This window comes from Alosa sapidissima, chromosome 1 (assembly GCF_018492685.1).
Source record: "Alosa sapidissima isolate fAloSap1 chromosome 1, fAloSap1.pri, whole genome shotgun sequence".
In the NCBI taxonomy this organism is placed as follows: Eukaryota; Metazoa; Chordata; class Actinopteri; order Clupeiformes; family Clupeidae; genus Alosa; species Alosa sapidissima.
In genome coordinates, this window is record NC_055957.1 from 52,641,103 (window position 1) to 52,713,191 (window position 72,089).

The window sequence follows — 72,089 nt, forward strand, 5'->3', positions numbered from 1 at the left end:
GGCCAGGCATAATGTGGACACTCATCAAAACATGACTCTTAGCCTCAGGTCTGTACATGTCACGTCATTGACGCATAACCTTTACACTTCAAAGAAAACCCTGAGGGACAGTGTGCATCTTTAATACCTGGCAACTTATATGGACCGCTCCAATCGATATTATATAAGAAAAAATACATACACACTTATAATATATTTCGTATATGACTAGTTGCTGACTTACTAGATAAGTGGTGAGAGCAAACCATCAGAGTGTAGCATCACAGTCTATTTATAGCTGCATAGAGAGGCAGATAATGTGGGCTGTGCCAATGCACTTGACACAGTGGACTAGCGGAGCTCTAATGAATCTGATTAGTATCAGCTCACTTCCAACACCAATGGTTTGTCACCCATCCTAAAACACAGAATTAATCGAAATTAATCAGTTATTTTGACAGCCCTACATTTTACATTTATTTAAAGAGTTTATGTATTTGACCTCCATTCTTACTGAAATGAGATCACACCAGTTATATTGTTGGGTTTCTTGTAGGGGTAGAAGGTATAAAAGGTACACCGTATAAACTATATACATTTGCCCGAATGTATAAATTTAGACTATACTGACATGCTGGTTAATACTATTTGATAGCAGAATATCAATGTTTCCAATGTAAACATGCACACTGAGATGATGCAAGACACTATTATAGAATGCAGAAATAATTATGCCCTTACTTGCAATACCAAAACACAAGTTACTTACTAAAGAAACCTGTGCAATGTGTTAAAACTATTCAGTGTACAATAGGCTAATAGCAGTCAGGCAGTTGTCATACATGTGCTTCTCCTCTTAAGAAGCATTTATATTGAAAAACAGATATACAGTATTACGTTGATATACATTGTTACTGTCGATGCTTCAAATTATACCGTGATATACATTTTAGAACGTATGGCCCAGCCCTAGTCTCTTATATTGCTATTGTAGCTCCATGAATCCACTCAAAGTTGTGTATTGCAATGCAATACTGAATCATATGCCTGCTCTGTTCATCCCTATCAGATTGAAGCCATTAAGTTATTTTATGATGCACAACCATGGGCAATCGGTATTCGCCGACTTGTGTCTACGAAATAACATACCAATGACTTGCGTTGTAACCAACAAAGTATGTCAATATAGGTGGTTCACCATCCACACTCTACTAAAATCAAATTTCCCTGGAGAATATAAAGAAAACTATCAGCTTCCCAATGGTCCATTCAGTCAAACTGATATGGTTAACCTAAAAAGGGGTTCTGAATCTGATGACTGGAAATGATATGAGTGCCGTGGCTAGAAGCAGAGGACAGCCAGAGTGTATAAGCCAAAACATTAGTATCCAAAAGCCTCATTTAGAACAAATATATATTATCCTCTATTATTCTTTTATTTTCAGGGGTTCCAGATCTTGTAGCTAAATGTCAGTAGCTAATCATCTTCACCAACAAAGACTGTAATTTTTCAAATCATCTTGCTAACAACTAGCCTTATAATCTAGAATGCAGTTGACTCGGATGAAAGCTCCCCACTCAAGTTCAAAAACCTTAATCCATGTTATGCATGTCATTTGTAGCAATTACCCTGCATAACAGTTATCTGGCTGGCATTGCAGCCTAATAACATATGACATAGGTTTAATAACTGCTACCATTACTAGCTAGCAGGATCTAATATAAAGAACTAATTAGTATGACTGAAAAGGCCAGACAGGCTCCCATAAATTAACTCACAGTCAGATGTTGTAATGATGAATTTAGAGTTGCTCATTCCTGGCTTTATTAGGGGAGGACTGGGAGGGAATAGTACACTTTGAACAGCATGGTTTGTTCAGACAGACCTTCACGCCATGTGTCCCCCCTAACATTTATGCTAGTCAAGCTCAACTGTTACAAACAACAGCATCAGAGACTCGTTCAATGTGTTTCCATCTTTGTTCAAGGCTAAACCTATCCAACTACCCAAATAAAGCTGCATACAAGCAATATGTATAATAGCCTCCATCACTGAAGACAGCTTGTCTGACCCTTTAATGTTTTTTTGGTTGCTCTTAGCTAAACCATAACCCTCAGCCTGAGTCAAATGTGGCCTTAAATTGGATTCAAGGTCTTTTCTCCCTGTCAGAAGATTACCATTTTCCACAAATCCATTCTAAGCAGACAAATAGGCAGTCTGAGAAGGCTGAGGGAAGCTTATGACGGGTGATGTTGACAATATTGCAAACATGCCCCAAAACAGAGGGTGGCCTAATCCATGACACAGGTATGTTAAGGTAAGTTCTGGTACATTTCAGGGACCTCTGTGATTAATGAACATTAAAATACTCACTTCTTAAAGAAAAAATCCATACCTTGTGCTCATCAAAGCCACGCGTAAAAGTGATCAAAATAGCATGAGCAGCAGTACGCATGCTTGTACTAAATCGGTGTCATTTCCTAACCATAAATGCAAGTTCCTTCATCATTACTGACATGTTTGAGATGACTGACTGACTGACATGTTGAAACGTCTGAAAACGCGTAGAATGGCTCCGTGCAATACCTGCAGGAACGACGAACTTGCCTTTCTCCATAAAAAAAAAAACTCAAGTTATTCGGTGAGCGCGGAACAGTTGCATCCTCACCTCATTACCATAACCATCACATTCCCGATGCTGAAGTTGCATCATTCGGGTGCATGCCTAAGATAACATACTGTATTCCTTTGCTTGAGGGGAAACCAGGTGGGGAAACCGGAGGCTCATTTGATTCATTCAGCTTCCTTATCACGTCCCTTTGATAGCGTGTTATGAATACCGTGTTTTATTTTATTTTTTAGAAACAACGGCTAGCCTACATTTCAAAAGTATGTATCGTTGGTATACAACCAATAGAAATATTACACCACGTATCACAGACATGTGTGGAACATACGCATGAGATTCGATGAAGAATCGCTAGCAAACCTAACCGGGAAATCCACCGTTGTAAACCCAGTGGTGATATAGGCTATACGACCTATAAGTCTTGTAGACTAAGTACGTGCCACAGTTTATTTTACAGACGCAGACACTTCGCAATCGCTTCAACATTACGCTCATCAACAACATATATTGTTCACCGCTAGGTAGGTAATGATAGCAGCAGCTTCCATGAACGGAACGCAATGAACATTCGTGGCAGTGGACACTGACATTTCAAGTTGCGTCTCCCGAAAGCGCGCTAATACGTCCATCGTGTTAAACAAACAAAACACAATCACGTGGGTACAGAAGGGAATGACCATCTATTATTACGCTAACCTATTTAACACAATTTATAGAATTGAAACGTCTCAAAATGCTGTGGTAGGTAATAATATGTGGTAGTTGATCAAACGCGAAGCACCCTGCTCGCTTTGTAGACAGTACCATGAACCCTTACCTTCAGGTTGATCGCCGACAGCAGTATTTGGACGGAATAAAACGTAGTTAATCCTACAACATTATCCGAAAATGATCGAAAAAGTGTCTACTACCAAACTGTCTGGTGATGAAGAGGGTCGCTGAGACGTTTGGCGAGTGGCTTCTCTCAGCACCTGACAGCACGCTCTGTTGCTGCAGCCCCGATAGGAGTAAACTGAGCAGAAAACTGGGCACGGCGAAGACTCGGCCTGGATTTCTGTCAACAGTTCGAGATCAGCAAATGTTGAACATCCTTTGCCGCTCGTTTGTTACAGGAGTGAACAAACATGTCCGGGTTTTACGTTTGGCTGAGGAGTGCGCTTCATAAAGCGCCGAACTTACTGCGTGTCAGGAGCGCCTTAAATTGGATTGAATTGAGATAGGAAACTGCTGGGTTTATCCGTATTCATGTAATGTAGATTTGCTCTGCGATGCACATCATAGCCTATGACCTTGTCTTACATTGAAAAAGTCGCATCTTGACTTGAACCGTAGGTAAGCCTGTAGCTTATCGTATAAAGACCTTTACCACAGCTAAACTACGTCAATTTATTTTAAGAATGTGCTTTAAATGTATTGCACAACCATATACAAAATCTCATCAACCAATCAATGTATTGTGTTTATAGGGCTCTAGGCTATCTCCATTCAACAGGGTCTCAACAGACTTTACACATGTAAAAGACAAAACATACAACCAAGTAAAAAAAAAAACTTTGAACAATAAAACGATGTAATTTAAAGAGCAATGATGGGAGAATACTTGAACAAAATAACATATAATAAAGATTGAATTGAAATAAAAACAAAAATGTCCATAAAAATAACCACACTGAAAGTAGGCTATCCAAAGAGATAATATGAAGACCATGGATTTGACTCAAGGCCATTGTGTTTTGAAAAACGATATGTTTTTCATCTTAACTTAAAAATGTCAACAGTACCTGTTGTCCTTACAAGTAGGCCTAATGAGTAAGACTAGGTGCACAGAACACAAATGCTCTTTGACCGGCTTATTCTTTTCTTGACAGATGGAATGACCAAGAGACCAAAGAGACCAAAGAGGACATAGCGGTGTAAATGGGCTAATAAGCTCAGTTAAATAATGCAGCACAAGTCCATTTCCGGCCTTTCAGTTTAAAAGAGTACTGTACGACTCAATTAAACGCCTAGTCCCAATTAGATACAGGCCCCTTTTACTGACCTTTTGTGGCTACAGGTTTGGACACATAAGATTTTTGGGTGTATTGTTTGATTGTATAAAACCTACTAAATCTCACCTGTTCGCTGCTTACATCACACACACACACACACACACACACACACAAGTTAAGCGCTGCTTAAAACACACATTGGAATAACTTGGACTCTGAAATGAACAGATTACATTTTAGGGGTCAAAGGTCAGAGTTCAAGGTGACTGCAACTAGGTGTATGTTCCATTTCTCATGAACACAATATTTCAAGAATGCCTTTAAATTGGGTAAGAATGTTTATTTTGACGCCAACATGGATTGTTTGGATTTTGGAGGTCAAAGGTTAAAATTCAAGCTCACTGTGACCACATGTATGTCCTGTTCCCGTGAACGCAATAGAAAGCCTTGAGGAACATCTTTAGATTTGCTACAAATGTTTACTTCAATGTTAAGATGAACTGTTTCGATTTTTGTAGTCAAAGACCACAGCTCAAGGTCACTGTGACCACTAGTCTGGTTAACACCAAATTTCAAATCTCAATTGAGATTGAGAGTGTGTTTGGAAAGCCTTCATTGACCTACAACTTCCAGGGGTGTAACCAGCAGTTAAAATCAATTTAAACTTGTAAATTAAACTTATTTCAGAAGTGCAGCAAACACATCTTTGAAAATTGTAAATGTACATCCATATCTGTTTAACCCTGTCACCAGCAGCGCAGCCAGTGGTTCCAGTGGTTGTGTTGAATGCACTGCTTTATCTGTCATATAAAGCTCACCCCCTGCCGGATAAGCGATTGGGAATGGCTCATGGGTTTTTGGTGATTTGAAAATGGGCGTCAATGGGCTCTTTTCCGGACAGAGCTACAAAAGCAAATTCAAATTCAAACATGTTTGTCTGGGTTCAACCGGGCTATGTGACTACATCCCTTTCTCATGAATGCAATATCTTAAGAATACCTTGATGCACGTTCTTCAAATTTGGTATGAACGTTCACTAAAAGATCAAGTGGTTTGATTACTTTCAACTCTGCAATCTATGTATTATATGCCTCACCCCACAAATGTATATCAACCAGAAATTCATGGCAGCACCATGAACCACCACCACAATGCGATAATTCTAGTTTCAGTTGATCATACCTGGGGCACTGGTACACATACACACACACACACACACATGCTATCTGTTGGTTTAGACATGCAATCATCATCTTACAGAGAAACAAATAAGAAATCACCCCTACAGCTCTCAAATTAGTTAGTCACACCCAGGGATGGATTACTGCACGGGCCTACCGGGCCCAGGCCCAAGGGGTCAACACCAATGTTTTCATTACACTATGACTTTTAGTATTTTATTTAGAACAGTGGTTCACAAAGAGTGGGGCTGGCCCCACTAGTGGGGAATAGAATCAAGACAGGTGGGGTGCAATGCACAGTAGAAAATGAGTCTTTTTTTGTGCCTATATCTTTAATAATGCCTTTCTTTTTTAACTAGGAAGATCAAACATTCAAAACAAAATAGCCACACACAAACATAGGAGTCATAAACAGGCCTACATATTAATTAAAACAATATCAAATCCAGGAGACTGAGACGGGAAACGTGGATCCACAGTGCAAAAATAATATTTTAACATTACCATTTTGATAGGGTCAGGTGGGGCTTGAAAATTCCCCACGTCCAAAGTGGGGAGTGATGGAAAAAGTTTGATAATTACTCTGATTCCCAATGCAAAATGCAACATTTGGAAATGGATAGTTAACTATTTAAGTGTAACAGACATCATTTAACAGACAGAGTGCATCCAAACACACCAATTAATTAGGGAACCATGCAATACAGTGATGCATTTTGTCTGTGAAAAACACAAATGCTTTACCATTAATACTATATTATATCCATGAGACAGGGTGGAGGACAGCATATTCTTTTGTGCACAAGAAATCAAATTGATTGATGCCATGCACAGAAATTACTGTAGCGCCTTTCAAAGTAAAGTATTTTTTATCAACAAAAGTAATTCATGTCCACATGATGGGTATCCTAAGCCATCAAATGTGTCAACAAATCACTCTACATTCATAGACTGTATTATTAAGTGGACAAACCCTCCATGACATCGCCCATACGTTTTCTGAAGCTTCATGTTTGTTTTGATAGCTAACATTAGCTATCAGGCTAACAGGCTGACAGACAACTCATAAATCACACCAGACATTACAATACCTGTAGTGTATTATTGACAAGTACAGTGTCTAAATATATTTCTTGCTAACTTTTGAAAAATCTAAAGTTAGCAAGCTTACTTTACTTATCGACGTTGACCCTTATGGGCCATATGGCTCCTGCAAGTTTTCCTGAACGGATCAGTCTTGTGCCTTGAATGATGCCTTGCCCCATGTCAAACCCTCTCCTTCAGCTGGACATGACTGTTCTCCGCCAGGTTGTCTTTAGCCTGCCCCTCTTTCTCTTGCCAGCTGGAGGCCGAGGGCAGCTCTAGGAATCCTGTCATTGGACATTCTAAGGGCTTGACCAAGCCATCTGATCATTCTTCCCTTGATCTCTACAGCCTGTCTTCTAGTACAAGTCATCTTTGGCTACTTTCATTGGCCAGTAGCTGTTGGAGATCTTCCTATGACAGTTGTTGTGTAAGGCATTGATTTTGTTCATGTGTTTTTGCACCACTCTTGAGCACTCAGAGCTATAGAGAAGTATTGCCATTATTACCATTGTTTTATAGCCTGATTTTGGTTTTGATGCCATACTGTAGACTTCCAAATATTGCGGAGTTGACTATTGACTAGTGCCTTAATTGGTTGTTACTGCTTGAGCTTGGATGGGTGGGCATGTGTCAATCCAATATAATCCACAGGCTGTGGTTGAGCAGATTTATCCAACTCCGATTCAGCACCTCCTGAAAGCGATTAACACAGCTTGCAGCTTGTACAGTAGCTCTCTGTAGCAATGATTTTCCCTGTTTGTCTTTGACTGGCATAGTGTTGGCGTTATGTTGACCACAGAGTTGACATTTAAACACCAAACACAACTGTGCCACGATTAGTCCGCCATCTTTGTCTATGTTTCACTTGTTTCAAACTTTCCGCTCATTCATATGAAGTGCAATATAAATGGAATCTAACATTTAAACAGATGAGATACAAAATAATGAACCCACCTCACTTAACCAACCATTTTTTAATACCAGGCTGTAAGTCTATTAATTTCTGCTGTGAAGTTGGATCCAGCCCCTGATGGATGTCCGAGATACTGCAGGTTTTGGAACTTCTGTGTTGGCATCATTGTTTGGGATCAAATATTGCCGCTTGGCTACATTATGCAAAGTAGGTTCTAGACGTGCAGGAAAAGTCTTTGATCCAATAGACTATAAAAATATGCCTAAACAATGAACAATGAACAATAAACCTTAATAAGCACATGTCTGCTTTACACAATGTTTGAAATTCTGAAACACACTGTTGGTAAACCTACTAGTCTATAACTCAGGCCATTGGTCCATGAAATATATACTGTACCTTGGTGAAAATAGTCCTAACTTAAGTGAGCTTGTGATGTGGGCAGGCTACGGTGACAAAAAAGGAAGTGAAAGGAAGTGAAAATGCGACATTTCGCACAATCACCTCCACAGAACATGTCCCACTTGACTTGAGCTTGACATTCCGTTTCCCAAATTACCCGTTGGGGTTACATTGTTCCTCTCACAAGCCCAGCGCCAGGCAGGAACAGAGCAGAGCCTGAGTTTTTCTTTGAAAATGAACAGTTGTTCAGGAAACTCACAGGGTGCTAAAAGATTATATTTTCAGTGTGGAAAAAAAAAAAACTTCACACACAATCATGAAAAAAATGGAGTGAATAAGTAACTTGCTCCTCATTTCACCGCATGGTTTGAGCCGTCCCCTATAGCAAGAAAGGAGAAACTCACATCCGTCTGATGAAAGGATCTAATTTGGCCGCTTTTGTCAATCCCAGACCCTTAATGATTTATATTGTTCCTTGAAGGTGGTGATTTCCATTGGCAAGGATGCGGGTTGGCACTTCTCTGCCAATAAGACATATTGCCTCCCAATCAGGCTTCACCGTGGGCAGAATGGCGTGCAACTGCAATGTGATTCCACCGAGTGCAAAGCCATGCATCACAACCGTTGTGTAGACAGGCCACAAGATTGAATACTGAGGCATTTGACAGCTTATTTACACTAATGACAGGCAGACTTTGTGTATTTTTCCATGATGTAATTTTCAATAATTTAATATGCTATGCTAATTCAGTATTGTGTGGGTTTAAATGTTTCTAAATGCAGCATTTCCTTGCTGCTCCCTGCTCATCTTTCGATGTGTTTCATCAAACATTCCTTTCTGGTCATCAGTCACATAGGGCAGCGAAGAATTTGCTTTCTTTGCCCCATGATCCTTGTCTTATGGATGCTTGAACATTGTTCCTTCAAAATAAATTATACCCTCTGTTTTACAATTCAGAACTCCCCCTCTTTGTCTGATTCTATTTCCCTACTCGTCTCTCTTCTTGACATTTGTGGCACTATGTCTGAACCTGTGGTTCCTCTCGTACTGAGCAGGATTACCATTGCAACCACATATCATCAGTAGGGTAAAACTAACCTGTCTCACGACGGTCTAAACCCAGCTCACGTTCCCTATTAGTTCACCGTTCACTATTTCTAACAACCAAGAGGAAGAGACTGAAAGAGGTCAAGACCATTAAACTTGAGAGCAGACCATGGCTTTGTCATGTGAAGGACAGGGGACTGTAGGCATACTCAGGATGTACTATGCATTAGCCCATTCTTGGACCGAATGGTGACAGCAGATGGGAGAATGGTGACATTTTAAAGTGAACTTGTCATAGAAGAGTGAGATTGCAATCACTATGCGTAGATGTTCATCATGGTGCTAAGTATATATACTCTTTTGATCCCGTGAGGGAAATTTGGTCTCTGCATTTATCCCAATCTGTGAATTGGGGCAGCCGTGGCCTACTGGTTAGCACTTCGGATCTAACTGGAGGGTTGCCGGTTCGAACCCCGACCAGTAGGCACGGCTGAAGTGCCCTTGAGCAAGGCACCTAACCCCTCACTGCTCCACCCAACTCCCATTGCATTGTAATGTTACAAATGAATTGTAAAATGAATAAGAAATACTTAAATTAACTTATGGAGACATTTCAAACAACCAACAATGCACAACTCTAGGTTCAAGATCAAATCAGCCTGACTGAACACTCAGTCCTCCAGTCACTGCAACTTGTTTGATGCTTGATGTGACATGCACTAGTAAGGGGTCTTCTCATTAAGTGCTTCTCTTGTCCCAGTCAGCTCAGTATTTTATTCACATCTGAAATAAAAATAAATAACGGAGGAATGCTTCCTTTCTCCCTTCTCCACGAGACAACATCTCTAATTTTGAATATTAGATCACAAAGATAGCATCTTATTTTTTTCAGATAGCTTGCATGATTTTTGTAGAATTTGGCTCATTGTGTCAAAAACTCTACACACAAGCCAAATAAGACATAGCAACTCACATATATGTCAAACTGAAACTCTGCAATCTAAATATAACCCAAACAAAATGAAAAATGCTTAACATAAAACACCAATCTTTACTTTATTATCTCCACTGTAATTGTAAAGTCTTCTGTGAAAGTCAAAAATAGAAATGCTTCAATAGGATATCTGCTTACAATGTTTTACTTGGCAAGTTTTTACAACAAAAATAATAACAGACAAACAAATCAGAATGGCAGTAATCAATACCGTACTGCATGCTACTGTACTAAACAAACCAAGAATTAAAAAGGAAAATGCAATCATAAAAATCGCAAGGGATAAAGTTTTTTAATCAGCAAAACTTTTATATTGGTTGTTTGGTAGATGTCTGCAGTTTTTTACATTTGCTGCTGGGGCTTTGATGAGGCTCCTGATATGTAGTGAATCAGACACTGGGCCAATGGATAATATTCACAGTCACAGAAGCTTTTTTAAATGACTTCTTCCTTTGGGTAGGGTGTGCAGTCATTCCAGACACTATTCAAAGGAATTGTGCTTTCACTCATTGTCTTCAGTATCACTTAACTTTTAAATATAATTATTCCTTTATGTTGTGGTCACTTGACATGAATATTGATTCTTGCCTTCAATTTTAAACCTATTCATGACTCTGTGTGATATAAAAAATCCCACAGCCTGCAAATTGGTCCAAGATTAATTTTTTGACACAAAGAAGACACCATCTTCCAAACCATTTTTGCAGACACTTTAATTTAGTTAAAAACTATAAATTTAGATAAAAGTTACATAGGAAAGAATAGGAAATAATAAATCTCAGGCTCTTGGTGATGAGTGAATATGCATTCAGAATGTTTCAACACTAAAAGTGATCCTTGAAACACAATTTCTGAAACAATTGTAGCCAATCCATTCACTGAGTTTGCCAGCTGTGTTACACTCAGTTTACAATTTAATAACACACTTCTAGCAAAACTGTACACATTGGTGTATACTGTTTTGCCAATTGTGTTCCCACACTGATGCATGTTAAAACACTTTTATATAATGAGTTCACTCAGAAACCTGACCATGTAGGGCCATAATGGGCAGAGTGAGGAGTATGAATTAAAGGAGAAGAGGAGGACAGGAAGGTGAGGAGTAGGAGGAGGGGCGTCACAAGGGAAGGACAAGAGGGACAGGGCAAGATGGCAAGATTTATCATCATTTTGTCTAAAATGATTTTGTTTCCTTACTGTGATTTTGTTGTTTGAATGAATTTTGCTGACATAATCATTCACATTTGAATACTGTGTGTACATACATGTTTACAGTATGACAAAACTAAATTGCAAACTGATATACCCTGCTCACAGAGAAAGCAAAACCGTGAGGGTTTTTTGTCTATTCTAGCAGTGTGTAGTTGGTGCTTTGTGTGGTTATTCACATCATAGTTGATGTGAGGATTTGTGGTTATTATGTGTAGAGTTTTGCAAAAATAGCCAATAGTTACTAAAATAGTGCCTAATCAATCAGGGAAAAAAGTAAGTTATACTACCCTGACACCTGGTGGTTTAAGCCACACAAGAGCAGAAAATACCTCACCTTAGCTGGTGCGTGGCACTGCTACAAGTCAGGTTTATTTATATAGCGCATTTCATACACAGAGGTCATTCAATGTGCTTTACATAAACAAAAGCAAACAGTATGCACAGCGATCATCTAATGTGCTTTACATGTAGGCTAATGACACAAGATTAATATGTAGCCCACAATAATGTAAACAGTAGCCTAATATAAACAGCACTATAAAGACATAATAATAATAATAATAATAATAATAATAATAATAATAATTTCACTTTATAACTCAACCAAAAGACATCAGATTAATCAAAGGCAGTAGAAAATATTAGAGTTTTTAATTTATTTTTAAATCTGATCAAATCTGATCTCTAGGCATCTGAGTTCCAGCAGTGGGCACCATATGGCTAAATGCCATTTCAACCTAGTTTTGACCTTGGGCACTACCAGCAGACCAACGTCAGTAGATCTAAGAGACCTGGTATGTTTATATAGTGCAGTGTTTCCCAAAGACTGGGTCCTGACCCACGGGTGGGTCGCAGGAGATTTTATTTGGGTTGCCGTTACACCAGCACAATTTATGTTGTCTAATAGGCCTAACTTATACAATTTAGCCAGGAAAGCTATCAGTTTTCTATTAGGATATAGCATTATATTAGGTAGGCTACAATTTAAATGGACATTTTAAACGCTATTATTTCCTCTCGTTTTCCACCTTGCAAACTCTACTAGGCAGTAAGGCGCATTATCTTTTGACTATCGCGCAAAAGCCATTGTTCTTATATGTATTCATTTTACATTCTTACAACATAGCTTGTCACAACATCAATACACAGCGGCCTACAAACAAACGTTTTAACTCCAGAGGGAAATGCGGATTCAACTTTCCAAATAAAGAAACCTCCACAAATAGGCTACAATGACTTGAGTTATTTGCTACATATTTACATAGGGATTGACGGTGTTATGGATCCATTTGTCTGCAACGCAACAACATCTCTCTTTAGAAATAAAGGAACATCTTACTATGCTGAAGAGTGACGACTACTGCGTAGCATGCAAGAATATCCCCAAGAAATGTTTGAGAACCTGTGGCCTAAAACAATATTGGTGGTTGCATGCAGGTTGCATGTTAGATCTGAAGTAAAATGGGTCGCGATGGTATGTCATTTTAAAAAAGTGGGTCCCCAGAAAAAGTCTTTGGGAAACACTGGCTTAGTCTAGGATGCAATTGTTTAGGTTTGAATATTGTTTGAATATTGTTTGATTATTGAATGATCACATAAGTTAACAGTAGTTTGTAGTAGTACCCTAGTTCAACTACCCTAGTTCAACCTAAAAAGAGCACTGATCAAATTATCAAATGCTACAGGAGAGGAAGGGCATACATACATACATGTGACATTTCCTAATCTGTAATCTTCTTTGGTAATCTAACCATGGTATTCTGCAACTTTCACATCCAGTCAGCAATGGCTCAAGAGAGGATGATTGCGCAAGTCTAGTCAGTGTTCTCTTCAGGTCAGTGTTCTCTTCAGGTCAGTCAGGTTTCACCTCACTTAACTGAGTAACACCTTACAAAAAATGACTATAGAAAGTATTTTGTATTATATATTATTATTACAAGCATGATCACATCATACTTAGATAGGTAGCCTATACTGTCAAACTCCAATTGTTGAACAAGTAAATGCATAAAAATGTAAAACAAACAAATACATAGTCAAACAAACAAAAGCTATTAATTGTAAATGATGCAAGCCTACATGTAATCGTACAATTATGGGGAATAAGAAACAAATGGGCCATATATGGAACAGATTTCAAAATAATATTCCCATACTGTCAAAGATCAATATGACATATTTAGCATTTAAGGTAAGTGTATTTGTAAATGCATTTATCCTGATTTGAAAATGCCTCCCAATACACACACATTAAAGTAAAGTGGTAGCATGTTCCACTGTCGCCTTCCACACCGTGCAGTAATATTATGTAACCACAAGATGGCGGCAAGAGAAAGAAAAATCAGGAAGCGCCATAAAAAATACACCAACTGGTACCTTGGCTGTTGGCCAAACTACAGTATAGTCTAATGACTGCAGGATTGAGAGTGCTACAGTATTATCCCCCACAGGGCGATTCAGGTTCGTGTCCATGCAGATATATATTGCATTGTGACCGTGTAATTTCAGGCATAAAGGGCGATGTGAGCCTTCAAACTTGAACTAAGAGACCATTGAGATTTCCTCGCGAGGAAATGACTGTTAAACCATCGGCCCTCATAATGTAGTAGTAGGCTATTTGTCTACGATAAATACATAATAATAATAATAATAATAATAATTAATAAATAAATAAATAAATAAATAAATAAATAAATAGACTGCCTTTCATAGACAGTTTTAGACATTTCAAACCCACATAGCCTACCTAGACATCATAGGCTATTATTCAATCTTGCCTAATTAATTATTATAAGCTTATAAAAATAAGTTACAACATAAAACTCACAGTTGTAGAACCAATTGCTTACACCTAGATACTGGGACTCTCCAGTGATAAAACGAGACCTGGATGTTCTTACAGAATGTGTCGGGCCCTTTAAAATATGTCTTGGACAGAAAAAAACGCGGGGACATAAGCCGACTATAGTGGAAGCATCACGCAGCTAGTCAAATGTACCATTTATGTGATTTCATTTCATTGCATCTCTGTGTTGTCATTGTGTGTCTGCGTTCCATGAAGTTATCACGACGTTGCCTTTTCGGATACGTATTTTTGGACTAAGCTCAGGCTGTTACTTGTGGTACATGGCAACAGGACGTTCATGAGGAGGTCAGCAAATCGGTCATGTCTTGCAGTCAAGTGAAATGCTTAGCCTATGTTAAAAGCGCAATGAAACGCAGTCTAAAAATACGAATAGGAACCGCAACAGAAAACCCAGTGTAATTTTCTGAAGGACATCAAAACCCTGGCAAGGAGATGTTGCCTGGAACGCGCCTATTGCTTTTACCAACACAGCAGCGAAGGCAGCAGCAGCATCTATTGCATTTTCGCTGTAAGAAACCTCGTCAATTAAGCGAAGCGCATCCAGTAGCCTACACATAGTTTGCAGGCAAACGACGATGGTACCGCGGATGCTCAAATGAACGAGTTTTAGATATGATTGCCAAACTGGTAACTCCTCCTGTTCGAGCCTGGACTACGCAAAGATCATGTGGCCAGACCCACAGATCTAAGATACAGGACTGGTAGCAGTAGCAGGTCTATAAAAACCTTGCTACTTGCTCGCTCAGGGTGTCAGAAAGACGGAGCCACTTACCGAGATCTGAGCTTTTGAGGATTGTACATATCACACTTCATACAGGATCTATTCACCATGTCTCACGGCTGGGGCTACGGACCTACCAATGGTGAGAATTACCAACATACCACCAAAAGAGTGGACCATTAGATACATTTTGATAAAAAAAAAAAACTGAATTAATATGTATATCATAATGAATGAATGATGTATATCAGTAAATGGTGTACTGGCATTCTTCAACAAATGTTTGTACTAAACTTTGTTTTGTTTTTTCTCTCTCAACCAATTTAGGACCAGATAAGTGGAGTGAGGGCTTCCCCATCGCTAATGGACCTAGGCAGTCACCTATTGATATCATCCCTGGCCAAGCGCCTCATGATCCTGCTCTGAAGCCTCTCAGACTTAAATATGACCCTGCCACCTCGCAAAGCATTTTGAACAATGGCCATTCCTTCCAAGTTGATTTTTTGGATGAGGAAGACAAATCAAGTAAGTGATTCAAAATATTTGTATGTACATTAAAGAGTGTGTAAGTGTTAGAATTGCCACAGAAGATTCTTTTTCCTGTTTTGATGTTGGTGCCAAGACCGATGCAGAGGAGTTGTGCAGCCCATTCTTTGTCTTTTGTGTTGTGTTGTGTTGTGTTGTGTTGTGCTGTGCTGTGCTGTGTTGTGTTGTGTTGTGTTGTGTTGTGTTGTGTTGTGTTGTGTTGTGTTGTGTTGTGCTGTGCTGTGCTGTGTTGTGTTGTGTTGTGTTGTGTTGTGTGTTGAGACTCACTGTTTAAGTCGGCAAATGTTGGGGTACTGCTGTGAGCAGGAACGTTATGTCCCTTTGTTGTATCAGTCTCCTTCACAAGGACATTTGCGTGCGCGCCAACTTTTGATAAACAACGTCTGCGGTATTGCTTGCCCTTGGATGTTTAGTTAAATGTCTCTAATGTTAGATATTCTTAGAATTAATTAGAAAACTACAGTTATATTGTTTCATAGGGTCAGTGTTTTTTTGAGGAAATTGTGTGAGCTGTACTGCTTTTCTGAATTGGATATTTGAAATTGGTTTCAGCAGTTGAAGGTCTTTGTGTACTCTAGGGTGTGAAAACATACATTTTGATAAGAGGCGCCTGGCCATTGATTATTGGAAGCATGGGCTGAATTCAGTCTGGCTCAGCATTCCACTGGCTCTGCCATGGATGTCCAAGCTCCTCAACCCTTTGTGTCCCAGAGTGATAATATATTCTTTTATACAAGAGTGGGGGGAAAATCCTCTATCCCTCAGTGTGTCGAGGAGGAATTTGTACACTGAGTCCTTATGACCAGTCCAGTCTTAATTCAGACTCATCACTCTAGTTTTATCACTTAAAGGACACATTTGGGTGCTGTGTGGGCTGCAGCAACTCTACCACATTGGGCAAACATTTACTTTAGGCTGAAACTCACACACGTCCAAACACAAATATAAGAAACAGTTACAGCAGTGAGGAAACAGAAGCTTTTTTTTAGTTACTTAATGTTATGTATAGGGCTGTCAATTTATTAAAAAAAATAATCTAATTAATTACATACTCTGTGATTAATTAATCTAAATTAATCGCATATATAATTTTTGCTGTGAAAGTATTTTAAATATTTAAATTCAAATGAATCATTGAATAATCAGCATTAGTGACATTAAAGTTCAAAAACTATGTTATTATTATTTTCACTGTTCAAATAATTGCCATAATAATCTATGATATGACCTAATATTCTGAGGAAATAAATTCAAAAGTGCTTTGGGAAGAAGTTTTTTTTTTCACATACAAGGCATTTCAGGCCACAGATATAACCTAGGGGACACAATGAAAATAAATGAACACTCCCCTCAATGTCAACACTTATTTCTTTGCATTGATGTGCGTGCGACTATAGAGTTGATGAACTCCGGTGATATGCAAATTCCTTGCTGCAGACATTGCAGAGGACTTTTTTTTCAACACTTTATTTTTTATCAACACCATTAGGTCATTTTTTAAAAGTAAATGTTCCAATCAATGATCCAGGCAGCACGTTTTCTTCTCTCTCCTTCATTTTACAGTCTAATTTTTACTGACTAGAACGGCTTGGGGTCAAAGGTCATACGGAATCGATTAATCTGCACTAATTTTTTTAATCAGTTATTTTTTCTCAAATTAATTAATCAAAATGAATCAGTTATTTTGACAGCCCTAGTTATTTAAGCTTCTAAATGTTATTTAACAATGTGTTTCCTATTAATACTGGTCGGTAGAATCTGCCTGCCTGTATACTCATGTTTTATCACCTTTCTCTCTCATTCTCTTTGTCTCTGTCTCTCTGTCTCACTCTCTGTAGCTCTGACCGGAGGGCCCATCACAGGTACATACAGACTGAGGCAGTTCCACTTCCACTGGGGGGCCAGTGACGACCGTGGCTCCGAGCACACCGTAGCTGGCACCAAGTTCCCCTGTGAGGTACAGCCTGGCACCTACGCACTCAGCCACAGCACAAACACTCCACACCTATCAACACCTTTCACAAACACACCTCTCTTTCATCCAGCATGCTGGGTTTTCTAGAAACACATGATCTTTGCAAATTACACACACATTACCATCTAACGCCAAATCTCATGTTGATGATTACTGAAGAAATGCCCAGATTTAATTCTCAAAAGCACTCTTTACTGAGGTGTAGTACATTTGGTATGACACAGTAGCTTATCTAAGGTGGTAACTTTTTGAATTCTGTTCTTCTTTCACTTCATTTCCAGCTACACTTGGTTCACTGGAACACCAAATACCCCAGCTTTGGTGAGGCTGCCAGCCAGCCCGATGGCCTCGCTGTGGTTGGAGTGTTTCTGAAGGTACCACTAACCAGACATGCTTTATTAAAATACAGTATGTGTACTTGTGTTTGAGGTGCAGATATGAGGTGTGCATACATGTTAACATGTGACTTCTCTCTGCTCTCAGATTGGGGCTGCCAACCCAAACCTGCAGAAGGTTATAGATGCTATGGAGGCCATCAAATTTAAGGTACCAAATGGCTTAATGTCATTTCACGCTACTGGGGGTTAATGGAGGTTGGTCCGAGGATCTGACAGTCTTTTGTGACTCTTTTCCATCACCAGGGTAAGCAGACAACATACCCAAACTTTGACCCCAAAATCCTTTTGCCTGCTTCCCTGGATTACTGGACGTATGATGGCTCCCTGACCACGCCCCCACTTCTGGAGAGTGTCACCTGGATCGTCCTCAGGCAGCCAATCAGCGTCAGCCCTGCCCAGGTACAGCACCACAGCATCCCATGAGCCTTTAGGATATCAGCAACTCAACTGTAACTCAGCTGCAACTCAGCCACTCCTCAGCTGGGCATTTGAAAAGCCACTTCAGATTGGGGGATGTGGTCAGACTGCACTGCAGGCTGCTGCACTGTCATGGTTCTTTATAATGAAGTCTGGAGTTGTGATGTAGATACTGATAGTAACGTCAGGTACACTGATTCTCACACTGGTAGCACTGCACACTAACATACTGCTTCTAGATTGTTAATACATTGGTAGAATGGGCTGCAAATGTGTGTGTGCATGTGTGTGTGTGTGTGTGTGTGTAAGTAAGTAAGTATGTGTGTGTGTGTGCGTGTGATGTGTGTGAATAGAAGAGAATTACTCCAGTATTCCCCATGGCAATGCTGAATGAGGTTAGTTTACAGCTAATATTTACTACATGTACAGTTAGGTCTACACATTAAGGCTCCAACTCTTGGCCAGAGCCACCTTATCCAAGGGAGGGTCAGCTGTGAGTCCTCCTCTGCTCAGTTAGATTACATTATCTCAACGCTGCATTATGCTCATGTTGGACAGGGAGCCCATATCACCTGCTACAGGCCTACACAGCCGTAGTCATTGCTTCAGCCTACACCCATATGAATGTCAGGCGTCAGAGTGATGTTTGATGTGGCTGTTTTGAAAACATTCAAGGGACATTTTATTTGTGCAAAAGGTGCAAATCTATCTATTCTAGGTCAGGACACACAAAAGTCAAAGGATGGTGAACCACAGGCTGTGCAGTCTCTTGAAGCTAGTAGCTGTTCACTGGATCAGGGGTCACACTGTGACGTGGCAAGGAAGTGAAAGTCTGCCAGATGGTGTTGGTTAAAGGTTACCATGACACATAGCACCGTTCTCACCGTTGTGTGAGAACATGTCACCACAAAATTCCTAGTTACCTGTAGGCCTCTAATGTAGCCCCTCTTATCTATTCCTGTGATGTTCATGCAATATGAAGGGTAAACACTGCCATTCTATAATTCGGTAGAGTCCATAATTTATACTGTATCTATTACACTGCTGTATGTCTGCATAGCCTGTGTATGAAGCCTGTTTGTATCTCCATGGTGCAGCAGACATTGCTCCATTATTCTTGTGTGGACTTCAAATAAATTCCACAGCACATTCATAAAATGTTCTATAAGTGGAATAGGAGAGCTGTAAGTACAGGGGACAGCCCGTCTGGGCCACAGCAGCACATGCCAGTGAGTGCCACAGCCTTCAAGTGCAGAAGAAATGACATTTTGCTTTCTCCGTCTCTTGACACATTCTCTCCATTTCTCTCTCCCTCTTCTTCGCAGATGGCTAAGTTCCGCAGCCTGCAGTTCTCTGGCGAGGGAGAGTCCGCCTGCTGCATGCAGGACAACTATAGACCACCGCAGCCTCTGAAGGGCAGGAAGGTCCGTGCCTCCTTCAAGTAAAAAGTCCACCACCATTCTCACCTCAGCCTACCTGTGTACCAGCCAGAGTGCCCTAGAACCAAGCCAATATATGCATTTTTATATTTGCCCCATAGATACATCTATCATGTTATTGATAGGATGAAAAGCACTGATTTTATAGCTTACTTTGCCTTTGATTTCCTTTTTTGGTGGAGTAGTTTTACTGAATGAGTTTTTAGATGTCTATTCCATGTCAGTAATTGTATTTTGTTTTTTCAAGGTATGTAGAATTGTTGAGTATGTTGAGGTATGTAGAATTGGATGTTTTTTTCAAGTTTGTATCATTTTGAGTCTGAAAATCTGCCATATTACGAGTGAGAAAACAGTAAAATCGCTAGATATGAAGAGAAAAAATTGTACAAAAATAGCACGAGCGGCTGAGGAAATATCTGTTGGCATAGCCATGTGCCTCAGTGCTTTATCCTGACCCGCCATAATCCCTTAGGGGGCAATGCGAGGCTCACATCAGATTAACGTTGTGGCTCTGCCAATATTGGACTTGGTCTTTTTTCCCATTCAGTTACTGTCAGTGGAGGACACCTGTAATTCATCCTCAGACCATCTTTGTGGTCATTTCATGTGCTCTCCAGATTGAAAATATAGGTAGCTATGATACAATACATCTGCCTACAGGGCTTTCACATAATAATTGCTGGACTCTCCAAGTGATCTTTTTAAAAAGTGTTCTGTGTGTCTTAAATCATGATGCAAGAGTAGGGGGGAGAATGTGTGATGAATTCGCTGAGTCTTATATACACATGCATTCGAATTTTACTGATTGTAGTATTAACATAAAACAAAAAAAGGACTTTTAGGTGTTGATGATTACTTTAGTTTTATGGAGTATGAATGGCAATAGTAGATATGAATTGCTACAGTATCTTTGATGAGACATTTTAATCAATCAATATTGTGAGGAAATATGAACCTGTCATTGTGCAGTGTTTATACAATGAAATAAACCTTGCCAATAAAGGAAATATATTTTATGAAAATGCAAGATCTGTCTTTTCTTTCTGTATGAAAGTTGCATGTAAAAACATAGGCCAATATGTTAAAGCTCTTGCTATATATTTAAATATAGATTTGGCGGTTACAATGTCAAAATAGCATTTTAGTTGTGTTATATCTGAGGCAGACTTGTGGCAGCTTGGTAGGTCTCTCTCTTAAGCTTGCTACTCAGTGGCCTGCAAATGCTCCGTCCTCAGTTCCGGACACAGGGCATGTGGAGTACAGTCATGTGACTCCACCATGAGGCCAGATGTAATTTCACCTCTGACCCCTTCCAATCCGCAGAGGCAGCAGTCCAATACCACTCTGCAGCAGAGATTCACCTCTTTTTTTTCAGAGAGTAATATCCGGTGTTAGTGGCCTGAGGGTCTAATCTACATGCCAGTCGGTTTCAGGAACAGTCCTTGTGTTCATATTCCATTATGGAATGAAGAGTGGACCAAAGCCATGTGGAAGTTTGGAAGAGGTTATACCTGTAGCTTAACCCTCCTGTTATCCTTGGGGTCAATTTGAGCAACGTTTAACATCATAAAATACTGTATATGGTTCACTTTTTTTTTGCTTTGTTTTTTGCTATGTTTCATGACTTTTCCTCAATTGACGGGTACAACAGAGTTAGCATGAAATGTGTACAATAATATGTTTTCAATGTCCTGTACATATATTTTGTACATTGGTGTTCCTTGGGGTCAGTTTGCCCCCAGCTGTATGAAAAATAAGATACATGAATATTTGACACATTATTGATATTATTATTGTAATAGTATGAGAACATATTGTTATTATAATTATTACTATATAGGACTGTATAAGTCAAAAGGTGAAGCAACAGCAAGCCTTTGGGCTGCTGACACTGGATGGGCAATATTGCCAGCCAGGGTTCCGAGGTTCATAAAGGGGTGTGGGGGGGGTGAGATGGGATTGTTTTGTAGGGCTTTTGATGGTAGTTATTACACTCTTGTTAAGTACCTGTCACAAAAAACTGGGTAACAATATGAATTATAATCATTTTCTGAGGGTTTATTTAGCTGGGGTCAAATTGACCCCAGGGATAAAGCATGTCGGTAAGATTTGAGGTAACACAAGGGTTAAGTATGCTGAAATCTCCCTGAATCCATGTGAGTGTTTGTAGTCTCCATGTGAAAATGAAACACACACCTCAAGCAATTGATATTCACACAGGCCTTCATAGTTATCTCGACAGATCTAATTTCTTCAATGAAACACTGAGAGGAGAACTACTAAATGATTCAGGCCGCACTCCGTCTAACACCAACCATTTCTCGAAGCATCACAGATGCAAAAAACAGCACATTATCAAAGCATCGGGACAGCTATGGCTGATGTCAGTTTGAATGCTGCCTTAGAGCACTGTAGTTGCCCGTCCCTGGAACAGCTCTTTCTTTTTAGCAAGCCTGGCGTCACACCATGGATGAGGGAACATTTGGATGCCAGTCCACTTCTCATTAACGCTTTGAGAAGAGTCCGACGGCTCTGTTGTCTGGACACAGCCTTTACGTAAGAATGCCCTCTGTGTGTTTCACATGCGGCTTTGCCAGGGAGCCCCCCCCCCCCCTCTCTCTCTCTCTGATTGAATTCAGTGTATCTGGGTCGACATCATCCCCTATGATGTGAAAATGACGGTATTGTTCTCCTCAGGTCTGTCCAGTGCATCAAAGAGCCCCCTCAGTGTCCCTGCACGTGTTTAATTCAACTTCAGTTCTGCTGCAGTTAGTGACAGTGGGTTGAAAATATACTACTTGGGAAACATTTTCTGCTCTATTTAATTTTTAGGTTTATATACATACATATATGCACAATAGCTACTTATTCTTAATACTGAGAGCATTACGTCCAACAACATACTTCCTTTGGTATTTCCATAATGTTTAACTGCACAAAAATAATCCTCAACATAGAAGACCTCATATGGTGAAGGACAGGGTAGCCACTCAGCTGGCCAATACTACACAATTCTACAAAAGTCTGTCCAGAGAGAAGGGGGAGGGGTTCGTGGAGAGAGAGAGAGAGAGAGAGAGAGAGAGAGAAAAGAAAGATGGGGGAGGAGAGGAATTGAATAGACTGGGAACGGACAGAGGCCAGAGAGGAGAGAGGACCCGAATAAAAGACTGCAACAGAGAGGAGGGGGACGCTCAGGAAGAGGGGGAAGACCTGGACCACAAAGGAGAGGAGGTGGGGGGGGGGGGGGGGCGCTGGGTGAGCTAGGAATGAAAGCCTTTGCTGAATGATGAAGATGAGATGGGAGAAATGAAAGACAAAAACACCTTCTCATTCACCTTCCCATGGTGTAAAACATTTGGGAAAACAAAACAGTCCAAAATACTAAGCGCTGTACACTGTAAAATCCCCCATCTGACATAAATGCACAAAAGCCACTAGTGGTCAGTGGTCACAGTCCAATCAGTTATCTGTATAGTGATAGTGCATGTGATAGCACTTCTCTACATTGAAGCTTGCATGCAACAAAATGCCTAGATCGAAGGGTCAATCAATTATGTGCTGTCATGGACATATATATATATATATATAGAAATGGAGTGCCACTGGTGGTGGCTCAAAAGTGACCCAAGTCAAGAGCCACACCACACGCTAAAGAGGGGCTGTGGCTCGACCCCGGGTGGACGCGGCTCTTCCGCGTGGGAAGCAGAGCAGGGAAACACACACACTCAGCACCTTTGTGAGTACTCTCTGATGTATCAGCTTTCACAGAGCTGTGCAGTCTGGGAAGAGTTGGGAGGGAAGGGTGGGCTGTATGCTCAAACGTCTGACAGGTTGGATGCCAGTAAAGTGATAGTAAGGCAAAGGCATTCTCCATGCAGATCCTTTGTTTTTAAGCTACTTTCAAAATGCAGCTAAAGGTTGGAAATGTGTGTTTCGCAGTCAGTGCTTGTGAAACAGGAAGCTATGTGATAACACACCTCCACTTCTACAGCCTTGCCAGTTTGTAGTAGTGTGCAGTGCCCTAAGAGGATCATGATTGTAGTTTGCTTAATTTTATCATACAAATGTATTATATAAAATATTATAAGAAAGCATTATCTCCCAATATAATGACACAAAACACTACCGGTATCTTGTTTCAGGATGCAAAGTGTTCCCTTGCCATTATCTTCCCTTCCTTTCCTTTCCAACCAATGCAAGGAGTGTTTGCTTACATTTCCTTCAGGACCAACAAAGCTCACCAACGTCCTTTTGAAGGTGTGCATTCCAAAATTAGGCTATGGTGAAATTGTTGCATGTTCTCTAAAACTCTGAATATATCGGCATTTTTGGCTTTGGCATCACTAATGAAAGCATAACAGTTAGGAGTCAGCTACTGCATGTGTAAAAGGGCAACCATGTGACCTTAACCCGACCTCTATTTGTAAACTACTAAGGCCATATGATGCTAGAGAGAGGGAACTCCTGAAACAGACATTGGACAGAGAGATAAGAAGTGTACTGATAAGGAATGGGTGGGTGTCCTCATTTTACACAAACATTCATTTGCATTACCACTACATACACAGAAAGAATTGAACATGAACATGAAAGAATATGAATTGGATGTGATGTCAACTCATATAAAAAAGAATGTTTAGGATAAAGTTAACTTTATAAAATCTCATCTTCATACATCTTTACCAGGGTTACAGAATCTAATGTTTGATTTCATCTCAGTGTTGTAATGTTGCCAGAAGGCTTTTAGAGAGGTGTGTTGAGGACTTGAGTATTGATAAGGAGTTTTAATGAAAACAGGGCCATTGTCATGAAGGGTAATGGAGTTTTGGTGACTCATTTGTTCAGAAATTCTTTAAAAGTCAACAAGTGAGGGATATTAATGTATAAACCATTGACAACAAGGAATATTTAACAGAGCATGTGGGCAGCTTGGAATGTTGGATTTTTTTTTTAACTATTGACCATTTAATGCGCACAAACATGTGCTATAACTTTATATCTTCTGTCTAGTCATCAGTTTCAAGTGTTAGTGTTACTGCTACAATGCCACTGTTAGCCAACACCTGAATGGTGTTGTTAATGACAGACCAAAAATTGTATGAATGGTGGCGAGCATCTTTGCTGGGTGTGGTTGAGTGGGTGGGGTATAGCAAGTCTAATCACCTCCTGACACATTGGAAAGCATCTGTGTGCTTGATAACATACAGTCAAGTTACTTTATTTATATAGCATATTTAAGTTAAGCTAAATTTAACTTTATACAATCTCGTTTTCATACATTACAAAATCTATGAAAATGTATGAAAATTTATGAAAAAGGGTTACAAAATGTAATGTTTGATTTAATCTGTGTTGTAATATTGCCAGGCTTTTAGAGAGGTGTGTTGAGGACTTGAGTGCTGATGAGGAGTTCTAATAAAAACAGGACCATTGTCATGAGGGGTGATGGAGATTTAAAGACAACAGGAGTTGACCGAAAGTGCCTCACAGTCGAGGCAGGCAAACTAGAATAATGCAAAATACAGAAACTTAGAGGGACAAAGGCTGAACTCAACAGATAGATAGACATAGAAATAGGGGGTTGAACTTCACAAAAAGACATAAAAGCAGCCTTGAGCTGTGCTAACAGCAAGAGAGAAGAGGTGGGCCTTTAAGTTGGATTTAAAACAGTCGATTGTAGGGCAGGACATAATGTGTGGCGGGAGGTTGTTCTATAGCCTAGGGAAGGTGACAGTAAAAGCCTTCTTTTGTCTCAAGGCGTGAGTGTTTACAAGCATATCATCAGCATAGAGCACATACACACATATAGGGGGACAAGCATATCATCAGCATAGAGCACATACACACATATAGGGGGACATGGCACAGGATGTGTGCAGAAGGGTTTTATTTCTGAACTCTTATCTGACCCCTTCTGGAAAACTAAACACATTACAGCACTATTTTCTGTGTTCAGTTTACTTATTGATTTCTGTTTTGGAAAAGTCAACCACACAACTTGAGGGATCATTCTTAAAGCAAGACATGCATGGCAAGAGGTCATTAGCATAGTGTAAATGAGTTTGTTTGGTTACACTTTACTTGACGGTATCCTTATAAGAGTTAAGGGTTAGAGTCATGTGTCATGCGGCCATCCGTATAAGTTAGGGTTAGAGTCATGTGTCATGTGTCATGTGTCATGACAGTGTCATGTGTTCATGACAGTGTCATGTCACTCTTATGTAGATACCTTCAAGTGAAGTGTTACCGAGTGTTTACTGTCAAACCTCAATGTCAATTAGACATAATTATACTTCAAATCAGAATTTACACTATCAGCAGTCTGCAATGAATTCTTGAATGAGACACATGCCAACTATCAGCTGGCTTTGTTCATCAAGACCAAAAGCTTGAATCCTCTTAGAGATTGTGAGTGATGTTTTTTTGTCAATAAGAAGAGTTGTATGGAGAGAATCTTGTTACACAATCCTTATTAAAGGCAATATGTACCAGCCCAATGTTGTTATTTTTGTATGATGTCTTATTTCGTTGGTTGATATTCCTTTGCTGTAGGAAACACATTTATAAGACATATAAAATCAGTGAAGTGTCTGTCGAAACATTGAGGCATCACAGCCTAGAGCTTTGGGAGATTAAGGTGTGCATCGCTGTGTTTAGGGCCTAATGAGTCACACAGGGATTACAGAGCTGGCTATTTTTACAGAAAACAACAACCCTCTGAACTGTTAATGCGGTGCATTGTTTACTGCCTTTGTTTACTTTTTTGTAAAGGGCAACCTGCCTAGTGTTTAATAGGGCAGTACAGAACCATTTAACATTGTTTCCATCTACTGGCGCGGTTCAGTTTGGAGGGGTTATGCACAGTAATCATTCACCTGGTCTGTGTCTCCACTGGTAAAAGGACCAGCATTTGGTAGGCGGGGTGTAGCCTAGGCTAAGTCCTGGTTTGGACTTAGGTTTAAAATAAGTTCCTTAAACAATTTTAACTAGTTTAAGTCAACTTGTTAATGTGAATGCATACATACGTCCATTTCATATTTTGTTAATATAACAAGACAAACAGGTTTCATAAGTATTACAAATAAGTGTAATATGTTTCATAAGTATTACAAATATGTGTTCATTTCTGCTGTTTTGGCTACCTGACATTAAAAAAATAGACTGGTTTCTGTTACGGTTAGCTGACCCTGTAAGCGGAGAATGGGATTCCCGCTAACATGCTTATGCCTAGCCCATACCGTGCCAAGACCGTGCCAAGAATCTTAGTACCCCAACATTGGGGTGCCAAAAAGGAGCTCGGCACGGCTCAGTTTTTTCCGTTTGCAAATATTGACAATGGGTACAGAAATAATTGCATGCCATGCTGTACCGAACTGAGCCTCTCACATGTTAAGCCATGCTATCCGATTCATTCTTTCATTTACTCCTCCTCTTTCTCTGCCTTCTTTGAAGGGCCCATCTTCAGCTTGGCCCTGCCAACCTAGATCTTCTTTCAGGGAGATCTAGTCTGGAACACCATAGTTCATAACCGTTTCCCTCAGACAAGAAAACTGCCAGGCCAATCAGAGGGGAAGACGAAACCAAAACTTATTGTGATAAACAGACGCAGCAACACCTGCAAACATCAAAAAATGCAGCTGGAAAAATACAGAAATATTTTCAGCAAAGGTAGACCCACATAAGGTGGCAATGGCTCAGGAGGTAGAGGAGTCGTCCAGCAACTGGAAGGTTGCCGCTTCGAGCCTAACTTCTTCTGACCCTGTCAAAGTGTCCTTGAGCAAGTCACTTAACCCCAGTGCTCCCAATGAGCAGGTGGGCGCCTTGCATGGCAGCCTCCGCCATCGGTGTGTGTGTGAATGGGTGAATGTGAGGCATGACACTGTAAAACCCTTTGGGTGCTTGGAGGAGTCAATAAAAGCACTATAAGTCCATTTACCAAGGTGATTTTTACATTCCTTTTGGCTGTGGCATCCGTGGCCTACTAGTCAGGCAATCGGACTTGTGACTGAAGAGTTGCCGGTTTGATCCCTGACTAGAAGGACAAATGTGGGTGGGGGGAGTGCGTGCCCTCGAGCAAGACCCCGAACCCACAACTGCTCCCCGGGCGCCGGATCAAGGGCTGCCCACTGCTCCGGGTGTGTATGTGTGCTCCTAGTGTGGGTGTGCTCGTAGTGAGCTCACTGCTCTGAGTGTGTTTGCCCTCGGATGGGTAAAATGCCGAGAAGAAATTGTAGGGGCAGCTGTGGCCTACTGGTTAGGGGTTCTGCTTGTAACCGAAGGGTCGCCGACCCAGTAGGAAAAATGTGGGGGGGGGGGGGGAGTGGTTGAGCACTGCTCTCCCATGCCTACATCCACGGCGGAAGTGCCCTTGAGCAAGGCACCTAACCCCCTACTGCTCCCCGAGCGCCACTGTAGCAAGGCAGCTCACTGCTCCAGGTTATTGTCCTTCACCTCACTGTGTGTTGTGTAAATGCAGAGACCAAATTCCTTGTATAAGCAAGTATACTTGGCCTATAAAGGCTATAAACCTGATTTACATTTACATTTTTACATTCATTGTTTCCTGACTGTTGATGCTGTTTATTGTCAGTTTGAAAAGTTTAGGCGTAGTAGGAAGTAATGTTAGAAATCTCGGATCAATGTGATTGGTAAGGCTGGACCAATGATTTCAAACTTAGTGCCCGTTGTGATGCAAGTGTTGCAAACGTTTCCCAATCGAGAGTCACCAGACTCTATTCACTTTGTGAATGAGTTTGGATTTTTCCAGGCTAGGCCCACCTACCTCTTCTCTACTAACTCTCTTTAACTTTGTCCTGTCTTTAAGTGTAGTGAAATTAAATGTTGCCTTTGCTAATTTCTTACAATGTCGGTTTGTTAATATCACACTCTTTCTCTTTGCATGAGGCTTCATGTTACGTTACATAAAGTTTGTTTTTTATAGACTGTCGCTGATATTTCTCTCTTTGAGAAATAAAGATACCTCCATCTTTCAATTTGTGTGATGCATCTGAATGAAACACACAGACTAGAATTTTGTTTTATCGAATTTTCATGAATGTGCATAAATTATGTAAACAAATGTCATGTGTGTGTGTCATAGTTCATCACTGCTACTTTCAGATGTGGGATCCTTGACTGTGGGAAGCAAACAGCTTTAGCAAGAATGCACATACCTCACCTATGCCACCTATAGATACCTCATCTATGCCAACCCCCACTGGAACCTTTCCCCAATAGAATCTTCCCCTTTCTGACTTGCATGAGCTCAGGTCAATGAGGCCTACAGGCCATAAATAGCAAATGGAAGTTCAATAGGTTATATCTATAGAACACACGTTCATACAAAGGCCTATCACAACATTAGATGATAATATATGTGCTACTATGGATTTATAAGAACTTTGGGTGCTGAGATATCATGTAAAACATGAGTACCTTGTCTCACCCCCCACAGCACAGACAATTTCTAATCTTTAAAAACAGCCCCTACAAGATTCTTAGCAATTCTGACCTTTTGACGATCGAAACTATCTCAGGAACAGCGATATGCCCCAAACAGGCACTACAAGATTCTTGGCAATTCTGACCTTTTGACGATCGAAACTATCTCAGCAACAGAGACATTAAACTGCCCCAACTGGTCCTTGACAATTCAAGAACTTCAGTGCATTCTCCTCCAAGCACTTTGGGATGTCTGGAGCCATAGTGCTCATGTCCCCAAATATGTTGCTGAATGCATTGTAAGCCATTCTAAGCTGTTACACACGCCAAAGCTGTTTTGTCATTCAAAATAGGGTATTGGTCTTCACAACTGAACGTAAATGCCTCCCTCCCCTTTTACAGTATATAAAAATGTCCAGTCATGTGTTACCAATATAATAACTTTAATTAAACAAAATCGGTTAGTGTTCTTTCATCATGGTCATGCGATCATTGAGGGCAAACTTTTTTACGCATGTGAATGAATACACAGTGCTAGTGACTAACCAAAGGATTTACATATTATTATTGTGTATGCAAAATATTACATTAAAAAGGAAAAATGGTTGTACTTTTGATTTTTGAATACTTATGTTTAAAAAGCAAGTAGTTCTCTACTTCAACTCAATTAACATTTTGTTTCACCTTCATCTTTCACTTGTATTGGAGTAATATTTCACAAGGTGTATCTGTACTTTCACTTAAGTAAAGGAATTGCGGGCTACTTCGTTCACCTCTGCTATTGGTTTTACCAAAAATATTTGGCAGTATTTTTAAACTACAAAAATATACACCTTTAAAGTATTTTGACACAAAATACAAAGCCATTTTCTTCAACAAAAATAAAATACAAATGACAAAATACTATTTTGTATTTGAAATAATTATTTTGAATCAGAAATACTCAACCTATAGTAGGAAGCACAATTTTTAAGGGGAGCTGTCCATGTCAATAGTTCTGAAATATCCTCTAATTTGATGGTGATGTCAGGTGACTGCACGTCACAGCTAGGCCTACCGTTTCAACTTCGGATCTACACATTAATTCACACCAATGCGAAAATAGAAAAACTGACAAGCATCCCAAGTAGGCTATATACTGTACCACACACAGACATATAGTAATTATTTAAGATTAGATTGTTGCACCTTTTATGTCTGTGTCACTTCAGAAGACGTTTGAAGATCGAGTAAGAAAGTGAGGAAATGTGTAGGCAGTGTTGGAAAAAGTACTAAATTATTGTACTCAAGTAAAAGTACCAATACTTTGATGAAATATTAGGCTACTCAAGTAATTAAAAATACCGATCTGAAAATGTACTCAAGTAAAAGTAAAAAGTAGTTCATTTAAAATGTACTTTAAGTAAAAATGACTTAGTTTTTGTTGGGGGGGGGGGGGGGGGGGGGTACTAGAACAATCAGTTTTACCTAGCTCGACACTAGATGTCTTATGGCGGAGTCTCTAACGGCATCACCGGCGGCCATCTTGTCACAGGCAAGCTTTCTGGGGGGCTCTGTGGTACCTGTTAACCTGACCCTAGCCAGATGAATGTCGTTCCGCTTAGCTCCGCCTAGCTTCACTCACATCCATCTGGGACCTCTTCCATTGAGAGTGATTTCTCCAACCAACTGAGGCCAATCAGGACGCAGGGCGGGAGTTTCATAGATGTGACATAGCGTAGAAGCGACTGTGAGTCTGTTATTAGCGTCACGGGTTGGCTTCGATGTGAGTGGTTGAAGTAGCACATCAATAGATGACGGACAAGTGGCTTATTCAATCATATGCAAGCATTTTTTGATTAGGCCCAGCCTTCTGAAGCAACACTTCAATGGATCTGTTCCAGATGGATGAGTGGAGCTAGGCGGAGCGAAATTCATCTGGCTATTGCCAGGTTAGGTACCTGTACCAGTAGGGGTTAAGTCATTGAGAGACCTCAGACCCATTAGACCAGCCTCAGACGAGTCGAGGAAGTGACGTCAATTCCGGAAATAAATACATAGTTTACTTTACTCTTTATGGAGAATACAGCTGGAAAAAACGTGTTTTCTTTTACAGTTCATGGAAAAAATAGTAACATTAGGTAGAAGATTGTTATTATTATTCGTAATTCACATTTATTTATTAAATAATCGATCGTGACTGTCCACGAGATCTGCCAGAGTCAGCTGGAAGGAGCTCGTGACTCACGCATAGGGAATCACGGCAGATATTGCTCGAAATTGTGGTTTATGGCTATCGTTTAGGTGTCCTTCCTATTCATTAACATGAACATGATGACTGACTAAATAAATGACTATGATGTTTAATAAACCATTGTAGGCATACAAGTTATCATTATATCACATCACATCAATTAAGTGTTTTCTGTAGGCTAGGCTACTGTGTGACATGCTTTACACCAGGCTACAGCATATAAATCAACAATAGGCTATCAACACGTTTGCAGTATCACTGTTGCAGAAATCACATACAAGAAGGCATCCTCTTGATTGTTTGTACATTTTTGCACATTCCAACATAAGGAAGCAGCATGAGGAAACTTGTCGTTTTTCTGCCTTATTTTCTAACTACTTTTACGAGTCTGCAGTATAATTTACTTTACTCTTTATGGAGAATACAGCTGGAAAAAACGTGTTTTCTTTTACAGTTCATGGAAAAAAATAGTCACATTAGGTAGAAGCTTTTTATTATTATTCGTAATTCACATTTATTTATTAAATAATCGATCGTAAGTGACTGTACACGAGATCTGCCAGTCAGCTGGAAGGAGCTCGTGATTCACTCATAAGGAATCACGGCAGATAGGCTACTGCGCGAAATTTTGGTTTATGGCTATCGTTTAGGTGTCCTTCCTATTCATTAACATGAACATGATGACTGACTAAATAAATGACTATGATGTTTAATAAACCATTGTAGGCATACAAGTTATCATTATATCACATCACATAGCCTAGTTTTCTGTAGGCTAGGCTACTGTGTGACATGCTTTAGGCTACAGCAGTGGTCTCCAACACGGTGCCCGCGGGACGGCTATGCGCCCCCTGCGTACTTTCTAAAAATAGCCAACAGGTCGCCTGCAGATCACGCTCTAAAAACACACTCCATTGTGAAGTTTTCAATAGATATTTAAGTCTAGACCAGAACCATTTTAAGAATATGTAGCCATACATCTGTAACATTAAATTGATATTGGTGATACCTTACAAATTGTAGCTGCGTTAAATTTTAGCCTTTGGCTCCAAATCCGTTCCCATTCAATCTTTAAACAACAACGGAAGCGGAGCGCATACACGCTGCTCGCACGCATAGACGGTAAAGGGGGAAAAACTTGCTTGTCTGGTGTAGCCAGCATATCTTTGCAAAAGTTCTGTGGCCATTCCATGTTCGTCAAATACGGTTCTTGCATGATATTTCAAGGACTGAAAAACAATTGCTTTAGCTCACAGGCCTTTCTCCTCCGTAGGCAACTGCCGTATAATAGCACTGAAAATGTTATAGCATGCATGACTGAGCAGGACTGTGCATTACCCTTTTTTGTCAGATCATGGATCATTTCAGGTGTGCAATAACTTTAAAAGGAGTTTTCATATGTTAGGGTGGTGTGGGCGATTACTATTGAAATGTTAAAACCGAATTGTCCACTGAAATCAGAACTTAAACAACCCCTGAATTCATAATGGTGGGTGGGTATAAATTGGGTACAAACTGTAACCCAAATTATTAATTGCACAAAAAGATAGTTTTTTTTGTAAAAAAAAAAAAAAAAATAGATTAGATTTCCCATGCAAACTTTGAAATGAACAAACTGAACAAAAATGTTGGTAGTGTTGCATAGGTTATTGATATTAAATTTGAAAATACAGTTGCTTATAGAAAGACCTATAGGCCTGCACAATATTGATAATTTAAAAGTAAAAATCACATAGGCCTATTATTTAGGAGGACTACCCTCGCAAAAAAGGGGTGAGGGTATGTTTGTTTTAAATGAGTAGCCCTCCATATGATTTCGGGTCTTCAGGTAGCCCTCATTCCCAAAAAGGTTGGAGACCTCTGGGCTACAGGATATAAATCAACAATAGGTTATCAACACGTTTGCAGTTGCAGAAATCACATGCAAGAAGGCATCCTCTTGATTGTTTGTACATTTTTGCACATTCCAACATAAGGAAGCAGCATGAGGAAACTTGTCGTTTTTCTGCCTTATTTTCTATCACTGAGTACAGCTGTTACAAGAGGGTCTGGCGTCCCTTTATTATGATGCACTTCCTGCGACGCGGTCATTCGTCTCTAAATGACTTAACTCCCTCTCGCTGTTACAAGAGGGTCTGGCGTCCCTTTATTATGATGCACTTCCTGCGACGTGGTCATTCGTCTCTAAATGACTTAACTCCCTCCACTGAGTACAGCTGTTACAAGAGGGTCTGGCGTCCCTTTGTTATGATGCACTTCCTGCGACGCGGTCATTCGTCTCTAAATGACTTAACTCCCTCTCTGATGTAAGGTATATCTCTTCTTCTACTAAAGGCAGAACAATGCCCCCAGGCTATGACAATGACACCTTCAGGTCATTACAGTGCACCATTGAAACACAATGTTATGAGTTAGCGAGCTGACTGTGGCAAGATGGCTGCAAGGTGCGGACGGACGTCGACCTCCATTGGCCAGCAGCGCGGACGAGACATCTAGCCTATATTATCTATGGCTGCAGCCAGCAGCTAAGGCAGCCATGTTAATGATCCCAGCGTGTAGCGCTGTAGCTGCAGCGACTCGAGCTTGGTAAAAATGATTATTTCCGTTTTTGTTCGTACCAACAGTATTCGGTGACGTTGAGAAATGGAGATCTATGTGTCATAGATCACCGGAGTTCTCTTTTAAGTTTGAACAGTAGTTGATTTTCAAGGTTAGTTGCACTCATCCTTGGTGCTTTGCAGTGAACAGTAATCCAGCACAACTGAAAAGCTGCTCACAGGCAGCTGAGGAAGGCAGGCCAATGTTGAGTTGCAGAGAGTTTTTTTAATATTTGGAAACGAGCTGAAAGTTCAGCAAATTCAAGGGCATCGGACTGGGGGGAAAAGTGGGAAGTACTAGGACCCCAATGGAGGAGAGGGCCCTTGAAAAGTCAAATACGGGGGGCACAACATTTTCACCAGACATTAGTATTAACTCAGGTAATCCACACATAAAAAATCCAAACAAGTCCATAAGTAGAGTCATATGTAATGAAGTGGAATGACACAGGGAAAAAGTATTGAACACGCTAAGAAAAAGCACTGAGGCAAGGAAAGGGAAGGAACGAGCTGGAATCTGTAAGTAGTTAGAGAGTAATTATCCCTTCTCTCTGTGCAAATGTAACGGATGCCAGCTAGCTTAGCTGTGCTTGTGGAACGTTGGTAAACCTCACTCCCCGACGCCTCAAGAGTGCTGCTGGCATGCGGGCCAGTAGCCTGGGCTATTGGCTCAATTGTTAGCGCGCTCGCCTCCCGATCCAAGGTGCTGCTGTTCGCGGGTTCGAGTCCGGGCGTGTGCAGGGCTGAATCGTGCAGGTTCAACACAACGCAGGTTACACAAATTAATATACTGTAAGCTTTAAGTGTAGTGAAATGAAATGTTGCCTTTGTTAATTTCTTACAATGTCGGTTTGTTAATATCACACTCTTTCTCTTTGCATGAGGCTTCTAGCCTGGCGGGCCATCCTATATCATTGAAATGTATAGTCTGGCATCGAACCATTCACCTCGCTTAATCCAAGGGGCGGGCAGAGAATTGTCTTTCAAACTGCCTAGGCATGCAATAGGCCAGCGCTACGACCATATCCGTATCCGGTCGGCAAAACGGCAAATACATCCTTCTTCGAAAGGAATGACTTAAGTGCATTGTGTTGCTCAACTTTCAAAGAAAAGCATAAGTCCAAAGTTGACGCCAACGCCGATTCAAACAACCACTCTTCGTTCGCCATAGCCACCTTCCTTGTTGTTCACCGTCGCAGGACTGTCGTTATCCTGTTAAGCCCGCCTTAAGACTCTCTAACAAAATAGAGCACTGTGATTGGATGAGGTCCACGGCGTCAGCCAATAGAAATCCCTATGGTTTGATACTAGACGTACAGGCTGAGCAAATTAATTTGCCGCCGCTAGGGTGCGTCTAGATTTCTAGGCTATGAGGCTTCATGTTACGTTACGTAAAGTTTGTTTTTTATAGACTGTCGCTGATATTTCTCTCTTTGAGAAATAAAGATACCTCCGTCTTTCAATTTGTGTGATGCATCTGAATGAAACACACAGACTAGAATTTTGTTTTATCGAATTTTCATGAATGTGCATAAATTATGTAAACAAATGTCATGTGGGATCCTTGACTGTGGGAAGCAAACAGCTTTAGCAAGAATGCACATACCTCACCCACACATTTACACTAACACCTCCCCCTTACACACACACATACACACACACGCGCGCGCACACACACACACACGCGCACACACACACACACACACACACACACACAAAGCATGGTAGCCTTTGCCAGGAGAGCTATTGCAAAGACCTGCTTTCCTTCTTCTCCACTTCTGCTTTTCTTTATTTTTCATTTCTCTTTCTTTCTTCCACTCCCTTCCTTCTACATGGCCCAGTGGAGATGGTTACCATGGCAACTGCATGTTCATCCTCTGACACTGGAAATAGAATACTGTATTAAGCCAGGAGGCTTACCATAATGGGGTCATTGTTTTACACTCTCTGGGAGCCTGGCATTTTTTTTTTAAAAGAACAACAAAAAGTTGAAGTTGCATTCTTGTTTCCTTGCATCCTTCATGTTCTCATATCTCATATCCAACATTGCATGCAGAGAAGCTCTGTGTTCCTCTCTAACAATTCATTACGCTACAGCACATGTTCTCAGCTCATTTTGATGGCCCTGCCTCAAAACGTACACGTAAGGAGGCCCTTTTGGCATACATTAAGGCATATGGATGCACCATACTGCCGTGGCGAGAGGTAACCTGGATTACAGTCTGTCTATATGCATATTTTAATAATGGCCTGAATGTCATCACAAGGTGCTACTCATATAGAATTGGGATATGTATGCCTATCTAAAGGCAAGACTTTTGTATGCCTCTCTAAAGGCAAGACGTTTCAGAGCTGAATGCAAGATGAGATCTTTGTATTTCAGGAAATCATAGATTGGTGGAAATTCTTTTTATTAGGAATAATGGTATTTTGTTCTCACACAAGTGCTGTCTCTCACTGTCTCTATAACCCCACCTGTCTCTCACTGTCTCTATAACCCCACCTGTCTCTCACTGTCGCTATAACCCCACTGTATGGTGCTAGTAGTAGCATGGTGTGTAGTCCACATGAACAGACAATAGGCGCTTGGAACACACATGAGAAAATCAGAGATATAGAGACAGAAAGAAAATGGAAAGAGGATGACAATAAAAAAGCAATGGAGGGGTAAAGAGATATAAGCTGTTATCATCTGTTGAGAAGACCGCCGTGTTCATAATTCTGTAATCTGTGAAGGGCACTGAGGTGGAAGAATGCACTCCTGGGTGTTGCTGTAACCTAGCAACAGATGAGCACCCAAATCTCAGACCTGCCGCTGGGGTTTTCTCCAGGACAACACGATTCTATGTTTTTTTAAAGAAAAAATACAGTCATCACAAGGTTGTTTTCATTTAAGGATGGAGGTATGCAGGACATACATTTTACTGTACTGGAAGGATCAATCAAACCTGAGAAAAAGATGCACACAAGAAATAATTACTTAAATAATTAAGTCACTCAAGAACATAGGGTTCCACTGCACACACACATGCACACATGAACCCTCCCATACACACAGTCATGCATGCATATAAACATGAACAGATTCATACACTCTAAAGCATCGGTGCAAACGCCCATGTGTCATGTCCAATAAGCTGAGCTCAGCGTGAGATGTGGAAAGGGGCTTGCTGCGGGCAGTGGCTGTGATCTGACTGCAGTGACATGTGGTGGGAAGACTCTTCTGCTCTGTCACACGCGTTTTGCACTCTGGCCACAGCAGCAGTGAGTGCGAGGACTGCACTACACTGTGTGCTGTTGAGGACAGACATGAATTCCAGTGCATTCATCATGCACTCATGAAGTTCACTTTTTCCTCTGAATGAGAATCTCACTGTCAGGTGTCTTTACAGAGATGCACATATGACGCGTCTATGACCAGGAGGGCTACTGAACATCTGCGCAGGAAAGACATTTTGAAGGAGATGTGGGTTTACTAAGCAAGACTACCAGTACAATCCAGGTGATGCTGTATGGCACTCAGTAGTAGTGGAGTCATGTGTGAGGAGAATATGAAAACAAGTATTTTGTGTATACTGGGACACTGTGGGGTTAGAGCGTTTTTAGCTCGTCTTGCTGCATTTTTGCCTGTCAAAAATCATAAAAAACACTGTATAGACCCCACGGTGTATTCCACAAATGCCTATACTCAGCACTTTCCATCCTGCTGGTGATAGAAGCGTCCATCCTGCTTGGTTAGCAAACTGAGCAGATCAACATATCAACATATGCGGCTGTGCACATGCACTAATTGATTGCTTAATTAATTTTACAGAGGCACAGGCAGGGGCTAATATCATGAGGGAAATTACACAAGCTTCCGTAATGCATCTGATGACATGGGGAAAATGTACAGATTGTGAAATTCTAAACATTATTATAGTGACTGACTGTCTTGAAATCAAAAGCTACACCCTGCCAACATGGTTGCAAAAAAACATCCCTACCTGGTCTCCCGGGCTAGGCTTCTTTAGAGGCCTACATTTGTAAGGCCTATACTCAGTAGAGAAACTAGTGTTAAAAATACCTTCCAGTGACAGGCAACTTTGTTTATGTTGCATGTTTCCACTCTTTGAGGTTCCCTCCCACTCCTCTCCCTGCCACCAAATGGATGATATTGTGAAAAGGAGAGATGGTATCTCCGGCTTTGGTGAACAAGAATGGTTCCATAAACAGGCTTAGAGTGTCACCACATACACCCATAAGCAGTGATATGGACCTTTATAGAGCACATTGTTCAGTGTCAATCAGTCAAGTCCTTATAGGTTCAATTCACAAGAAGCAGAAACTCTGCTTAAACATATGTATTCACTACTTTTACTTGTATGCTATTCATTATCCTAATAATAATATTACCTCTTTATCTCTATAATTTTCAAAGAACTTGCTCTTACATGGCCTTAAACTAGAGGACAATTCAAGGCAATTCTGTACAATTTCAGAGTAATCTGAAAGGTCATTTGGGCATGGAAATAATTAGCTGTGATTCTGGACTCAACCTTTCCTTGACCCTGAATTTGTGAGTGTGTTTTCCTGCATGTTGAAAGTGTGCTTATCTCAATTGGGTCCCGAAGGACTCAGCAATCAGGGCTTTTGGATCCATGCATGAGCTAAAACACACATGTAGTAGAACTCTATGTGGGAACAGCAGGCATGATGCAGTGATTCTTTTTAAATTGTTTTTTTTCATCTCAAGCAGAATGGAACAAGAAGAAGTTAAAATAACAAAAATATCCCATTTTATATAACCACATAACTACACATAACTCAACATTAAAAAGCATTCAGACATCTCTATCAAAGAAGAAAAATGAAAGGACACATCTTGAGAAAATCTAGTCTAATAACCCCACAGTGATATTGCATAATCTCAGGAGAGGGGTGCTTTCCTGATAAGATATACCAGCAGGGTGGCTGGCCTTCAGAAGCTTCAGAACCGTGATGCTGAGGCACTTTAAGACAGATTTTGTTGCAATAAACATGCTAGAGTAGTCCCAGAGCAGGGTCCCTGGTGCCTTTCATTCCGAAACCAATAAAACCAAAGTTTTAGTATTTTGAGACGTTCATTGCACTCATGTGGCAAGGCATAATTTCTAAAGTGAAAAAGTCCACAGATGCCATTGTAATTAGTTGTATTTTAAAGAGTGCAACTAAGGAAAAAACTGTACACCAGTATACCCAGAAATGGTATTTAACCAGTGCTGTTTACAGAAACTAATTAAATTCAGCATTTTCTTGCCAAAAAAAGCACATGCACTTTCTGTAATCTATCAAATTGCAATCTATGTGCCTTCCAGGTATTTTATACAGGAATAATCTAACACTTGAGCACACATTGACTTTGTGATGAGCAAGTGTGTGATACCAGCAGACCCATTGTCTCACTTTTGAAAGGCCAGAAGTAGGTGTGGCAATGTCATACCCTCAGCATCCTGTGGAGATATAGGCCTCAAATGGACGACACAACAGGCACAACAACTCCTAAAGATCTGGCACAGCACCAGGTGGGGGCTACGTGAGGACTCACCACACCTAAGTGGCCCTTGGTCCCTTTCTCCCAGTCTATGAGGAAGTCTCCTTTTGGTAAACAGTGTGGCTCTCGGTCTGGCTGACTGTAACTGTATGTGACTGTGTGTGTGTGACTGGTCTGGGAGATCTCAACAGAGTTTGGCCCCATATGCAACTTATGACCTCTGCTCAGTGTTGCTTATCAAGATGGTATGAAGCTCTCTCTGTTAAAGTGAAAGAGCATTCTGAGCTCAGTGGGTGCTCTTCAGTGGCGGACATTACTTGAGTACATTCACTCAATTACTGTACTTAAGTCTTAAGTTTTTTATGCATCTGTACTTTACTTGAATATTTCAATTTTGTTAAACTTTTTACTTTTACTCCAGTACATTTCAATGCCAAATATCTTACTTTTTACTCGACTACATTTTGTACAGCTGAAGTTCCTTTTGGAAAAAAGACTGCGCAAATGTGTATTTTCTATTAAGTGAGCTAGGCTTTAAATAATAGTGTTGCCTAGCCTATGTTATTGTTATATCCACTATTTACTGTACCTTGTTGACCCCTTGACCATAACTAGCCTCATGATGCTATCGAGCAAATGATGATAGACAATGATCAATCATTGTCTATCATTGTATATCTATCTATCTACCATTGTCTATGATGATAGACAATGATAGACAATGGTAGATAGATAGATATACAATGATAGACAATGATAGACGATCTGACACTATCAAACACAAAACCGAAAGTGTAAAGCATTCAACAAAGCAAAACGTGGTTACTTTGAAGTATCTAAGACATCACATAAGGAGAAAGACTCAAGGAATGCCTATGTCTGTGTCTAGTAATTTCATAGTAAATGCAACTGTATTAGTCGTAATACATTTCACGACTTTTACTTTCGATACTTAAGTACATTTGAAGGCAAGTACTTTTGTACTTTCACTCAAGTGGAAATGTAAAATGAGAACTTTTATACATTTGACCATGTGTATCTCTACTTTCACTCAAGCACAGGATTTGTGTACTGTACTTCGTCCACCACTGGTGCTCTTCCACATTTGTCTCCAGTGCCTAATACATAGCCATCTATGTGATCAATGCTTATTGTCTGGACAGGCGTCAGGCGGGATGAAAGTCTCTGAGTTCGAACATTCCATTATAATGAAAATAACTAATGAAACATTAACTCCAAAGATTCGTTTTTTGACATTTCCACACATCTGTCATTGCTTCTGTCCACCTTTTGATTAGCATCACTCTGGACACCCACTCGGTCCATAATAGATTCTTGATTATAAATATAATTTCATTTCAAGTGATTTCAGTGGACTAGATGACAAGAGAGCTTGTCAAATGTTCATACTGTCCATAAGTGGCAGGATTTTTTTTCTATTCAGCATGACAATGTGGAAGTTCATTGACCGGAGACGTTAGATATTGAGTCGATATTATCATTATTAATTAATGTCTAACTTTGAAAAGAATGATCAATAAGAATGACAGACTAATAAATACTTTGGCGAGTGAGGGTCCACTATAGGCTGGACTGACTATTTCAGAAAGCCAGGTACATTATACCACTCTGACCAGTGTGCCAAGCTGTATGTCATGCCGATGCTGTATGGCACATTGGGAACTTTGCTCAGTTGAAGGATTTGAAAGGATGCAAACAATATCACAATCCGACAGGGCAGGGTTTAAACTCAAATCATTGGACCAGGGTCAAACAAAGATAAAGAAAGACATCACACAATAAGTCCTGTTTTGAGTGAAAATGTTTATGGAATGACACAGATCATGTGCCAACACAAACAGATTATCTGTGAGAGATTACCAACACAGAGGGTAACTCAAGGGTCACTCCCAGCAACCGCAACGCAGCTGTTTAAAATGGTGCAGATGACATGGAATTACTGGGCATGCATGACTATTTTAATATTAGTGTTAGTTGCAACATTTTGTAAAAAGCATTCAAGAGGGTAATTAATCTATCACACACACTGGCCATGATATGAAAGGAATAGAAGAAATATGATGGGATTGCAGTCTTACAGGCCAGACTACACCATGTGCAACTGAAGCATTCTGTAAGAATAGTTTTAGATTTATTTGTTTTATGTCTGGTTATATCTGGTTCCATTGATTATGGATCATTAATAGAGTTTAAGGCATTGCTTAATCAGTTTGATTTAATCTGTTTGTTCTTCTTTCTAAATGTGGCATTGTTTTATTTTTATTTTTGCATGTCTTTAATGTCACTGCTGCCTTTGGTCAATATTGGCTTTTGTCTTTCTGTGTGCTGCCTACTTGTGCTAATCTCATTGTGTTCTTTTCCCCTGATTAAATAAAGGTCACATACAAATATAATGGTGGCTAATTGTTGCAGCAAACACTCTGCAAATGGAACACTTTAGTTGCACGCCAGGTGCAGCCCAGCTGTTAATCTCAGTATTATTATGACATTCACCATTTTAGGATCATAGGATCATCATAGGATATTTGGCAGAAGAAAAAAGACTATAGGGTATTACTTCCCCCTAGTGGTACAAATGATAAGTACAAAATGAAAGACAAACCTAAATTGCACCACTGCTTACTCACACTTAGAGCACTCTAACCAAATTTGCTTTTGTATTCTCTTTCAAAATATACACCAGTGTAAAAATTAAAGCAAAAACAGGCAAAAGAAGAAATGTAAGCACACTATGAGTGAGACAACTAAGAGACCAAAAGTCATACACAGCATGGGATACATGTGCAAAAGCACCCTTCTGACTGGAGTGCACATATACTGTAGACAGCTATGTGAAAACAATGGGAAACTCCTTTCCTTACAATTGTTTTTGTGCCTTGGCTTGTCCTCAATGTGGGTCTTCTCTTCTTAGTGGTGTGATTGTGTTACAGGATTCAGTTTCCTGCACCTGGGGAGACCACCTTCAAACAACCAAAATGAGATTGTATGCTTACTCATTACTTAGAGTGATCTGTAACCATACACTCACAAAGTGCCCAACAAATAGATCTCGTTGTCACTACACTAGAAGTAGCATCAAACATTTAATGTAGGCATTTTACAAAAGTAAACCCATGATTTTAAATAATGTTGGATGTTTTATATGAAGTTTTTAACTGTGACTTGTGCCATGGCAGTATTGTCAATCATAGCGTTGGCATATAATGCATTAAACATTTGGATGAGTCATTCAGTTAGAATACCTTCTGTGTTCAAAAATGACCTTCTGAGTTCACTGATGATTTCTAACACTGGTCTTTAATAAATATTTCACAAGTCGCCCGTTGGCATGATAGCTATACTGAGTGTATAAGCTAAGCACGTGTTTGGCATGGTAGCTGGCCAAGGTCATGGAATGCCTGAAGCGGAGATCGTGATAGAGCGATGACTGCTTGCACCCCAAAGGAGCAGAAAGGAAGGCCACTACCGAAATTATATTTGCACTTGCTTAGCAAGTCATAGATCCACTAGATGGAGTGGATGTACAGTAGGACTGATAGGCATCTGTGGACCAACGGCTCAGTATTTGATTGCTGCTCTGATAGGCCAATGCATGCAGCTGTAGTAGCAGCTCCTATCCTGAATGCACAGAGTAGCGGCCTGCGGGAACCGGATTTGACAAGGATATATATTAGAGTCTGGAACCTGTGACGAGTGATGGGTACCCTTCATCTGAGATGAAGAGAGTGGGCTAGTAGCGATGCTTGAGCTGACCGATATGCAGGGCCGGAGTGGGGCCACTTTTCAGCCCAGGAGTTTCAGGCCCAAGACCGGCCCACTTTTTTAGTGGTGGTGGAAATTGGATAAATACTGTAAGGCAACATTTCAGATCTTACTATCCTGTAGTTTTTATTATAGGCTAATATTCCACTATTCCACAAGGATAGGTTGATAAGTTAACAAAAACAGGAAGGAAGAAATAAAGCATTTGAAATGCATCCCACAATTCCACTAAGAGGCATATTGAACTACTGTATTGTTTACATGTTTTTTTCTGCATGAGTCAGCTATCATTGTTGTTTGGTGATTTGCTCCTTTACTACATCCACTTCTGAGCAAACAAGCCATATAGGTTGATCATGTAGCCTACTGCTGTCATAGCCTAGTGTTCTTTCTTCCAAAAAATAACATTAATTCATATGGTTAACTCTATTATCCTTTCTACTTGTCCCTATAGTCATAGTTAATTTCGGGCTCATCATTTTCAGCGGGGGACTGACTGATCTGCCGCTCAGGCTACTTTTGTTTTTAGGCCTATAGGCTACTGCATACACAGATCAAGCTTGAGTTTTGTTATCAATATTTGCATAATATTTGCAAAGTCTATGAATAGCCATATTGGATGATACCAAAATGCTAATATTTTAATTAATTTAATATGTTACTAGCGAATAGGTTGACAACGCTACAACGTCCAGTAGGTTATTAGCCCAATTACGCCATTATAATCATGGCTTTACCAGTTGCCACTTATGTCTGTCCTCTTCAAAAAAAATTGGAAGCATGGCACATTTGGCAGCATTTCCCTCCAATACTTTTCGTCTTTTTTACCTGGTCTTTTCAGTCCCTCATGGCATCTTTCTACCATCCATCCTCCCTGACGCTTATCACTACGGTAGGGCCGGCCCGGCTGGTATCTGAGAAAACTTTTTAGGAAAGACGGGCTATATGGACCCAACCAATTAACTCTTCTTGGGAGGGGAGAACAACCCATGCAGAGGCTGCGGTGTTAGGCATAGAATGCGAACGTGTGTAGCCAACTTTAAGAGAAGATAGATTAACGTGACAAATACCAATATTTTTCCCTCGACCGGCCCAAAAGTGAAGCGGCCCACCGGGAATTCTCCCGATTCTCCCGATTAGCCTACCCACTCCGGGCCTGCCGATATGAGATGTAGTGTGATGGGTATGAAAGCTGAGGATCTGAGACAGAGTTGGATATGAATAGGAGTGTCCTTTTCGGAACTGATCGGTTTATTGGTTCCCGATGATTCGGTCTGATTGGTAGTAAACGTATTGTGTCCTGGTCTAACTCTCAAGATCTGCCATCGGAAATGAAATGAGACGAGGGGCATGTAGACTCACTACATCTCAGCAGCCCAAAGGAGGCCGGTAAACATGATGGAGGGTGAATCAGAGTGCTGTGACATGAACCCCTTGCGAAGTATAGCGAGGCAAGCGGCAAGTACGCAAGAGTTGATCTTCGTTGCGCTTGCTCAGCGGCAGACATTCGTGTATTGCATAACCGTGGGAACGATGGGTGTCAGGGTTCAGCAGAGCTGCTGCCGTGAGGATCTCGGGGTTCAGCCGAGACGTTGCTGTATGGTCTTGGGGCTCAGCGGAGCAGTCATTAGATGGGTCCTGAACCTTGGCGGAGCTGTTCCTAAAGGTCCTATGGGCTCAGCGGAGCTGCTTCTGCATGGGTCCTGGGGCTCGTTGGAGCCGTCGTTGCCTGGGTCCTGTAGCTCGGTGGAGCCGTCGTTACCTGGGCATGGTTCTGGGGCTCAGCGAAGCCATCGTTTCATGGGTCTTGGGGCTCGGCGTAGCTGTTGCTGCATGGTTCCCGGGGCTTGGTGGAGCCGACGTTGCATGGGTCCAGGAGCTCGACGTAGTTGTTGCTGTATGGTTCTCGGGGCTTGGTGGAGCCGACGTTGCATGGGGCCTGGATCTCAGCTTAGTTGTTGCTGCATGGCTCTTGGGGCTGAGCAAAGCAGTCGTTACATGGGTCTTGGGGCTCAGCGTAGCTGCTGTTGCATGGGTCCTGGAGCTCAACGTAGTTGTTGCTGCGTGGTTCTTGGGGCTTCAGCAAAGCAGTCGTTGCATGGGTCTTGGGGCTCGGCGTAGTTGTTGCTGCATGGTTCTTGGGGCAGAGCGGAGCCGTTGTAGCAGGGTTGCAGGAGCTCAGCAGAGCAGTTGCTGCGTGGGTCTTGGGGCTCAGAGTAGTTGTTGCTGCATGGTTCTTGAGGCTCAGCAAAGCTGTCGTTGCATGGGTCCTGTCTGTGTAGCTTTTGCTGCATGGGTCTTGGGGCTCAGAGCAGCCGTTGTAGCAGGGTACAAGAGAGACGAGTTATAGGCCCTAATAACTTGAGGAGTTCGATATGGAAGCACTTCAGGGTTTGGGTATATCAAACTATGGAGAAGGACAAAGCGGCATTTAAACTGTGCAGTCGTGAGTTCTATGTAGGCGAAATTTGTTTGACATTTCTAATTGTAAACGCAGCCACGTTGAAGCCTGCAGTAATGTTTTTCACTGATGTTATGGCAGTCCACTCTGCTTATTACAGTGCATGAAAATGCACTGTACTGTTCTTCCTAGGCTTCTTCTTCTTCTTCTTCTTCTTCTTCTTCTAACGCAGTTAATGCAGCTTCAACCGTTTAACGTAGAAACTTCATTCAAACTATGTTACGTAGGTCTTACTTTGGACATCTGGGCTTTGTATTTTTCATCTTTGTAAATTTTATACTTTTTAAACTATTAATAAAAAACTATTCAAAATTTCCCCATAGATTTAACATTAAGCTGATGACATCACAATGGGCTAATTAACTTGATTTGCACCTGTATCAACTTCCAGCTGCTCAACTAAGCCCCATCAAAGAGCCAGTTAAACTGATTGATTGATTGATTAAACTATTAAAGGTGCGATTTGTAGGATTGTTACCGAACGTTCTGTTGGCCAAAATCAAAACACTGGTGAACGTTCTCAAGACTACCAGACGCGAGCCTCTTCTGGGTTTCCAGATGTAATGATGAAGACTTAGCTAACGTTAGTTGACCTGCTGCTGCTTTAACGTTTCTCCAACCATGACCCAGCTACACATTACGGAAACAGTGAAAACAAAAAATACCTCTCTAACCAACGTAACATATGTAGCTGAAGTTAGCGATGCAGATGAAGTTTAGCATAGGCTACCTGTTGTGGAGAAATATGGCCAGCTCTGCGTCAGACTTGATATTCTTCGTTTGACGAAGACGTCACCATCTCAGGAAGCTCCTCCGATGTCCACTTAATTTGTTTCTTGTTTTAATTTTGGAAATTTGCCTGCCTCTTGTAGGCGTTCATGACTACAACTGACAGCTGTTGACAGTTGGCCTTTGCTAATTTGGCAACCCAAATAGGAGGACGCGAATTCTAGAATTAATCGTTCAAAACATAAACGAAAATTCCAAGAGATTCCGCCCCGTAACTGATTTTTTTTCATGGGTTTTACGGGGTTTCACGGGTTAGAGTAATGTTGTCAAATAAGCCATTACTTCAATTCATCGTGTTTCCTCACTCTCTGACAACATATGGTCATCATTTTTGGAATGGTTACAGTTTATTTTCCATTATTTCCTACATACTGATGAATTGAAGTAACTGTCTTTAGTGGCAGGCTAGCACATACCGTTGACTTGCGCTAGCCTAGCACCTGCAAACTCTGCAATTAGGACTGGATGAAACGTGCTGAAAACGGTCTCCACTGATAAATATCACACTTGCTTACTTGGAAATAAGGTCTTATGTCCAAAATCCTGAACCACCCCTTTAACTGTTCAGTCATTCCAACTATATTAAACCTCATCTACCTAGCAACCAATATAGTTTGTTTTTACTCGGTATGATATTTTACATCATATTTTCCTTTTTCATGCCCTGTATTTCCTTCAGGAAATGCTTTTCTAGTTGCTTTTCGAGAATGTGCACTCCTGTTTGTCATTGTGCACGAAACTTCACGCCAAGAAATCATCAGAAATATTGCTGTCTTGTGCATCTTCAAGCACCTCCTTTACGTTCGTCCTAATGCCTGTTAGTTGTTCGTGGATTGGCCTATATTTGGCGTTGAAAATTGAAACATCTTTAGACATGAAAAATCGATTTTACAATCGATTCAATGAACAATTATGTCTCAAGAATCGAACAGGATTTTTTCACAAAAGTGACAGCCCTAACGTGCAGCGTGAGGAGGTGGTCGAAGGGCCTTTGCTGTGGCTAGTGAATAGCTAGGGAGCCGGAATGGGACGTCATGATCCGAAGCACTCGCGGAGTGCTGATAACCCGCTGCGGCGGGCTGGTCTAGCGTGGAGCCGGGGAAGGGATGGATAGGGGGGGGGGGAGGTAGCGAGCGGGCCCTACCGGAGCCGGCTGAGACCAGGTGCTTGCTAACTCGTAAAGAAAATAGGGAGCTAGCAAGGTGAGTTTGAACGGACGCCTCTTCATGAGTCGTGGCGTGCTGTAGCCTACAGACGTGACTCCGGGAATGGAATGGGGAGGGGGAAAAAGGGGGAAGGGAGGGAGCAGTCGTCGGAATGACTGGAAGAGGGGTAGCCCTGGACCGGGTCCTGGCTGGGGGAAGTGGGTGGGGGAGGGGAAGAGGGGGCAGAGGGAGTAGCGACGCGGTCGCTACCGGGGCTGTCTGAAGAAGTGGAGTCGGATCCGGAAGTATGGCGGAGATGCTGCGGGAAGGAAGTCGTGGTTAAAGGAATTATCCGGAGTAAAATGCACTCTAGATCAATCCATGGATGACCAGGAGCACACACACCGAGCCGACACCAAAATCATGTAATTCGGATGCGCCCCGAGAAAGCTCGACTCCACCGTTTCCAGCGCCGCGACATGTGACGTATGGATAAGGAGGCCGGCTTAAATACCCTGGCGGCGGAAGACAGGTGAGTTAATTGCTGTCAATCATCCCTAAGGGCTCCTCCCGAACTTTGTTTAGAAAACATCATATAAAGATATCAGAGTGTGCAGCTACTTTTAATTTGATAACCTATGGCCAGAACCCCTATGGGTGTGCATTCTCCTCTTCACCGCCACACTAACATAACACATTAAGGTGCTTGTTAAAGAGCCCCATGCTGTACAATTGAGATGCGATGAGTTTGTGCATTTTGGCAATTCTGGTAATTCTTGGCAATTCTGTCACAGAGTGCATTTGGATATGATGACAATAGTGATAATGACAGCCCAAACATACATATACTCTTAACACTGATTTCACTTTCACATTTCACTGCATATATAGTATGGAATGCTGAATACATGACAAGCAACCTTTGACATACACATATGATGCATATTATTTTATTTAGAGATATTTATGTTTATTTAAGAGATTATCTGAAAGAGGTATGCTCTATTTAGATGAGATTAGATATATTTGACTCTTTCATCAGAATCTGTACACCAAATGAACACGCGTACCCCTCCACCCACTCACTCTCTCATTCACTGTATTCATTCCCTAACTCCCCTTCACACTTCTGATCTTATTTGACTTCTCAGTCGCTGTACTAATAATTAAAAAGCTGTGAGCCATGAAATTGACAGTTGCAGAGTTCCATTCCCCCTGTGAGGGGCCTGCTGACAGGCACTACTTAAGGCACTACTCTTCTCACACAAGGAGGGTCCACCCGGGACACAGCCACAGTAACAAGTTCAGGGACACCAAATGCTCTCGTCTCTTTCTCTGACTATTTGTCCATTTTTGAATGGCCTCTGGTAAATTGTGCTGTGTGATTGCTCATAGTGCCCATGGTGTGTGTTTGCTCCTCTAAGACACAAGGGGGCAGTCTGTACCAGTGAACTTTGTCTACAGATCTGCTCTGTATCTCCTGAGGGATGTGATTCATAATCGCTCTAAGGCACAACAAATAACTGTCTAAATGACTGATTTATTTATGCATTATTAGGAGCATCACCCTGTTTTGAATGTGTTTAATATAAACACAAATAAAACATGGCATTGCATTTTGTTGATGGCCACTGCGTTCCTCCAATCCACATTATCTCTGCCGCCCCTACACACACTACATACTGTATGAGCATGTAGAGAAAAGGTATGAATACAGACATGTGGCAGAGTCTGTCTGCTCCCAGCAGTTTTCTTGCAGCACCTGCTGTGGTAGCAACCTGACACAAACATGTTAATATCATTGCCTGCTGTTTAGGTTGCCACCTCCTCTTTCTGCCCCCTGGGCAGAAGTCTGTCAGAGGCAGATAAGCCTTGTTTTCCCTGGGATTGGAGAGACAGATTGAACCCACTAATGCTGATCCATCTTGGAGATTGAATCAGGAGCAGGACCTAAGAGATGCTCACTAGCCTTCTCCCATAGGGAAGTCCAGGGTTATGGGAATTCAAATATGCGTATGAGTTTGAGCAAGGTAGACTAAAGCAGGACAACTGGCCCAGTGACTGTGTTACCAGTGCTGCTGTGTGTGGGAAATGTGATATTTAACAACACATGCAGTGGGAACATTCACTCAATTAGTCATTTGTTAACCCAGATTAACAGAAGAACCCCTCAATGCCAACCCCTCTCCCCATCCCCCTCGCCACCCCTGTGGTTAGGTGTGTAAAGATGTAAGATGGAGTAGATACTAAAAGTGGACCACCCCACAGGGAGGTCATACACATGGACAATATAGGCTACATCTCTGCCAGTCCATTGTTCTACTTAAACACAATAAATTATTTACTGTTTCAAAAAAGAGTAATTTTACCCTTGAATGATAAAATCCTGCATCTTCAAGATGATTGCTGAATTGGAGATGACCAAACATTTCTTTAAGACAAAACAACAAAATAGATTTTCACTAAAATAGCACCTGCAATCAATACCGTCACAGCTCTCCTCCATTTGCAGATGGCTTGTACATTAATCTCACTCCATTTGTAAAGCAGAACTGAGGTAAATTTAAATAACAGTAAATGTCACTTCCTGTAAAACATGTGATCCGTAACTCTAATCAAATTAATCCAAAAATGAGAAAAAGCCAAAGGGATATGTAATACAATCTAACATTGTCATAAAACTGGGTTAACTTGTGACAGATTAAATCATTATCACTTATATGAGCCCTGGCAATCATACTATATTTCTGTATTAGGTGATTTACTGCAAGGACAACTGTTACTGGCACTCATTATGTAAAGTTTAACGCAGAGGAATCAATGGATACTAGATCATTTCTATTGAGGCTAAAATCAGTAGGCTTTTGTTCCCTCACCATTAAAGCACTGTTTCTGGTTAAATAAACCCGGTCCCAGATCTGCTGACACACATCTTCTCTAGAAATATGATTTTACCATCTGAATATAAGCCTGATTTCTGCACTTCTACTCATCATCGTTAGGACTAGCGGGGCACATAATTAGCAATTAGAAATGAGACAGATAACTGGGTACGATGACAGTCTCATTTCTCCATCTGCAAAATCTTTCGTGGAATTTAATTATTAATACATGAAATCTAATTGAGCCACAGTCTGAGCACATGCTCAAAGTAATTAAAATTGGGACTTGGATACGAGCTAAAAGTTAATCAGAGAATCTGACTTCATTTATTCCACAGGAAAAAACGGGTCAAACCTAATGGAAAGTAACATTTGATCTGGAAAAGAAATTGCACTGTCAGTGGACCTTAGATCTAGAACACATGGATCTATCGTGAACTGCGGCAAAGTTATCCTGTTTTTGTGTTATGCAGCTCTGTCTGTTCACTCAGAAAGCTCTTTGTAAGACTGAAATTTATTCAGGAGAGGACTTACTTTTTTTCCAAAATAGGCCAAGACCAATTTGTCTGGGGACCGATTGATCTGGGAATGCCTCATTCATTTAATCTCTAAAGGGCACAACCTGCAGTTACTAAAATTACTCTTATCGAATCCTTGGATGTACAGCAAACACATCTATCTTGTAAACAAAAGTTTTAAATGCAGTTGTTTACTTTGAATAAATACACAAGTTTAGTACAGTTTAATACTGACGGCATCAGCCCAGCCATCGGTTGTGTTCAATAGTGCTCCCTGCTTTCCTGTTTGTCATCCTATAAAGCCATCCCCATCCCAGATAAGTGATTGTGATTGGTTCCTGGGTTTTCAGAGATTGTTTTTGAAATCGTTGTAAATTGAAGACTTGCCAGATGAATCTGCAGAGCAAATTCAAACATTTGTCTAGGTTTTCGCAGGCAAGACCCATGCCAGCCAGCACACCGAAACAGCCTGTAACAAGAATACATTCACACTGATCTACTTTAACATTGCTGCTATGGCTGTCAATTTATTGTGAAAAATATACATGGTAAAATGTAGACATACTGTACTGCCCTACAAAGGCAAAAAGCAGTATCTACGAAAATTCAAAACTGAGAAAAACAAGGATACAAGGATACAAGGAAGTTTATTGTCACATGCATATAGTTACTGGAAGTGAGAAATGCAGTGAAATTATAGCCTAGTCCACACGTACCAAACCGATCTTTTTTTCCTCCGTCTTCCCTGGAACCGTATCAAGAATATTTGCGTCCAAACGGATCCATCTCAACACGACTCAACACGTTACTTCATACCCCAGGCCTATAGGTGGCACTGTGTCTTTACAGAAATTCACCAAAACTTGCAAAACGTGCGCTTTAAAAACAGACAGAATAGGCTACGGCGAAATGGCTAGTGCAAGGAAACCAGAATTGTTTGTGTGGACTGATGGTGAACTGTCAACTATAGCCAACTGTAAAACTAATAAACTTTATTTTACGGTTTGTGAAGGGTGCAGTCCCGTCCTTTATTTGGCTAACGCAGGTAGGCCTACTAATCACCTTTACTTTCTTTGGTTGTAGGATAGTCCGTGATTCACATTAGTTTTGGCTATCACCGCAATTAGGCTACTAAACGCAAGGCTTACCCAAGTTCTAGGCTATTCTGTCGCCACATTTATAATATTGCTATAAAACCTTCGTTAGTAACAGTCAATACTTTTGCCTGCATCAAATCGTGCATTCGCATTCAGTCGCATTATGTCTAGTGGAGATTTTGATAGATTGATCGGAAGATATGGCATTTCATATTGGTGTAAAAAGGTGAGTTTCACAAAAAATGCAGTTACTGCACTTTGGCTTTGTAGGGCAGTGTAGATAACAGGCTGTATTAACTTCAGCTGCAATGCCACCCTGTCTGTCACAGTCACTTACGTTGCTTTAATATCATTATGTGCATTTGGTGCTTTTCCTAGGAAACAGTGTGTTACTGACTAATAAGACCAAATTTGTATTGATTGTCAGAAGCTGCCCTTCGCTACATTTCATTACATCTCTGGTTCATGAAGTCATGATGAGGCCATGTTAGCTACAAAAGGGGTTTCAAGGCAAATCTGCAGTGTGTGGGCCAAATGGGCTGAACACTACTCTAGAGGCTATTTGGAACTGATTCCAGGACACCTGTCTGCCTCTGAACCTATTTAACATTAAAAAACAGAACATTTGCCTTTTGGCTTTGTGTGGATTTCCCCTTTTTGTCACGCCCAGCTCTGAAACATGATGCCAGTGTGGCAGTTGTCATAAATGATCATTAAAAGCACCTGTCCTTTTTGAGAAATAACTCTCTCTCTCTCTCTCTCTCACACACACACAGACACACATACTCTTCTTCTCATCATTGTTCCATCTGTTACAACTATTATAGATTAAATAGTGAGTTCTGATAGTTGTTCTCAATACAGTTCAGATATTTCCTCCAGTCCCCTATCTACTGCATGTCAGACATTAGGCCAGACTCATTGTTCATGCAGCGAGGTCTCTCTTGTTTGGGGCGACAGGCTTTGTGGGGGCAGTGTAGATTATATCAGTATGCTAAACGCAGAAGAGGCTCAACCCCCCATGGATTGTCCGACTGCTCCTATCAAGTCTGTGAATGCGCTTATATTGATCAGTGGGGTAAATTAGGATTCATTGCCATGCAGACTAGTGGGAGATCCCCTGTGCCACATGCCGCAGTGGCCCAGCCCCTGTCTCTGCCTTTATCCTTTCCATGAAACACACACACACCCACTGAAACACATACACACACACACACACACACACATAGACACACACACAATGAAACACACACACACACACACACACACACCTGATGTGTGTGTGTGTGTGTCTGTGTGTGGCACCTGATGAACAGAGGGATATCATGTTGAACAGAGAACATTTACTCAGAGCTCCTTCCATAGCCTTGGGGGGAAAAATCCAGATACCACATCCAAAGATACCACTGGCACCTTGCCTGCAGGTCTGATATTCACTTCTTTTGTGATTCCAGGTGAACAAGTACAAAACATCAAAAAAGAGCATCACAAGAACAAAACTGAGCCAGAACATTTACTCCACTCCACAGAGAGGTGGGCCCTCCATTACCTTAAAAATAATAAAATCTCAAAGTGAAAGGGCAAGCAAGTATGTCTGAAACATACCAGGAATAAAAACAAGCACAATGAAAAACAAGCATGGTCAAACAAGAATGCCCCAGGGTGGCATGTATGGTTCTCTGTTCTAGATACCTTGTTATCTGTCATTAATTAAACAGAGCGCAAAATAGATTTGCAGTAACATGGTGTATGTTTGCCAATCGCCTTTAGTTCAATCTTACTCATCACAAGCAATTTTACCACCCTAATTAACAAACTCAGTGAAACATGACATAGGTCCTCTCCTTCTGATAATGATGACCTCGTTAAAGCGACAATCATTGTTTCTTGTGAACCATTACAAGGTAAGACTTTGTCAGTGTGCTTTTATGTTGTCTCATACATGCCAATCCATCAACACAGAGGGCCATTAAAGGTACAGTGCTTAGTTGTACAGTAGGAATAGCAGAAAGGGCAGTCAACATTACATCAGCATGCATGTCATCTGTTGTCTTTGACACAGAAACTCAGTGCTAGCTGGTCTATTACGTAAAATGGCAACACCATAGCAGATGATTCAGAATGCAGAAGTAAAAGTGAATCACCACTGAATGGAATGACTATACATCAACTCCCTTTCCATCTTTATTGACTGTGTAGCCTACACTGAAAATAATGAAAATGTTTTAAACATTTACTCACATTGATGATGCAATGCTATGTAGTAAATTTTAGGCCATACATTTTTAAAGCAACATGACGCAATAGATAATGTTTTCAACTTTAGGCAAGTGTTCTAACATTCCTCCTGTGAGATAACAATAAAATTCTCGCATTAATGCCATGTATCTACTGTATCTTTAGTCACACTTCAGTCAGATCAAACTTGTCCTGCTCCCAACATTAGCAGCCTGATCTACCTGCCGCAGCTACCTGCTGAGGAATACCCATTATGCAATTACTGTATAGAAACATTGATAAATAAAAGTCAAGGTCCATTTATGCAGGATTACACTTAACACTTAACATCTAGAATATATGCAAACAGCTGACTACCAGTCAGCATACTTTACAATCAATCACTTGATCAGCAAACAGCTAACTCCCACAATCCCCCCCCCCCAATCAGTGTTGGATGCAAAGAGCAATGATCTCTGCCAATTCATTAACAATGGTTTCGGTTTCTTTAGCCTCTTCCATTTGTGTGGTATGCAAGTTAGGCCTACTGTATGCAAAGTTAACCACAGGACATACATTACACAATATGAGTCAGTATTTCAGTTTCACCTACATCTTTGATGCTTCCTTTGAATCAGAACAAAACAAAGGATCACATCTGCCCTGAGGAAATGTCTTTGATGGAGCAATGACCTTCAAGCATACGCTTTTTAGATTTGTGGTTCTGTGAGTGAATATGCAGTCTCTCCAGAAGAACAAGATGACATTTAATGCTTTTATCTTCACAGTGCAGCACATCTCTCAAAATATCAGCAAGCAATTATGTCAGAGGTAAAGGAAGATGAGATTCCGAAGCGAAGAGACATGCTTAATTTCCAGCTGGTGTCGTGCAATATTTAACCCACGGAAGTTACAGAGGCAGCAATGATAAAATATTAATATGATGTTAAACAATCATTTCCGACTGACTAACAGATGACATGACCTATCGATCCATTCCAGTCCAGTAACTGCTTTTATCAGGTGAATAGCTGAGCGGCATTGTTCAGCAGAACTGTGGTAGCTGTTCTAAGATCACTTTACACCATGGCTTCACTGAGCTTATTGCTTAAACACACAACACACATCAACAAAAATACCATCATTCATCAATAAGACAGCACAATAATGTGATAACAGGTGTATGTATGATTGAATTTAAAAAAAATGAGTGGGCACATATTAGGGAGTAGCCTATATGTGGGAGGCTCTACTCACGGACATAACGGCCAAAGTGCAAAGTCTGACTAAAGCTAATTTAACTAGATATAAATATATGAGGGATATATTTATATATAGATATAAAAATATGTAGATATAGATATTTTTAGATATAAAAATAAGACCGCCGCCCAGTCTAGCACATTTTTTCCACAAAAATGTCACGCTGAAAGGCATATATGATTCTAACTGTCTCACTGAATTGCATTATGCACATTCAATTCTCACTGGTATCTGCTAGACAACAAGTACCTAAACATGATTAGTTCATAGATTTCACATGTAAAATACATTTTATACAACCCCACCCCCATCTTGCCTGTTCATAATTCTGAGAAATTCTTGAATTGTGTGCATGTGTGCGTGTATGTGTGTGTGTGTGTGTGTGTGTGTGCGTGCATGTGCTTGTGGGTGTGCCTGTGTGTGTGCATGGGCATGCATGCGTACATATGTCTACTGTGTGTGTATGTGTCATACGTATGATTACTGTGAATGTATGTGTGTGTGTGAATATCTGTTTATGCACATGTGTTCATATGGAATGGGTTAACATGACCCCTGGAGGCAAACATACGCAAAAAATTGGTCATCCTAGGCCCTACGGTTCTCAAGATATTCACAGAAAACTCAGGTTGTGTACGGTCACTAAATGTACACATAAATTAATTTATTGTATGGCCCCCCATGAACTGAAAGTCCATGAAACTTGGCATGCATTCAGAGGGTGTCATAATGATCTTACACTTTCAATTTCGTGCAGTTTTGACCATGTCAGCCAGAGATATTGTGATTAAAACACCTAATTTTTTACTTTTTCGTTTTTAACTAGGTGGCGCTATACATGAAATGAGTGGTTATGGAATGGGTTGACATGGCCCCTTAAGATCAACATACAAAAAAAAGATGGTCCTCCTAAACCCTATGGTTCTCGAGATATTCACAGAAAACTGTGTCCGCCCTACCCTTTCGGGGGGTCCAGTCCAGCGGGGGGGGGGGGGGGGGGGGGGGGGCTACAGATCAAAATGAAAAACAATGGCTCCATGCTATCCTTGTGGGGCTACATGCCCACCAAGTTTCGTGCACCCCGGTCTTTCAGTGTCCTGGGAATCCTTGACGGAAAATTGGCCATGCGAAAAAGAAAAAGAAAACAAATCTGACTAAACCTACAGTATATGACCGCCGCTTTGCTGCGCGGTGGTCATAATAACTAGGCAAAATCAACGTGTTATTTTAACATCATGGGCACGGCCTTAACTGCAAACAAAATGAGTCAGCTCAGTGTTTCCACATACCCTAGGCTTTGCACCTTGCCACCATTTAAATTAGGGTCCAATGAATCTGACCATCTTGTTGTCAGTAGTAAATGCAAAGCTAACAAATTACTATATTTTAACTCCATAAATAGTTTGTCTAGGCTTCAAGTCAGTTGGAAAGGGAATGTCATATTGTACTTGTTTATGTCATCATGTATAAGCTACTTATGAAGTTTTATTCCGTTCTTGAAGTTATTTTATGCCAATCCACATTAAAGAAACTTTATTTTTATATCTTGAGGTCATCTTATGGTTCTTGGAGGAGAATTATTAATTTATTTTGATATTGAGGTTTTTTCTCTGTTTGGCTGGCTATTTCTGTTTTAATTCTGTGACTATGTGTCTTGCCTTGACTGTTGACTGGTGAGGATAATTGATCCGACATTGCTGCGCTGAGGCTGGCCCTCACCCCCCCTTGTTAACCTGTGCAATACATCTCCCCGGCTCTCATGGCTGTCTGCCTGCTCTTAGCTCTCCATGTGTTCACCCCAGACTCCAGTCCTCCACAATATGTGAACAAATAGGCCAGGATTCACATTTGACTCACCCTGAGATTGCTTGTGTGCTGAGGCCAAGGCTAAGATTGAAGCTAGAGTCTGACAGATTAAGGTTATATGCAGGATGGAACATTATTTTCACTGCTTTGGCTTTGTGTTGGAATCACTGAAAGCTCTGTTTCCCCTACCCCATACGGATTAGATTTTTAAATGCAGCCAGGGTGTAGAGTTAGGTTGAATAGAATTAGATTGCATACGTATAAGTAGTTTTCTGTACATTTGTGCTTCCTTTCTAGGCCTATGAACATTACATTCACCTATGGAAATGTTGGTGCTAAAATGGAGCAGCCATGCTTTCTTTGCAAGGTATGTAAAGCCAACGATGAGTACCCCCACATGAAGCATGTTAATTGTTTATTATTAATATGTCATGATGTGTTCATGCATGTGTTCATATAGTTGCATACTGGAGAGCAGGGCTGCCAGACTCATATTGGGCCGTGGGCCCAATCTGTTGGAATGAGACCTCGTGGGGACCGTCATTGTCATGGTCATTATAGTTTTTCTGCATGGGTATCAGATTGTTATTTGATGATACCCTACTTCCATGTGAGGTTTTTGGCCTCTTCCTTCCCGAGGATGGTTTGCAGTGCTAGATTTATCATATCATAGAGATATTGCTTTTTACACATTGTTGAAGACAACTGGATGTGAATATCTTTTTTGTCATTTTTTCTTGAAACCTACTGGCAGGCCTGATCTGACCACCGGGACTTGTAGAGGGTTCTCTTTTGACTACTTAGCCACTTTTCTCTTTCATAACTATATTTGTGTACCATTTGACCCACCTCTCACAATACACAGTAAACAATTGGAATTAAATTCAAATAATGGCTATGGGGAAATCTCTGGAACATAATTCAGACATTAGCAACAATTACGCTGAAATTGAAAACACAAACATAGGTCCAAATAAGCTACAAAATCAAATGTTATGCTATAACTTTAGAGAGAAATGCTCTGTGACAGGGTTTCTCTTATATGTTATGCCTTACATGCAGAGCTACTGTATACAGAAAGGATCATTGTTGTGTGTTCTGTAATTAATAGTAAAAAAAATCCTGAGAAAGTTGTGTCAGAATTCATGACACCTCCTCCACCATATTGTATGGTGGGTGTTGTTTTTCTGTTGAATTCTAAGCAACATGACCTTTTAAATATGCTATTGTACAGAATCAATCATATGCTTGTTTTTGGAGGCCTAGCAGCAAAGTATGTTTCAAAATCAAACAAATCTGCCTCCTCCATATATTGTATAGCAGTATAGCATGATTAGCAGTATTAGAAGTATCCAAATTGCAGTATTAGCAGTGTCTAAATAGTAAGTCCCTTCACCATACTTGCAGTACACTGCCCCCCCCCCCCCCCCCCTTCATACACAGCACATTATTTCATCAGGAAGCTTCTCCAACACACATCCCCAACATACTTACAGCACACTGCCCCCCCTCCCCCTCCCAATACACAGCACATTGTCTCATGATATATTGCACACTGCCCTGCACCCTGCAGTTGGGTTAGCCCCTTGAGCCGTGGATCTGCCCAAGGTTTCTTCCTTAGTAAGGGAGTTTGTCCTTGCCTCTTGCCTCCTGTTGCTCTTGGGTGCTCCTTGTATGCAGCCCTTGCCACTTAATCTACTAAACCCCTCTTCTACTGCACTTTTCACCCCTCCCCCCCTTAAATGCACAAATAGGCTGGCACAAGACAATTTCACTGCATTTCTTACTTCCAGTAACTATATGCATGTGACAATAAACTTCCTTGTATCGTTGTATCCTTGTCTTGGCACATAGTTTTGCCGTAACTGAGAGTGACTGTGTGAGTTCCATTATGCTGCCATACATCACCAACTCACTCAAGATGGGTAGCACAGCTGTCCCTATCCCATTGTTTCCCTCACAAATCTCCTCAAAATACCTTCTATTTGCTGAGAATCAGAGGACAACTCACAATTGAAGAAATAGAGATGTACAGCAAGCTGTCTTGGGCAAGCCTATCACCATAACTGGCTTTCATTTTGGAGTTGACATTGAAGTGATATCCCCTACAGAGCTATTATCAGATAACGCAGGTCGCTCAACAATTTTGTACTATTCATGGATGACCAGGCTCTTTTACAGCACCGGATTCAAGAAGCAAGAAAAATATCACCAGGCTTGTGAGGGTTGTGACTATACTCCAATTTTGCACATAGAATATGCCATACCTGTCACCATGGAAACAAAAGACAAGGTTGGAGGTTCTGTTCAGTGTCATTTTGCTTGAGGTATCTCACAAACACAAAAGTTGACCCAGATATTGCTGACGTGTATTTATTTGCTGGTGTTTAATCCAGTGGCTGGGGAATCAATGTGTTTGATTCACAAAAGCCTTAATTGACAAAACACTTTGCTGTCAGCCAGAGTGCAGAGTACGGTGTGGTGATTTATGAGGATGGAGGAGGGCTTATGGCCCACAGGTGCACGCTAAACTGATTCATGGCTTTTGTTGGCATTGTGTTGTAGAGAGGATAACAATGACTCTTGCTATAGAACATCTACACCCATTACTATGTTAATACAGTCTCCTGTAGTCTGCCAGCCTTCTCTTTCTGAAAAACACATGGTGCTACTTTACTTGGATCTTTAGGTAGAATATTAATGTTTTCTGATAATACTTTTGACATGATTCATTATGGTTGAGAAAGACTGTCAAGTCTGTTTTTTTTCCCGTAAAGTCAGCTTTCAACCTCAAGAGTGATGATCTCATCAACAGCACAACTCTTTGTTATTACAATCATATCTGATACAGCTCCCTTGTTGTCTGCCATGCTGGTATCTCTTTGATATGCTGGCCTATATTTTGGGATGATGTGCATTATCATGGGATGCTGCACTGGGGAAATCCACAGACTTACTGAGCTTGCTGCTGTTCCTTGGATATTATTACAGATCACTTGTCTGCCACTGAAGATCTTTTGCATGGATGAAGTTCCTTATAGATACATCTCCCCAGTACCCTTAAGAAGCACACATAGATTGCAGTGATTGCAGCATCAATGGAGTGATACTGTGCTGTGAAAGCTTGTAGAAAAGGCTATGGACTTTTAGTTTGATAAGTAGTTTTCCCTGGTTAGTTAATACATTACCTGAGTTTAGCTTAATGAATCTTATTTTGACATCGCTAGTTTCAGGATATGACATCACGCATTCCTCCATCTTTTTTTAGTTCAGATGCCATGATTCAGTTATACCTGACTTCAGAAAGTTTTCTCCTTTCATTCGAATTAATCCTTGTGTTTGTGTGCATAAATGACCAACGATCACGCAAACACATGAACACAGATCCAAACCCATGTATTGTAAATACTGAAGTTCAATAGAAGAAGTCAACTTTACTCAAACCGCCTTGCGTCATTCTTTTCAACCAAAACCCCCCATTCAACATCTTCAGGCCTCAAGTAGTGCTCTGACCAGCACTCCTTGATTGTGTTCGATGAAAACTGAATGGCGCAACCTAATAGTCTAATATACAGTCCAACCACCTGCTATCTCCCCTACATTAATGGTCCGTCGAGCCGGAGGTACATTGTACTCAATCAAGATGGATATGAAAGATGTTGAATTCCCCAGTGCGCGCCCCGACGCCAGACACGCCCTCCTCTCCGTTAAGAAGATTATGAAGTAGACAACAGGGGGCTTGGTGCTCATTGGCATGAAGAGGAAAATGTACGTAGTCACAGTACTCCTCGTCATCTCCTGAGTCACTCACCTGTTTAGAGCACAACCTATGACGCAGAGCTAGAAGACATCCAGCATGAGAGGCGTGTGTTAGAGCACATGTTGGAGCAGTCACTGCAGTCCCAGCAGCGCATGTCAGCAGGTCTGGCAGAACTGAAAGCAGTCCGCGCAGACATGCTACAGCTGGTGAATACTGCACGCAGTCTACAACAACCGCACGAGGCACATGGCTATCACCCTACCACAGTGGATGATGATGGAGGATGGCCACCACCACCACTGTGGTTAAGCAACACCGGAGATGTGCCACCTGCGAGTGAGCAGCCCATGGTCGACCGCCTCGACCGATTGATGAGTGAACTGCAGCTATTAAGAAATGAGACACTAGCAGCCAAGCCGAATGTGGCGCCAGTAGCCCAGCCGTTGTCAGCACCACCAACTAGCCAACCTTTCGGGCCCACCTACCCCAGTAATAGCCACGGGCCTACAGTTACCCAGCGACAGCGCCCTGTATGGTCTAGTTTGCCCCCACCTCCACACCTTATGGTGTGCCTCTGAACCCCACTGCACTCCGCCCTCCACCAGTGCAACGTCCACCACCTCCTCAGGGTCTGCCATATGCAACCAGGCAGGCGCCAACCTACTCCAGGCCATCATACCACACCTCCATCGTAGAATCAGCATATCGTGGCCCCCATGCTACCATACCCAACTTCTCTCATCGAGACCCTGGTGAGTTTACTCACCTCAAGATTGCCCTAGAGAACCTGCTACCTGCTGATAGCACCGAAATGTATCAAGTCTTAGTTGATCACCTGAAGCTAGAGGAGGCCAAACTGATAGCTGATGCCTACATCCACTCCCAGACACCGTTTACTGACACAATGATGGCCCTGAATGAGAAGTTTGGACAGCCTCATCAGCTGACTATTAAGCGGATCGCTGAGGTGATGGACACACCTGACATCAGACGGGGCGATGCAGTGGCCTTCAACCAGTTCTCCCTTCAGATACAGTCACTGGTGGGAATGTTGAAGACACTTGGCCCTGATGGTGAGGTGGAGCTCCTATGCGGTACCCACGTTGCAAGGCTGCTCAGCAAGCTGCCACCAGAACAGCGAGCTGATTTCCGCAGATGTAAGAGGTTACACCCTCTACGACCTAGCTCAGTGGCTGAAGCATGAAGCCTGGTGTCAAGACTTCGATGGCCAACTGTCTTCCAGAGGGGTGAAAGCCAAGCCCAGTGTTAAGCCTAGCACCAACCCAAAGAAGCCCTCTGTCACTGTGCTAACTGGAACAGACAGTACACCTAGGGAGGTCAAACCTATAAGTGACAGTCAAACCAAGGTCAATCCAGCACCCTACTGTGCATTCTGCGATAACCGAGAACACCACCTGAGTCAGTGCACGGCCATCAGTAAGCTAAGCAAAGAACAGCTAACTGAGTGGATTAAGACCAACAAGAGATGTTGGCGCTGTGCGCGCTCACACCAGGCGGTGCAGTGCACCTTAAAGAAGACCTGCAACCTGTGTCAAGGTCGCCACAGGCCCTACACAAAGTCAATACAGCAACCCCGAGAGGCCCCACCCAAGCAACAGCGCCACCTCAAGACGGTGGCACAACCTCCACCGAGGTGTTGTACCTCGATCGGCCAGCTGCGGGCAGCAGGGTGCTGCTGAAAGTGGTTCCAGTGTTCCTGTACCATGGCGGCCGCACTCTGGACATCTATGCTGTATTGGACGACGGGTCAGAGAGAACGATGCTGCTGCCAGCTACCGCTGAGGCATTGGGTCTCCATGGAACTCCTGAATCCTTACCTTTACGTACAATCAGACAGGATGTCCAAACCCTACATGGAGCCAGCGTATCCTTCACCATCGCCTCCAAGGCAAGACCCAAGACCAAGTACCAGATCACCAATGCCTTCACCTCTGCCCGCATCGATCTCGCCGACCATACTTAAGTATAAGCACCTCTCAGGACTGCCTCTTCAGCCCTTCAAGAAGGCCAAGCCACTCCTGCTCGTAGGCAGTGACCACCCCCACCTGGTGACTCCTACCCAGCCAGTACGACTGGGTCCCCCTGGTGGTCCAACAGCAGTCCACACCAGGTTGGGCTGGGCCTTGCAGGGCCCCTCCAGTGTTATAAGCCAGCTCTCCAGCCCACAGCACTGCTTCTTCACTTCAGTTCCTCCTCAAGTGACTTAATTGAGTTAATGAAGAATGTTGAGAAGCTGTGGCAAGCTGACCTCATACCACTCAGGGACAGCAAAGTGGTGATCCGCTCCAAGCAAGACAACCTTGCCATCAGCCTGCTTGAAGGAAAGACGACCCGTGACGGAAGTTGAGGGCATCTCTCGCCTCGCCACCCCCCTGCTGCGGCATAAGGACATGCCACGCCTTCAAGTCACCCCCGATGCAGTCCTTCCAAGCCTTAGAGGAGTCGAGAGACGACTCCAGAGAGATCCTGAGAAGGCCACTGTGTATCGCGCTGAGATTGTCAAGTTGATACGGGCAGGGTCTGTTGTGAAGCTTGAGCCATCGGAAGTAACCAGAAGAGAGGAAGCATGGTACATTCCCCACCACCTAGTTAGCCACAATGGCAAACACCGGCTTGTATTCAACTGCTCGTTCCGGTATCGAGGTCAGAGCCTCAACGAATACCTCCTACCTGGGCCTACTCTCGGAGCATCTCTGCTGGGAGCTGTGCTGTGTTCGCCCTGCAGCACCACACAAGAGAGAACACCCAGCCTGGAGATGAGGTGAGGACTTCAGTAGAGCGCTCCTGTCCTCAGCTGGCTTTGTACTTTGTCAGTGGGCCAGCAACATACCTAAAGTGATCAGCCACCTACCTGAGGACCTCCGATCCACCAACGCTGACCTCTGGTTGGCACACGAGAAGACGGACAGTCCCGAATCGACATTAGGTCTCAGCTGGCAGTTCTCCACTGACGTCCTGGGATATAAATGTCGCCCTATCTAGTATGAGGAGCTCACAATGCACAACATCTACAAGGTGCTCGCCAGTCAGTATGATCCCTTGGGCTTCATCCTGCCCTATACCACCAGAGCCAAGATGCTAGTGAGATGCCTTTGGGACAAGCAGAGAGGCTGGGATGACCCCCAGTTGCCCCCACATCTCCTCAAGCAGTGGAGAGACAGGGAAGGAGAGTTGCAGTTTCTCCCCCAAGTCCGCTTCAGTCGTCCATACCTACCCAAGGGCACAGCTGCTGCCGTAAGCGAGAGAGAGCTTCACATCTTCTGCGATGCATCGGAGCTGGCCTACAAAGCGGTAGCGTACCTCAGGATGGTCGACAGCGACGGCGCACCACACCTGGCCTTCGTCATGGCTCGATCCAGAGTGGCCCCCAGACGTTTACAGTCCATGCCGAGGTTGGAGCTGTGTGGTGCCCTCACCGGAGCTCAGCTCTCCAAGCTGCTGAGCGATGAGCTCACCCTGGACATCAAGCAAACCATGATGTGGACGGACTCCACAACCGTGCTGGCGTGGCTGAGATCGGAATCCTGCCGATTTAAAGTTTTCGTCGGCACCCGTGTCGCTGAAATTCAAGATCTCACTCAGCAGCATACATGGCGGTACGTCGACTCTGCCCAGAATCCTGCCGACGATATTACTCGCAGCAAGAGACTGCGACAGGACCTAGCCCAACCCAACCGATGGAACCAAGGCCCTCCTTTCCTCCTCTTACCAGTGGCCAGAGGAGCCTCCAGGCACCTTGGGAGATCCTCCAGACCCTGCAGAGATTCGCAAAGAGACCTTCTGTGGTGCCACCTCCACAGCTATGCGTCAAGCCGACTCAGAGCTGAACCAGTACAACACCTGGAGGGAGCTGCTGCAGGCCACAGCCCTGGAGCTTCATGGGGCGGCTGCTGAGGATAGATGCGCTAGTGCAGAGGATTACCGCCGTGCAGAGACTCACCTTCTCTGAAGGGTCCAGCCAGACTGCTTCCCCAACGAGCTTTGTCTCCTTAAAGTGAAGAAACCAGTCCTACGGAGCAGCCGTCTCTGTAACCTCTCTCCGGAGCTCGACGAGAGCAGCGACCTCATCAGACCGACTCCGCCGGTCAGAGGACCTGGACTACACCAGTCTACATCCATGGCTACGAGAGGCATTCGCAGCCATGTCACCTGATCTCTAGTCCCTCCTGGCACCCTACAGAATCAACTTCCACTTCAACCCTCCCGCTGCTCCACACTTCAGAGGAGTGTGGGAGCGAGAGATTCGCTCAGTGAAGAGTGCCTTGTACACCACTGTAGGCGCTCAACCCCTTCAGGAGGAGGTCCTCCGCACTGTCCTCATCGAAGTGGAGGCGATCCTGAACTCCAAACCGTTGGGGTACGTTCCCTCCGACGTCAGTGTCCCAGGCCCTGTCACTCCCAACTGCCTGCTGATGGGGCGGCTCGACGGGTCCCTCCCGCAAGTAGTCTACCCCAGAGACGAGCTCCTCAGCCAGCGGAGGTGGAAGCACGCTCAGGTGCTGACAGACCACTTCTGGGCTCGCTTCATCAGCCTGTACTTACCTGGGCTGCAGCTCAGACAGAAGTGGCAGTCTTCCTCGGCCGACGTCACAGAAGGCTCTGTGGCAATGATCGTGGACCCCCAGCTCCCTAGGGCCATGTGGCCTATTGGGTGCATTGTCAAGATCCACTCCAGCCCTGATGGTCACATTCGGTCCGCGGATGTGAAGGTCAGAGACCGCACCTACACCCGACCTGTCGCCCGGCTGGTGATTCTGGCAGCCCTTCCAGTCGGGGGAAGAGAGTCGTCCCACTTGAGTAGCCTTTTCTTTGTTGCAAATGTACCACGTACATTTGGGGGGCGGCTGTAGAAAAGGCTATGGACTTTTAGTTTGATAGTTTAGTTTGATTTTAGTTTTTCCCTGGTTAGTTAATGCATTTCCTGAGTTTAGCTTAATGACTCTTATTTTGACATCGCTAGTTTCAGGATATGACATCACGCATTCCTCCATCTTTTTTTAGTTCAGTTTTAGTTTAGTATACCTGACTTTAGAAAGTTTTCTCCTTTCATTCGAATTAATCCTTGTGTTTGTGTGCATAAATGGCCAACGATCACGCAAACACATGAACACAGATCCAAACCCATGTATTGTAAATACTGAAGTTCAATAGAAGAAGTCAACTTTACTCAAACCGCCTTGCGTCATCCTTTTCAACCAAAACCCCCCATTCAACATCTTCAGGCCTCAAGTAGTGCTCTGACCATCACTCCTTGATTGTGTTCGATGAAAACGGAACGGCACAACCTAATAGTCTAATATACAGTCCAACCACCTGCTATCTCCCCTACAAAGCTGGTGGATGGATAAGCTGATGGAAGGACAGCAGTATGAACTAATGAGCATTACATGAGCTTTACATCGACTGCATAGCTTGTGTTGTTGTGTATAATAATAATAATAATAATAATAATAATAATAATCTTTATTTATATAGCACTTTTCAAAACAAAGTTACAAAGTGCTGTACAATATCAACATAAATGAAAATGCAAATAAGACATAATAATATAACAATCAAATAATATATATTAATTAAATTAGAACTTAACATAAATTTGAAAAAGGAAAATAAACTTACACTGAAATAAAACTTACTGAAATAAAACTTGACACTGAAATAAAACTTAGGATACTGAAATAAAACTTGACACTGAAATAAAACTTAATAAACTTAACACAAAATGAAGTATATTACTTAAACAAAACTAAGGAAGGCTTGCTTGTAAAGATGAGTTTTAAGGAGGGATTTAAAAGAGCATACTGACTTGGCTGACCTGATTTCATCAGGCAGGTCATTCCAGAGCCTAGGTGCCCTGACACTAAAGGCTCTCTCCCCTTTAGTTTTGAGATTGTATGAGCTTTGTGATGTGACGTTCAAAGCTTAAATTACTGTCAAACCAGACACCAAGATTCTTTGCAACAGGTTTTACACAGTCTAAAAATTGAAAGGGACCTAACGATGGTATCATTTGTTTCACTATGTGCTGGGATCCAATGATGAGGACTTCTGTTTTGTCAGAATTCAACTGGAGGAAATTGTTCGACATCCAGTTTTTTATGTCACAAAGACATTCATTTAAGGAATTCAGCATACTAGGATCAGAGGAACTAATGGGCAGGTACAGCTGTGTATCATCAGCATAGAAGTGGAAGGAGACACAGTGTTTCTGGATAATGTGCCCAAGAGGAAGCATGTATAAACAAAATAAGATTGGTCCTAAAACTGACCCTTGAGGTACCCCATACCTGACAGGAGAAAATGAAGATGTGTAACTGTTTGCAGAAACACAAAACTTCCTATTTGACAAGTAAGATGAAAACCATTGTAAGGCTGTACCAGAAATTCCCACCCAATGTTCCAGTCTATGCAGATATGCTGTGATCAATAGTGTCAAAGGCTGCGCTAAGATCAAGAAGTACAAGGACAGAACACATGCCATCATCAGCTGTTCTTAAAAGGTCATTTGTAACTTTCAGCAGTGCTGTCTCAGTGCTATGATACTTTCAGAAACCAGATTGTAGCTTTTCAAAAAGAGTATTATTTTCCAGTGCAGAGACAAGCTGCTTGGACACTAATCTTTCAATAATCTTTGATACAAATGGTAATAGAGGTTCTAATTGACTCTACTTTCTCAGTAAAAAAGGACAAAACATTTTCACAATCAGCATCACTTTCCACTGGGACACAGGGAGTAGATGGCTTTACCAGCTGCTACAGGGAGTAGATGGCTTTACCAGCTGCTCTACTGTTTTAAATAGAAATCTAGGATTATGCTGATGATCAGAAAGTTCTGAAAAGTAATGCGATCTTGCATCCTTAACCAAGATGTTATAGTGTTTAAGTGATTCCTTCATAATGTCATAATGAACTTGAAGACCAGACTTCTTCCATTTACGCTCAGCTTTCCTACAATCCCTTTTACAACTATGAATGCCACTATTAATCCAGGGCTGCTTTCTTTCTGATGACTTAGTTCTAACCTTCATGGGTGCAATAACATTTAGAGAAGACAAGCAGATGGAATGAAACTGGTCAACCAGATCATTGGTACAAGAGTATTCAGAGGTCAGGGGCGCCTGCAGGAATTAATGCTATGGTACGCACACCCATCCCTCTCCGACCCCCCCCGCAAAAAAATAATTCACTCGTGAACAATATTTGTCCGTTTTAGGTCAGTCAGCAAAAAAGAAGTAGCCTACATAGCATAACAACATCCACATGCAATAATACAACGGCAACGTCTACAATGACCTATTCATTTGGACAACTTGATACAGCCCTATACAGGCTAAAGTTACCTTTAGTTTTGTTCTAGCGTAACGTGACGTCTGGCTTTAGTGCAGTCTAACGTTCTGACAAGCACACCATTGCCTACCTTGTTCTTGTCCATCTGGAATAACTCCTAGCTTTGCTGCCTCCATCCTTTCTGTTTTCGTTGTTTAAAACTTGTGATGTCCATGATGAGTATGGAGTGAATTAGCTCAACATTGTGTGCTGATAACCATAGATAGCCGAGTAAAAGAAAACAACAAGTAGCCTATTGCGTGCCTGCGTACGTATTCCCTCTCCTGCTCAAACAAAATATGTGCACGTTACTTTTGATAACGTGTTCACTAACTTTACGTAATAGAAAATGGTAAATAGCCTGATGGCATGCAGCTAATGGGATACTGTGCATAGTTGGGAAGGTATGGTAGGCCAATTTGGTGTGAATACATTACGCCTGTTTGAGTCGTGATTCACTCGGATCTTTCACCCGTATCTTTAAATTAACCCATGAGTCGCGAGTCTCTAGTATCATTAACTCGGATCAGTTGAGTCCTACTACAATTCAATCTAAAACGATAAACAGCGCCACACACAAACCTCTTGCAACATTTAGCTAGCCTACTAGCCATCATAGCTGCCAAAAATGTAACAATTTCGTAAGTAGGATAACCACAAATCCACAAATCAACTCAAGCGACTGGGTGAGCAGGCAGTCTGAGATAACTGGTTAACTTCCCGCAGAGCCGGGTTAGTCGGATCAGCCGGCCGGTTAGGCTACATTGAGTACGAGTCGGCTACGGCTACGTTGTCATGAGTGGCTGTAGACGAGCGAGTAGCTCCTCCTCAAAGTGAAAAGCAATTCCACAACAAAAGCCATTCTTCACCTCTTAAATAACATTCAATGTTCTGCATGTAGCCTAGGCATACTTTAGATTTGGTGTATAGATGTAGCATATTAAAATGCAATTAGGTCACGCAGACAGTCCGAAACATTGCACGCTCTTAATGGAGCTGCTTTGTATACCCGGGTTAGTCGGATCGCTGGGCCGGGCGGTTACGTTATGAGTGCGAGTCAGCCGAATCAGCCGGCTACGTTGTCATGAGTGGATCAGTAGACGAGCGAGTAACTCCTCGTCAAGGTGAAAAGCAAATCCACAACAAAAGCCATTCTTTCACTTCTGAAATAGCATACAATGTTCTACACGTAGGCATAGCCTACTTTAAAATGCAATTAGGTCGCGAAGACAGTCCGAAACATTGCAAGCTCTGTATGGAGCTGCTCAGGCTAGCCGGGTCAGTTGGATCAGCAGGGCGGGCCGGTTACGTTGTTATGAGTGCGAGTCAGCCGAATCAGCCGGCTACGTTGTCATGAGTGGATCTTTAGAGGAGCGAGTAACTCCTCGTCAAGGTTAAAAGAAAATCCACAACAAAATCCATTCTTTCACTTCTGAAATAACATACAATGTTCTACACGTAGGCATAGCCTAGGCCTACTTTTAAATGCAATTAGGTCGCGAAGACAGTCCGAAACATTGCAAGCTCTGTATGGAGCTGCTCAGGCTAGCCGGGTCAGTTGGATCAGCAGGGCGGGCCGGTTACGTTGTTATGAGTGCTAGTCAGCCGAATCAGCCGGCTACGTTGTCATGAGTGGATCTGTAGACGAGCGAGTAACTCCTCGTCAAGGTTAAAAGAAAATCCACAACAAAATCCATTCTTTCACTTCTGAAATAACATACAATGTTCTACACGTAGGCATAGCCTAGGCCTACTTTTAAATGCAATTAGGTCGCGAAGACAGTCCGAAACATTGCAAGCTCTGTATGGAGCTGCTCAGGCTAGCCGGGTCAGTTGGATCAGCAGGGCGGGCCGGTTACGTTGTTATGAGTGCTAGTCAGCCGAATCAGCCGGCTACGTTGTCATGAGTGGATCTGTAGACGAGCGAGTAACTCCTCGTCAAGGTGAAAAGCAAATCCACAACAAAAGCCATTCTTTCACTTCTGAAATAGCATACAATGTTCTACACGTAGGCATAGCCTACTTTAAAATGCAATTAGGTCGCGAAGACAGTCCGAAACATTGCAAGCTCTGTATGGAGCTGCTCAGGCTAGCCGGGTCAGTTGGATCAGCAGGGCGGGCCGGTTACGTTGTTATGAGTGCGAGTCAGCCGAATCAGCCGGCTACGTTGTCATGAGTGGATCTTTAGAGGAGCGAGTAACTCCTCGTCAAGGTTAAAAGAAAATCCACAACAAAAGCCATGCGTTCACTTCTGAAATAACATATATTCTGCACGCATAGCCTACTTTAAAATGCTATTAGGTCGCGAAGACAGTTGCAATGTCCGAAACATTGCAAGCTCTGTATGGAGTTGCTTGAGTAGGCTAGCCTACCTGGGTCATTTGGATCAGCCGCGGGCGGACCGGTTACATTATGTTGTTATGAGTGCGAGTCAGTCGAATCAGCCGGCTACATTGTCATGAGTGGATCTGTAGACGAGCAAGTAGCCTAGTTTCTACTCGTGTCAAGGTGATAATAATAATAGGCCTAATGAGAATAGTAGTAGTAGTAGTAGTAGTAGTAATAATAATAATAATAATAACAATAATAATAATTTAGTCACTGCAGGGCATTTCTACGTTCCTGTTTCTATGTCTACATTGAAAGTCAATTGCTTAGGCTAGGTTAAGACAATAAATAAACAGTCTGGCTCAAACTGCTTTCTTTCCCGTGAGTGGGTGGAGATTTTGATGCTATTATATTAGGCTATTTTATATTATATTATATTATATTATATTATATTATATCATATTATATTATATATGATATTATATTAGGCTACCTAACATGATATATATATATATATATATATATATATATGTATAGCTATGATTAATAGGCTAATAATATTAGTTGCCTAGTAGGCCTATTAGCTGCCTATAATACTTATTAGAATAGATTCCTAGTAGCCTACTATTAGTATATAGTAGTGGTAATAAACATTGTAGCAGAGTAGCATTAGACCTAGGCAAATTTTCTATTGTTAACAAAACAACAACAAATAATTAATTATTATAATATAGGCTACCCTCCCTGTCAATAAGATCAAAGTTTCTGAACATGAGCACCAAAAAGATGAACAATGTGTGGATGCACTTTGACCAGGAGACCAAAACTCTTAGGCTAAATGCAAGTACTGCAAAAACCTGGTTTCAAATCATGGAGGATCCACATCCAACATGAGAAGGCACTTAACGAAATGAAGCACCCCACTGCACTGCTTGAACGTAGGACTGAATTTCTTTGCGATTTAGCAATACTGACTCAAGTGACTCAAGTGACTCGTTCAACCCGGATCAGTTTAGTGAGTGACTCAGAATAACCCGGATCCTTAAAAGGAATCGAGTTTGACAGGCCTAGAATACATACACACACACAAGGGACATTTTCTCTCGCTGTTG

General features: G+C 41.8%; 2 protein-coding genes across 5 annotated transcripts in view; one reads left to right on the forward strand and one right to left on the reverse strand.

Annotated features, from left to right (window-relative positions):
• dlgap1a (discs, large (Drosophila) homolog-associated protein 1a) overlaps positions 1-3,727 on the reverse strand; it is a 104,417-nt gene extending 100,690 nt beyond the window's left edge. For all 4 annotated transcript variants that reach the window (XM_042071194.1, XM_042071193.1, XM_042071192.1 and 1 more), the window contains exon 1: positions 3,427-3,727. The gene's annotated coding sequence lies outside the window, so the exon portion shown is untranslated. The remainder of the gene's footprint in view (positions 1-3,426) is intronic.
• Positions 3,728-15,003: 11,276 nt separating this feature from the next.
• Positions 15,004-20,820, forward strand: cahz (carbonic anhydrase). The gene is made up of 7 exons (XM_042074024.1): positions 15,004-15,165; positions 15,351-15,548; positions 17,408-17,526; positions 17,826-17,918; positions 18,028-18,090; positions 18,186-18,341; positions 19,685-20,820. Exons 1-7 carry the CDS (start codon positions 15,132-15,134, stop codon positions 19,802-19,804), a joined length of 783 nt encoding a protein of 260 aa, XP_041929958.1. The 5' UTR covers positions 15,004-15,131; the 3' UTR covers positions 19,805-20,820.
• The last annotated feature ends 51,269 nt before the right edge of the window (positions 20,821-72,089 follow it).

Coding starts and splice junctions, on each gene's coding strand:
- cahz (XM_042074024.1), top strand. CDS start 15,132: ATGTCTCACGGCTGGGGCTACGGACCTACCAATG. Junction 15,166..15,350: donor GGGCTACGGACCTACCAATG/GTGAGAATTACC, acceptor CAACCAATTTAG/GACCAGATAAGTGGAGTGAG. Junction 15,549..17,407: donor GGATGAGGAAGACAAATCAA/GTAAGTGATTCA, acceptor CACTCTCTGTAG/CTCTGACCGGAGGGCCCATC.